The 72,089-nt window shown below is 33.9% G+C and overlaps 2 protein-coding genes and 1 long non-coding RNA gene across 5 annotated transcripts; 2 read left to right on the top strand and 1 right to left on the bottom strand.

Annotated features, from left to right (window-relative positions):
- Positions 1-983: 983 nt before the first annotated feature.
- LOC120260604 lies at positions 984-5,770 on the bottom strand. The gene is made up of 5 exons (XR_005536448.1): positions 4,984-5,770; positions 4,779-4,852; positions 3,136-3,294; positions 1,381-1,773; positions 984-1,294 (listed from the first exon to the last, which is right to left on the bottom strand). It is a non-coding gene; the product is annotated as an uncharacterized LOC120260604 (long non-coding RNA).
- Positions 5,771-33,247: 27,477 nt separating this feature from the next.
- Positions 33,248-51,192, top strand: LOC120260613 (DNA mismatch repair protein MLH1). Of its 3 annotated transcripts, XM_039268134.1 has the most exons (16): positions 33,249-33,592; positions 34,323-34,495; positions 34,600-34,672; positions 34,844-34,978; positions 35,066-35,276; positions 36,833-36,981; positions 37,194-37,292; positions 39,580-39,649; positions 39,790-39,925; positions 43,280-43,374; positions 43,468-43,576; positions 44,987-45,152; positions 46,190-46,351; positions 47,412-47,571; positions 48,492-48,649; positions 50,809-51,192. In XM_039268134.1, exons 1-16 carry the CDS (start codon positions 33,326-33,328, stop codon positions 50,851-50,853), a joined length of 2,208 nt encoding a protein of 735 aa, XP_039124068.1. In that variant the 5' UTR covers positions 33,249-33,325; the 3' UTR covers positions 50,854-51,192. The 3 variants fall into 3 exon arrangements, 2 of the variants coding, with proteins under 2 accessions (XP_039124068.1, XP_039124069.1); XR_005536458.1 differs by lacking the exons at positions 48,492-48,649; positions 50,809-51,192 and adding an exon at positions 47,191-47,286 and having other exon boundaries at positions 33,248-33,592; positions 47,412-47,503; XM_039268135.1 differs by lacking the exons at positions 33,249-33,592; positions 34,323-34,495 and having other exon boundaries at positions 34,637-34,672; positions 34,767-34,978.
- Positions 51,193-51,949: 757 nt separating this feature from the next.
- On the top strand, positions 51,950-57,826 carry LOC120261564 (DDT domain-containing protein DDB_G0282237). Its single transcript, XM_039269499.1, has 11 exons — positions 51,950-52,109; positions 52,505-52,642; positions 52,876-53,048; positions 53,839-54,257; positions 54,328-54,364; positions 54,562-54,908; positions 55,021-55,385; positions 55,486-55,663; positions 55,733-55,894; positions 55,988-56,076; positions 57,333-57,826. Exons 2-11 carry the CDS (start codon positions 52,530-52,532, stop codon positions 57,481-57,483), a joined length of 2,034 nt encoding a protein of 677 aa, XP_039125433.1. The 5' UTR covers positions 51,950-52,109; positions 52,505-52,529; the 3' UTR covers positions 57,484-57,826.
- Positions 57,827-72,089: the final 14,263 nt, after the last annotated feature.

The raw sequence follows: 72,089 nt of genomic DNA, 5'->3' as shown, positions 1-72,089 counted from the left end.
TTCCATATGAAATCATGCAAAGCCATGAAAAGACACAAAAAGGAGCATTAGTAACATAGAAAAGCTGCCACTAAGAACAGAGTCTTACAATGAGGAATTCTCCAAAGAAACAGTTACAATGTTACATCCTTTCTTCTTGTGTCAAATATATGATGCTTGACTATTAATGTTTTTTTTTTATTTATATTGACCATTTTTAGAATTAGATATATATAGTTATATCTAATTATTATTGTACTCACTATAATCAAACTGATAATTTATGGAATATATAAGTTGTTATGCAAAATTTCTAATTGCCATAACTAAAAATTTGCAAGTAATTGTGCACAATTAAAAAATATATCTAAATATTTGTTGGTAAAATATTTCACATTTTCATTACTATTTTTTTAAAAATTATTGTCTTAAATTTGATTTAAAGTTATGAAAATTATTTTTTTATTCTAATTGTATTTTAAATTTTGAACTAGTAACTATGGATAACAAATTATTATCCTTGTAATTGAGAACTATACATAATATTTCGTTAACAAACCAAAAAGAAGATGGAGGGCTCTGTCTTCCATATCAATTTTCCAATTAACCTTAACAAATAAATAAATAATACAACACACATCAAAATATAAAAACAAAATATTGGGAATCTAAAAAAAATTACTTCCAAAAATATTTAAAAATATAAGTTGCACTAATTATAAAAAAATGTTAATAAAGTTTAATCTTATCTATTACAATTAATTATTAATTTAAATAAAAAAACCTAAATATATTATTTTGGTAGAGGGCTTGCCTTGTTTATTTAGTTCTAGATTAAGCTACCAAACTATATATAGTAAAAAATCTATATACAAGATGCATACAGTAAGACATGGTGCCTTACAGTTCAAACATCAATTTACCTTTAGTTATTAATTGAGTTTTTGGGTGAAAACACTACACAAACATATAATTACAAATTAATGCATGTTCTTATATATATATATATATATATAAATATATTTTATTATGTTTGTTTATAGTATAAGTGTGAAATGTATGATCTAATTTGAACCAAATTAAACTAAGCTTGGCATGTTAAATTAAAATTTAACAATGTTAAACTCAAAATTACTTAAAATTTGAATTAAATAAAGCAATGCAGCACGTTAATTTCAAATGCATTTATTTTTAGAAAGTTATCTCGTACTTATAGCAATTTGTGTGGTGCTATCAACCTCGAGTGTCCCATCCTTCTTTTTGTGCATGCAGATATAGCATTCGTTTGGTGTCGACTCTCAACCTCGTCCTCCGCCTAAAAAAATATTAAAGAAAAGTTAAAATTTAGGGTAAATTATAAAAAATAATATTAATGATATTTATATGGTTTAAGGGTATTACCAGTCTAAGGTGGTGCACAGCAATACTAACAGATTTACCACTGGCCGATGGAGGAGCTTCCAATTTCTGTCCTATTCTGTTTGTTTTATTTCACGATCCTCATTCAACTCCTCATTAACTGGAAACAATTCTTCCCCATGACAAGTCCAATTCCAATAACATAATTTAAACCCACGGAGATATAAATGCAAAACTACATCATCTAGGTGAAGAAATAATGTATTTTTGCACTTGAAACAAAGAGTCCTAATATCCTCTCCTTGTTTATATGAGTCATCTTGACTAACTGCAAATTGGATGAATTCATCCACCCCGGCAATAAATCCATCAGTCAATCCTTTTTGTCCAGGTAGATTTCGATCATACGTCCACTTTCTTGACAACATTTTTGACCTATTAACAATATTTTTAATTACATATTCAGCAATATCATTCGACAGATGTCATACAATTAAAGAACACTACAACAAGTGTTTTTCTAAAAAATTTATTAAAAATAAATCCAGCATAATTTTAATGAGATTTAGTTGATATCATTTGTTTAATCAACTAATACTTAATCAATGAAGCAACAATTGGTTTGTTCTATTAAATTGCAAGTCCACTAAGCATCAAAGAAAAACTTATTGCATACCTTTAAAAGGATATCAACAACCCGCCCATAGGGAAAATTTTGTCACAAAATCACCATTATATAAAATTTAAAACTTAAGACAAGAAGAGAAAAATTTTGAAACAAAATCACCATTATATAAGCACATTATTAAACAAAATGATATGTGTGATTACAACGCAAAATGACAAATATATTACTATTTACAAGATGAATATGAATGTACAATCTAATAATAGAAATAGGACAATAGGATACATACAAACTATAAACATTGATGATACATGACTGAATCATTTGTCTACTCAAATAAGCAAAATTTAAATTTTGTGATGGTTAAGTTTAGGTGATTCACAAAATTGGTTAGTTAAGAAGGCTTGTCAAGTTCCAAATCCATACAAATCCAAAACCTGTATTAGTGAACTCTAACTATTAATGTTTGAACATTGTATAAATATATCATACTATGTTTGAAATCTTCAATAAACAAAATAATAGACGAGTTCTAATTCAGTAATCATTGGTAAGTCATCATTAATAAATATGTGCTCCTTGAAATTATGTGGATAAAAAACCAAAATAAAAATCAAAAGAAATGTCAAACAAGTTATGATTCATATTAATCATTTATTTATAGCACGTGTCTCCTTAAAAATATGTGGATAAAAAGCCAAAATAAATAAATAACTAAATAGTAACCCAAATTATGGCACTGACTGTGATTCCTAAAGCTCAACCTCATGTTTACCTTGAGTTGATTTTCAAAGTTCATAAATAAAAATTTTGATAAAAGAAATAAAAATGTTTTGTTATTAAAGGCACTGACTATGAACAAAAAAGCAGGTTTGTGCAGTCATTGCTACAAATATAGAGGAAATATGTGGATGAGGTTAGATAGGAGACCATTATGAAAGGCTCCCAGATTCAAAAACTCAAGACAAGTGTGTTGAACAAAGTCTAAACTGGCAGATAGATTTTCTGAAACTTGAAAATAGTCAGGCCAAAGACAAACTTAAAACTGGTTTCTGCAAAAGATTTGCAAACAAAACCAAGATCTATTGCTATATATGGTGAAATAATTAAAGCTTCCAATAAAATATTATAGCATTTTCACTAAACTTTGCTATCAATAAAATACCTACTTCTGTTACACAGGCCAAGGCCTCAATAACTAAAGCTACCACATCGGCATGATGAATGGCACGGAATTCTCAATTTACTGATAATGCCTCCATTGTACTACCCGATGAAGATACCGCTGATATCCGCCAAATTCCAGTGGTATCAATGAGTCTATACTTCTACAGAGCAAAGATCAAAATCATAATTTGTTTTAGCTAATAGAGCTCCACAATAAGTTTTCATCAGTAGTACAAATCTTATGATCATATCATGATAAGAAACTGAGTAGAATAAATAATTTGCCATCAAGAATTGCAAGTGAGAACGGAGACCTTTGATATAACCAGTGCAGCAATAATTGACAGCATAAATACTCCCATTTAAAATTAAGAAGCCGATAATGAATTTTGATCAATTTTGGTGTTATGAATCTGAAGTTTCTTTTCTCATTGTTAGTCCAAGGCTAGATATAGACCAAGCCAGTAGCAGCCATCAAGTGAAATCAAGACATTAAATATAACTAACCCTATTTATAAAGATAAATAGTTATGGCATTGATATTGATATTTCAATTTTCATGCATAGAGAAAATTCTAGTAGAACATAATTGGAAGTAAGTACCCACATCAACAACCAAACTGGTTGCCGAAATAAATGAAGTTGGTAAATCAAAGGTTGGTTTCATTTTGATCCGGTTGAGATGGTGTTACAGGGGAATCCACTGACCAAAAGGAGAACCAAAGTGCATTATAAAAGTCTAGTGCTTCACAAAATGACAATAAGGAGAGAAAGTTACACAAAATTTCTGATCTAATATCAGTTCAAGTTTCACTTTTTTTGGGTTTTTGTTGTTGCCATCTATAATTTCTACACATTAGAAGCAATCATATCTCAAACAAGAAGTTGGTTATGCTGAATCTCTTCAACAGAAATTATAAGAAGCAAAACATTATGATCATTTACATGTGAAACATTGCATGAATTACCATCTCATTGCACCAAGTGAAACAAAATCAGTATAATTTCGATATGCATCAACTTATTGTAAGTAGATGGCAATAATAATGTGCAAGGTCTCGAGTGAAAGAGAAAAGCTCATAATTGAGGAGATTATTTGTTTGTATGAGTTTCAAATTCAGATAAACAATAATTCTAGAAATTATACAATTTTATAGTCTCAGACAACCTGTAGAAACAATCAATGCTTCAGTGAACTAAAAAAAATGCCAAAAACCAATCATTAAAACATTACAACATTTAATTTTAGAACATATAAATATTTAGAGTAAACAGTAATCCAAAAGATTTAGAAATTACAAGAGTGACAATGTTGCATCAAATCTCAGTGCCATATAAAAACAATATTTATCCACTCATTCTCCATAGCATCAACAATCAGATGATACAACACACACACACACATATATACATATATATATAATTGTAGCATTCATATGGATTATAATTTGTTGTTCTTATGCTCTTATGCTCATATGAGTACTAGCACTAACATGTAACAATGTGAGATGAAGCTACTAAAGTTTGCCATTAATATGGATTATAATTAGCATTCACAAGATCCAGCATTGAACACCGCACATCAAGAAAAGCACCAAGGAAAAAAAAAAGAAACAGATCAAGGAGAGTTCGAATCAAAACACACCTCATTTAGAGCTTCAAGATCCAGTGAGCAAACCCCGTGAAACATCCCGCATTTGCCTCACAATGCTTTAGCAACTAAAAATGGAAAGGAAAAAAAATCGCAACAAATATCACCGATCCAGAAAAATCCTCCATTCAACCCGCAATAAATCACAACAAATTCCACAAAAACGCCCCACAAACAATAAACGCAATCAGAAACTCACCAAAACCCTAACGCTTTTCAATCAAGAAATTGAGATCTCGATCCCGATCTCAATCTCCCAACCCTCCATCCAAAACACCATTCCCAAATCCCAAAACACTCAAAAACAATCAACACCCATCTCCCCGCACCTCAAAACCAAGATCCAAGCCACATCAATGACCAAACTCAAGATCAGCCCCAAAAAACCAACAAAAATATAATAAAAATCCCTCAAAATTCAACAACCAAGATGAGGATTCAAAAGAGAAGCGAATTGGACCAAGATCGTGCTCTCTCTCCCCAAAGGATCGAACAGGAGAGGTATTAGCTAAGCTCTTAGGCTTTGGATTTTCTATATAACAGAAGGGGAGGAGCAAAGGAGAATAAGTTTTATAATGGCGGTGAAGAGTTGCAAGAAAAGGCAGTTGAAAGTATTGTCTTAATTTTTATTTCTTTTAAATAGATTTCTCGTGAATGTTTTTGCATTTCCTAGACAACAATGGGAATCATTTTCCATGTTAAAAAACACTAGCATCGCATAAAGCATATTACTGAATAACAGAAATACAAAGTTCTAGGATGCAAAATCAGAAATACAAATTTATTAAGCTTTAGTTTCTTGTACACCCATCCAAGATTCATGCTTGATGTACTCAACGAGGCTGGTTATGTTCTCATAAGAAGAACCACCTTCTTCCATAGCCTTAATAACCTTCTCCTTAATTTCTCTAGCCCTTATTTTCCTTTCCTCAACCTCCTCTCCGTCACCCTAACAAACTCCTACATAGTGTGTTTATTTTGAAAAGCACCAGATCGAACCTCAAATCTTATACAAAATAATGGGACTTCCCTTAAATAAAAAGACATCCCCCCATTTATTTCTTTAAAAAATAAAATAAAATAAATAAATAAATCAGCCAAAAGCAAAAAGAAATCCATGCATTGGCACCATTCCATTCATTCCATTCAAAACCAACAAGCTCGTATTCATCTTTTTAATAGTTTTTATTATGACCATTGTAGTAATGGGCACAATAAAACACCCATTCATTATTTTATAAAAACTTGAGTTTTTATTGCGCATGAATGATGCATAAGTTTTACAATTTGAATTGTAAAATATATAATAATAATAATAATAATAATAATAATAATAGCAATGTCATATATAAAAATTAACTATATGAAAATTTTTAAATAACTAATTTTTATTATATTAGTTAATTTATACTTATCTGAGTTTAGTTTATATTATAAAAAGTTAAGTTTTTATTGTGGGTGCATAATTGTTATAAATAGAGAATAATTATTATAAATATAAATTATCATGTGTATGCATAATTAAATTGTGCAAAATAAAAAGTTTTTAGATATTTTTGTAAGGCATAGTAGGGAGTTTGTAAGAAAATGCTTAAAACCGTGTCAAATTTTGTGACAAAAAGAGTTAATAATGTGTTTGGCACGGATTTTAGTTCTGTTTTGAGTTCGTCATGCCAAATTCCGTGCCGACTAAAATATGACATTTGACACGCTTTTGGCGCAGTGTTGGACCGTTCGTGTCTAAAATCGTGTCAAATAACTAATGATATGTTTGGCACTGGTTTTGGGCCTTCCCTGCCTAAACTGTGCCAAATAAATGGTTGATGTGTTTGGCAAAGATTTTGGCACGGTTTCATGTGCCAAATTTTGTGCCAACAAAATATATGATGTTTGACACGGTTTTTGACATGGTTTTGGGTCATCCGTGCCTAAAAGCGTGCCAAATAAATGGATGATGTGTTTAACATAGTTGTTAGCACAGTTTTGGATTGGTTGTGCCAAATTTCATGCCAACGAAATATACGACGTGTGGCACATTTTTGGGACGGTGTTTGTCCTTCCATGTCTAAAATAGTGTCAAATAAATAGTTGATGTGTTTTTCACAGATTTTGGCATAAGTTTGGGTTCACCGTGTCAAATTTCGTGCCAACTAAAATATGACGTTTGGCATGGTTTTTGCATGGTTTTGGGTCGTTCGTGCTTAAAACCATGCCAAATAAATGTATGATGTGTTTGGCATGGATTTTGGTGCCTTTTGTTGTCTAAATTTTGACAAAAATATAAATGGTGCTAAATACTATGACAAAGTTGCCACGATTAAGTAGCCGTGTTAAATACCATCACAACTTTGGCACTAACTTGTGTTTCATGCCAATTTCTGTGAAAATTTGACACGGAATCAAAACCGTGCCTACTTCTTGTTTTCCTTGTATTGATTAAATAGAGGGTATACAAACAATTTTACCCCATGTAGGAGGAAAAGCTAGGCCCACTAGAGAATGGTGATTATTTAAGTTGGCTTACAAGGCTTGCTTGTGTTTCTTATAAATTACCAAAGGAAAAAAATTGAAGGGTAACATGTGTATGTAATTTTGTCATAAGGATGGTTAGCTACTTAGATATTTTATTTTATTAAAATACAAATTTTATTAATAATAAATAATTAATATTTGAAAAATAAAGCACTAAAATAGATAAACACTTCTATTAACCACCAAACAATGCTTGAAACCAAATAAGAACAGTTTAGAGTAGGATGCCCTTTGATTATATACTAAAAAAACAGTCAAAAAGATGTATCCAAGCAATAAAAAGCTAAAAAAAATTTTAAAAAAACCTTAAAAAACAAGTATGAATAAATCCCAGGAAAACCAATCAATGAACAATATCAAAAAGCTCATGCATTAATGATCTTCTTGAAACCTAATTAAGTAACCCTCACTTTTCATATTCAAAGATGATACATATCTCAAGTTCTTTCATCATTCATATCTGAATGCATTATAAGTTCTTGAATGAATGTATTTGATTATTATAATTTATAGCACTTTTGAATGTAACTGTTAAATACATGATTGAATTTGGTGCTTAATTCGCTTATGTTTTGTATTTAGGCTAGAATGAAGACATATGATCAAGAGGAACAAGTTTAAGGTGATTTGAGTTACTTTTGAAAGAAACACAAGAATTTTTAGAGTGACTTAAGGTCGGGCTTACGGATGCTATCACGGTGATACTGTAGCATTGTACTATACATGGTACTATAGAAAATCACTATTACAGCACTGTTATGGGTGTAACACTAAACCCGAGAAGCTTATAGGCACTATTATGGCCTAAGCATCAGGTCATAAGGAGCTCTTACGGCCATAAAAATCCCCAATTTCTGAGTTATAAAGGCCCAAAAACTAGGGTTTTTTAGGGATGTTCTTCTCTACTCTTTAGCCGCCCTTTGGGGGCGATTTGGAGGGCTTCTACTGCATATCTTCTCCTGCAGAAAGAAAGCAAAAGGTGAGGACTAGACAAAAGTTTAAAACTTCAAGGGAGCCGTTCATGGAGAGATCTCAATGGTGATATCGGGAAATCTTCGAAGAACTTCATCCATACAAGGGGGATTGCAAGCTTTTAAGAAGTTTTGTTATTCTCTTTATGTATTTTAATGGAGAGCTAATTTTGTAGATATTCGGGCATAGTTGAACTCTAGGATTTTATTCTTTTTTTGACATTAGTTGTGGATCATGTTATTTTAATTGTTTCTTAATTGCAATCCATACTATTCGAATCCTATTACGTGTTTTTGTATAGCTTGAATGTAATGAGATGAAAGCCCTAGTTCTCATGTTGGATGTGTTTTGTAACGAGTAGAAATACCCACCTAGCATAGACATGCCACAATTGGAGGGGATTGTGAGTAAGTCTAGCAATGGGGTACTTTGGAGTCAAGAGTTCTCCTCCCTCAATCCTCCCGAGTGAATTAACAAGTGATTTTCATCATCTTTACAATCGTAAAAAATAGATTTTAGGAGAAATCACATTTCCATTCTGTATAGGATTAGAGATAATCTCTTCCAAGAAGAATTATCTATTTCAGAAATTCTTGTTAATTCATATTGAGATTTCATAGAGTGCAATGCGATTGTGGGGTGTCTATATTAGCACTGTACCGAATTAGTTACTAATCGCCCTTGTAAGAGGGGTTTAGCATATTTTAGGATTTCTCTCGGTTCAAATAAGATTGCATACTTATAAAACTTTTTTCCCTGAATTCAACAAACCCTAGAGGGACACTATGCCTAGGCATCCCTTTTTCCCTTGGTTTCTCGACTACTTTTATTAATTTTTTTCTTGCTTTATTTTCTCTTGTTACTTAGTTTGCTCACACACATCACAATCTTTGTTTAGGCAGTTTTTCAGATTTAGATTAGTACTAGTACTCTCAGTCTTCCCTGTGGATCGATACCCTACCTTTGTGCACACTATTGTACTTGATCTGCTCATATGCCTGTGTCCCCTATCAATGCATGTATATATCCATGCAAGAAACGACAAACCTAGCATTGAATTCCAAACCCTAATAACAAGAACTTAAGAATTATAAATCATGCATATAGTGTGTATGTATGAGTTCCAAACCCTAATTTATTATAAGAATTATACATACTCAAACGCTAATATAATTCAACAACTCTTTGGGAAATTGACACATGCTACAGTGTATTACTTATAATTAAGTCAAGTTACATGAAATACCCATATTGGTTAATAGCAGTTACAAAAGGTAAAGGAAGGATAATCCTTTGATGTTGGTCTTGAGCGACCGTGATGAGTTGGCAATGAGGTGGCATCGAAGTCAACTGGGAGTATAAAAGAGAGCTTCTTCTTTAAAGCAGTAGTATATCTGAGTTTTGGAATCTTTCTCTCCAATCTTCTCTATTTCTTCCAGTTCTTTTTCTTGATCTTCTTCTACATTTTCTTTTCTCTTGTTGTCCTTCACCTCCATAACTAGGGTTTGAGATCTCCAGAATTTGTTTCGTCTAATCTTGAGATTTCTTTTTGTAATCTTTTTGAGGATCATTAAAGCATTATTTGTTGTGAGTTTGATCTTCAAATTGATCTCTAGTTTGTATCATTTGGATATTAGAGAAGTTTTAATCCACTAGGGTTCTTCTTAATTGGTAATTGTGGGAAGAATCATCCATTGAGATAATAAGTCAGGACTTTAAGAGAATTGAAGAGATGGTGAAGGGTTTTGTGAATGAATAGACATATAAACAAGCTGAATAATATAATCGAGTTATTTAGGAGATGAAGAATCAGCAATCTAAAGATATGGATGAGGTGAGATCTCTGTTACTTAAATTCCAAACAATAATTAGTTCTCAACCACTTGTTAGTGTTATACCTACTACCATTAGATTAGTGAAAGATAATGGGAAAAGTAGAACAATGCAACCAAAACTTACTAGGGTGGAGTTCCCTAAGTTCAATGGAGAGGATCAAGTGAATTAACGGTTGTTTAAATCTGATCAGTATTTTAAGTATGATGAAATTGGATAAAGCAAAGAGTTAAACTAGCATCTATTCACTTGGACGGAAATGCTTTATAATGCCATAAAAATAACATAAGGAGTAGGTGAAGTAGGAGTATGACCTGGTGGAATGAATTTGTTAATTTTTGGGCATTAGATTTGGCCTAATTTGCACTAGGATTCTATGACTAATGTAAAAAATTTAAAGCAAATAGGTTGTGTACAGTATTATTTAGATAAATTCAATAAAAATCTTAATAATGCGTATCTCTCTAAAGAATATATTGTTAGTTATTTCTTGAGTGGTTTAAAAGAAGAGATTTGATATCCTGTCAAAATGTTTGTTGCAAAAAAAAATTGCATTAAGACATCAGTTTGGCAAAATTGTAGGAAATGACTGTAGAGAATTTGCATAAGAAGGGTAAGTTGATGCATAAAAATATTCACTCTTCACAACAAGAAACTAGAAATACAAATCAGATCAAGACTAGTAATTTTGTAATTGAGAATAGTAATGATAGGCCTTATAAGCAGTTAACTAGCAAGGAGATAGATTAAAAAAAAGAGCAAGGGATTGTGTTTTTGGTGTGACGAAAAACACTTATTTGGTCATCAATGCAAGATGATGCAATTATTGATAGTGGAAATTTATAAAGATGAAGATCCTTGAGATGTATAAAGTGTTCAAATTCAACAATGGAAGGGAAAATAAGGGAGAGGAAAGAAAGGGTTAAACCTATATTTGGATAATCAAATTTTAGTGAGAAAAAGGAAAGGAAGATTTAGTACTTAATTAAGGAAAGGAATGCTTTAGTTAGTCTTCCTACATTAACTGATTATAGGTCCATAAGAGCCAATGGGGCAATGTGGGTAACAAATTACATATATTAATAGACTCTAGCAGTACACATAATTTTATAGATGCATATATAGTATAGAAATTGAATTGTCAAGTCACAATTACTCCACCCATGATAGGAGTAGTAAAAGATGATGATAAAATTTAGTGTGAGCAAATATGCATTGGTCTAAAGTGGAAGATACGAAGGCAAGAATTTTAGGCTAACTTATTGGTTCTTCCATTGGAGGAATGCCAAATGGTTAGGGAATATAGTGGTTAATTCTCTTAAGACCCATTGTATGGAATTTTAAATAGTTGAGAATGGAATTTTCTATTAGTAAGAAGAAAATAGTTTTGAGAGGTTCTTTTCTACCTAGACTCCAATTTATGCAAGTAAAGTCAGTAAACAAAAGTCTGTATAACTACCAACATAGTTATGTAAAGCTTATCTATGTTCATTGCAAATATTTGAGGATAGTAACAAGCTTGAAGTAGGATTAGGAAATTGTAGATAGTGTGATGGAAATCAAAGGAATCAATAAGAGTAGTTATTTATGAAGTATGAAGACATTTTTCAATGAAGCGAGTCCTTACCACCCTCTAGGAGTTGTGATCACAAAATTATATTGAATAAAGGAACCAATCCTATAAGTGTGAGACCTTATAGGTATCCAACATTCTAGAAAAGTATTATAAAAGGCTTTATAGAAGAGATGTTGGAAAAGGGAATCATAAGGCCAAGTTCAAGTCCATTTCCTTCATCTTTGGTATTGGTCAAGAAGAAGGACATTAGTTAAAGATTATGTGTGGATTACGGCATTTTAAATAAGAATATAGTAAAATACAAATTTCCTATATCTTTAACTAACAAACTACTAGATGAGTTGAATGGAGCTGAATATTATTCAAAGCTTCATTTGAGGTCAAGTATCACCAAATCAGGATGAAGGAAGAAGATATTAGCAAAACAGCTTTTAGAACTCATGATGGACATTATGGGTTCTTAGTTATGCCTTTTGGTTTGACTAATGCACCCTCAACATTTCAAGGATAAATGAATAAAGTATTAAGGCAGTTCTTAAGGAAATTTGTATTAGTATTCTTTGATGATATCTTGGTATATAGTAAGACATAGGATGGTCATTTGAATCGTTTGGAAGTGCTTTTTAGGGTTTTACAGGAAAAAAAAGCTTTATGCCAAAAAATGCTCTTTTGCAGTTGAACAGATTTAATATTTAGATCATTGATAAGTGTATTTTATATAGACATTTTACATACCCTATTGCATAATTCGCTTGTCTTCTAGCATATAATTTTGTGTAATTCAATGCTAATTTTGGGTATTTTTGCTTAATTATGCAGGAAAATAGGTCTTGGGACAAAAGAAAGAGATTTGGAATGAATTCAATGCAAAATGAGCTCAATTGCACTGTAGCATAGGAAGCATGGTCAAAAGGCACGCCCGTGCTTCTGCCCTCGCAAATCTCAGGACTTAGTGAAATTTTTCAGATGAAGTGAAGCATGGTTTCAGAGTCTAGAGCATGATTGTGCTCTGGAAGTAGGAGCAAGAAGCATGCCTATGCAGTCTACAAGAGTTTTCACTATTTAAGAAGCACAACATCAGGGCTTTGAGCACAATCGTGCTTTGAAAGCATAGGCAGAAATCATGTCCATGCTTCTGCTCATGCAGTTTATAGATTTGCTACATGTTAGGCTAAAAACACATCCCAAGACATCCGATAAAGAGCATGATTAAGAGCACAGCCGGAAGCACAATTGTGCCTCCATTAGGAACAGCCTTTTTAAGCCCAAAGTTAGGGTTATGATGGAGGATTCTTTTTCCTATTCTTTTGGACAGCGGTTGTGCTGATCCTAACAGTGATTAGGGCTAGATATGGGCTGAGAGACCACCGTGGGAATGGACCAAAGTTAGCGGGGACTTTATTGGGCATTCATCAATGAGAATTAGGAAGCAAGAATAGAATTCATGGGTTCTCTTTATTTTTTTCTTTTATCTTTATTTGCTTTGTAAAGCCATGAGGGGCTAGCTGTCATTCGGTGGCCCTGACTGTAAACCTTGACTTGTGATGCTTTGATTTCCTAATGTTTGACTATGGAGTCTCCTTGTGATTCTTTTTATGTTTTATCTTGTGATGCAAAACTCTATGTGCATGATTGCCACAGTTGTAGTTATAAAACTCGACGTGCAGGTTACCATAGTTGTGTTAGCAAAACTCGATGTTTTTTCCTATTATAGTTGTAACTACAAAACTCGATGAACATGTTTGCTATAGTTGCATCCCGACCGGCTAGGTGATTATTGAGAAATCCATCTAGTTAGGGCACATATAAAGGAAAGGGGTTGAGTGCACTCCTAGAGATAGGACGTATGGTATAGAACCCTCCGCTTAGAAGTCATTACATTTGTTGAGGGGAGTAGTCTAGGGCGCTGCTCTTCCCATTTATCTTTTGCCTAGTTGTAAACCATGTCCAATCTATCCTCTCCTCTTTTCTTATTTTCCTTCTCTTAGATCGAAGTCTCACAACTCTTTTATTTGGTTAGATACTAGGAAATTAACGAGTATCAAGAGCTTTTTAGTTCCTGTGGATTTGACTACCCGACCCACTTGGGTATATTATACTACTTCATACGACCCGTGCACTTGCAGATATGTAAGGGGCGTATCACATATCATTACCAAAGAAGGTGTGTGAATGGATAAACAAAAAATTAAAGCCATTTTATCTTGTCCCGCCCCTAAATCAGTAAAGAAGTTGCATAAATTCTTAGGCTTAGTAGGTTGGCAACACAAGCTTTTAAACAGAAAATTAAACCACCCCCACCCCACTTGCACTTCTCAACCCTTCAAATTGGAGGATTGAGATGGGTTGATAACTTCATTAGACAAAAATGCCCTTGCTTTAATATTGGAATGACTTAAGATATCCTTTATTATACTCCTCTCCTACTCTCAACGTCGGAGATCCACCGAAACCTCTCACAGTCTCACTGGAGATCTGCCAGGCCTTGGTTAGTAAATCACTCCTTGTTTCATGGTTCATCTGTTTGTTCTTTTATTCTTTGATGTATCTCTATTTTTTTTCTTGATTTCTTGGTTTAGTTTTCAACTTGATTTTGGAGCAGCAAATTAGGTTTTTAGCTTAGTTTGTTAGTTTTGGAGCAACATATCAGGTCTGTATATCATCACTATTATATTGAAATTTAAGTTCTTAGATATGATGGAAATTTATTAGTTTGCGTTGTTTGTAAAATTTTGAATGATGATAATTTATTGCATATACTTGGATATGTGAAATGAATATTTGGTAGTGGAATGTGGGATTATTGGAACAATAAGTAGATTATGAACTTTTATTAGAGAGCCAAAATCAAGTTTGTAGCCATATGTCAAGATGGATTTCATGGATTTAAGTATGTCGATATGCGCTCAAATATTTAACATATCTCTAAGAATAACATGAGAGAGCCAAATCAGAGATAGTAACAATTTTGTAGCCATAATAATGTGCATTCTACAAAAAAAGATATAGACTAATAAATGAGGCAAAAGCAAAGGTGTAAATCACATGGGTGAAAATAACAGCAATGCAGTAACATAAATGATTGCATGTGTTTGCCATGATATAACACTATTCAAGTAAGTAGTGGCATTTCTATAGCGAGTGTTACAATAACAAAGTGCTCTAATATTAAGATTCTTAGTTTTATTTATACTTGTTGAACATTTACCTTGAAATAAATAAGTGAGGAATTTAGGCTATAGTCATTGTTCTATTATAAAAGATTATAAAATACTCTCACAACTCGTCACTAAAGTCTTTTGGTTTTATGGTATGTTTTTCTTTGCATAACTTTGTGTTTATTTAGGGGTAGTTTGGCATGTTTCATTTTTTTGTTTTGTTTTTTTGCTGGTCGATTTTTTCAAAAAAATAAACCATGTTTGGATACACTAGTACTATTGTGTATTTTAAGAAACTAAAGACACAAAACACATTTAATTAGCACAAAATTAATATGACGCTTTTTTATAATTTTTTACCAAATTCATATTTTTCATATTTTTATAAAAGTTTGTTTTTCATATTAGTTTACTTGTTTGTGTTACTAGATAAAAAATATCAATTTGAAAAATATTTTTAAAAAACGTCATAATAATTTTGTACTAACCATTTGAAGCTAAATAAATTAATAACATCTTAAATTGGACCCATCAAATTTTTAGAAAAATAAAGGGGGAAGGACACTATAGAAACATAGTCATAATTTTTTTTTTTGGAGATCAAGTAATAAAGTCAATAGCGCAAATAGTATATTTTTACAAATATTTTTTTGAAATATATATATTTATAGATATATATATATATATAGACATATGTATATGTACATACATGCATACATACATACATATATATATATATATATTATATTTTATATCCTACTTTATAACAAGTAATGGTAAAATAATAATTTTGAGAAATACTTTCTAAAAATATAATTTTTTATACTGCATAAAGTAATTTGTTAAATATCAACATGCAAAATAATGCTTTTTTATAAATATTTTTATTAAAAATATTATTGTTTTAGACTATTGATATTAATTTGTAAAATATTTTTTAAAATATAAAATTTAAAAACCAAAAAGGGGGAGAGAGAGGAGTAAAAGAGGAGGGGTTTTGAAAATGTTTTCAAAAAAGTTAAAAACATAAAAATGTTGTTTCCTTTTTTTTAAAAAAAACATGAGGATTATTACCGAAATTTTGAAAACAAAAACAAATTGTCAAACATGTTTTATTTGTTTTGTTTCCAAAACATGAAATTGAAAACAAAAAAATATGAATTACCAACAATGCTAAATGACCCCTTAGTTTTTGTTTTCTATCATATGGACAGATACAGAATATTAGGGTACTTGAATCAAAATATATCATCAGCTTTTATCGATTTTGTATTGTTGAAAGGAACCAATAGTGATTATACAAAAAATATTTAATTTGGAAAATTTATCAAATAGGCCTTCCTTTGTGTGCATGGATATGGTTTTTGATGACTTTGAAGGTTTATTTGGATAAAATTTAGATATGGAATACAAAAGAGGGTCAATATCAATCCAATTAATGGTCATAAAACACTGTATTTTACAAAATTTGTATTATTGAAAGTTTTACTTTATATGATGCTATAATTATGGGTATATGATCTCAAAATATTATGCAGATTATAACTACTTGGTTTCAATGTTCTGTTATCAACAATTATATGACCCATGTTCGGTCCTACACTCTTTAGTATTGCTACAACTTTTGAGCATGTAGTTAAAGAATTTGAAACTAGTTCAAGAAAGTCTAACTCATTCAACTATAAAATATGGTGCAATTTTACACCATTTTTTAAAATTTCCTTATATTTTATATGTCAATTAAAATGATAAGCTATTACTTTTTCTTTTTTCTTTTTTTTTTTACAACTTGTGTTAGAATTTTCATATAAAGGTGACAAATATTTATTAAAATAAATTTTATTCATTTTTTAAGGTGATTATATGAATGCTTTAAGAGCCAAATCTCTTCAACTCATATTTTGATCAAAAACTATATATGTATAGATGGCCGATAAAATAGAACATTTGGCTAAAAAGCTTTTGGCTCAAGTTTTATTGGACAATCTCTTTTTGAAATTGCAACAATCTCACCATTTAGTAGCAACTCAAGTCATTATCACTGTAACTGATTGGAGTGCTAGCCACATGAATGAATCTAAATATATTAGAGGTCAAATCACCCATGAAATACTCTTCGAGGAGACTAGGCAAGGAACGAGCTAATGTCACATTTGATTTCGAGTGACCTATATCATAGCATGATAAGAATGAGCCTTACAACTTTTCTAGGATTATATGATGTGTTAGTTAGAGAGGGTGCTCTTAGCCCAACTTTGCAAGTATTTGCCGAAAAACAAGTTGCAAAAACATTACTTTTTAGGTCACAATGTCTCCTATCGTGAATTATCTTTTTGCATCAGTCATTCGAGTGAGATGATCTTTTGTCATTTTCATAATGTTTTACAAGCTATCGTGGAGTTAAAGAATAAATTCCTAATACAATCAAATGGCTCACAAATCCTTTCCGAAATATTCAACAATAATAGATTTTATCCATTCTTCATGGTAACTATATGTCCATTGAATTACAACTTTACTACAACTATGTGTATAGTGAGAATGAAATATAAAATTTATAGCCAAGAATGTGTTGGTGCCATTGATGGAACACATATTCATGTAATAATGTCTAGTGTAGAATCCCCTAGATATCGTGGGAGGAAAGAATACCTGATACAAATTATGTTGGTTGCATGCACATTTGATTTGAAATTCACTTATATGTTACTTAGGTGGGAAGGCACAACATCTAATTTGAGAATTATGAAAAATGCATTAACTAAAGCAACTTCTCTTAAAATGCCAAAAGGTACTTGTCAATATGTATAAAAACTCCATATATACACACACGATTTAATTACAAGTTTGATTTATCTTTAGGATAATATTACCTTGTTGATGATGGATTCATGTTGAGAAGTTGACTTATTATATCATATAGAGAGGAGTAGTATCACTTGAAAGAATATTCAAGAAATCCACCTTCAAATGCATGTAAAGTATTTAATCTCCACCATGCATCTTTATAGAATGCTATTGAACAAACATTTGGTGTCCTTAAGAAGCATTTCCCTATAATAGAAAGCTTGATGGAGCTCCATTATGATTTGGAAATGCAAAAGGAGATTATTTTTGCAAGTGTATTTTGCATAAGTATTTAATGAGTATAGACTCAAATGATGTAATACTTGCACAAGTTGATAACGAACTGGAGGAGGAAGCACATGAAAAACATCACCGTAGTGGGGAAAATAATGAAGAAACCATTCAAGGGGAAATTATTAGAGATGCCATAGCCATTAAAATTTGAATTAATTATGTTGAGTGAGTTAAATAGTTTGAGTGACTTTATGTGTCTTATTGCATGCTTTTGTAATATGTATCATCAAGTGGAGACTCATTTTGCTTACTTGGATGTGACCCATTTATGTATTATCACTCTTTTGATTATGGTTGAATCTTTACTTTCCCTTTTGCCAATATTTTATTGTATTTTATTATTGTTGTTGTTGTTATTATTATTGCCATTGTTAATCTTGTTTGTTGTTGATGTAATTTAAAATATGTCAAAGAGGAAAATAACTTATGATGGAAATACCACGTTGGCATGGGGTTCTACCATGGATAACGCTTTGATTGAGGCATACTTGCATCAGCATACAATGGGAAATAGAGTTGGAGGAATGTTTACTATGTATGCATTAAACAACATAGTCATTGAGTTGAAGAGAAAATTTTTAGATAAGCCAATAGAGAAGGAAAAGCCTCAAAACCACAATAAAATTAGAAAAAAGAAATTTACTTGATGCTATGACATCTTTAAGAATGGAATAAGTGGGTTTGCTTGGAACTCAACTACAGAAATGTGGGATACTAAACCTAGAGTGTAGCCACACTTAATTGAGGTTAGTTTCCTTTGTTAATAGTAGTACAATATAGTATACATATTAGTGGGCATTTGTTGTTAACATTGTTTCATATATAGTAGATCAATTGGAAGCTGTTAAATGGATGGACAAAAGTGTTAGGAATTACAAGAAGTTGGTTAAGCTATATGAAAATGTTAAGGCAACTGGGCAATAAGCCGAAATTACATCAGAGATAAGACAAAGAGGAGATCAAAATGAATAAAACACAATTGATGAAATTAATTTCATAGTTACCCATAACATGGCAAACTTGGAAAATTTGAGTGAAAATGAAAATATGGACGTACATCACAATGAAGTTGAAGATGAAGCCTCACCCATGCCTATAAACCAACCATCTTGCTTTGAAGCTCAAAGTACTTCTAAGTCCAAGAAAGTCAATGGATGTAATATTAATGACAATCTTAATAGGTTGTCTATAGTAGTTGAGTCGGTCGCTAATTCCATCATCCAATCAACCAATGCAATGAACAAAGCATCCCAAGCTATGATGAAGACAACAAAAACTATTATAAGGGAATGTTTTGCGCAAATCCACTATACTATTATGATGTGTGGGGCATCTTTTGGTCTTAGGGATCTCATAACCTTTTTTGACTAATGCTTATATATTCCTAACTAGAGACCCAAGATGTTGGAAGGTTTGATTAAATGCTCGAATATTATCTCATAAATATTCTGTGAATATTATAATTCCATACTTGGTCAATCATATCTCCATAATTGGTTGTTATGATTGATTGACCATATCTTTCGGGTTTCTTGGGATTCTTCTCCCTCTTGTAACTATTAATATCCTTGCCTATGTATCATTGCATTGTAGAGAAAGTAACATAAGAAATTGATCTTGTGATTATATGGTATCAAATGCTGGGTTGCTTTCTGCCATATCCAACCCTAATGCCGTCCTGGCCGCCGCCCAGCTTCTCTTGGCCGCTAGCTCGTCTTCTCCGATCCATTTTCAGATCTCATCTGTCACCATCAAACTTAACCATCACAACTTTTCTCTCTGGCGCAACATCGTTATGGCTTCTCTTCAGCCGTTTGACTTGGAGGACTCGGTGCTGCAACATAATCCTTCCCTTGAGTTCACACCCCAGAGTGCTGGCGTCACCACGCCTCCAGAGCCTAACTCAAACTTTGTTGCCTGGTGTCGCCGTGGTTAGTTCATCTTTCTCTAGCTCTGATCTATATTGACTGAGCGCGTCCTGGCGCTTGTTACTCATGCCACATCTCCGCACGATGCATGGTCCACTCTTGACCGTATGTTCCAGGCCCAGAAGTGGGCTCGTCGTATGGCCCTCAAGCATCAACTACAATCACTAATGAAAGGCTCCCTATCCATCCAGGAGTATGTATAGCAAAAACAAAATATTGCAGACAATCTCAATGAAAATCTTCATCCCGTTTCCAATGAAGAACTCGTTGGTCACATTCTCCATGGTCTTGATAGCTCTTATAGCCCGTTCGCCACTACCTTCATGATGAAAATAGAAGATGTACCTGTCGATGAACTCGTTGGCCTCCTTCTTCAGGAGGAGGAGCGCCTTGCTCTTGACACCACGTGGCATGCTCACCCTGCCATCTTACCCTCGCCGCTACCCTCCTTGGTCACTGCCTCTTCAGCCAATACTGTTTCCATCCATTATTCTTCTCATATCAACCACTCGCCATCTCACCATGGTGACTTTCGTGGTAGTGACAACAGCCTCCAGCGTGATAACCAACGCTCCTCTAATGCTTCTTCTGGCACATCTCACCATCGCATTTAGTGTCTAATTTGTAGGAAGATGGGACGCCCATCCATTGACTATTTTAATTGTAATAATCATACTCGATAGTTTCTGTCTCTTCCTTCTGAGCGGTCAACTAACTATGCATCGCCATCTGATGTTGTTGATCCTTCCTGGTACTTCGACACTGGTGCTACCAATCATGTCACCCTAGATTTGAACAAGCTCACCATTTCTAATGAGTATCGCGGTGATGGAAAACTCCTCGTTGGTAATGGTAACCAATTATTTATTTCGCATTATGGTTCTACTATTTTCCCTACTATGTCTAATTCTGTCTGCCTCAAAGACATTCTTATTGTTCCTCAACTTACCAAGAGCCTTCTCAGTGCTTTTCAAACTTATTCGTGATAATTCTACCTTTATGGAATTTTACCCTGACCATTGTGTTCTTAAGACTCTGTAGGGCACACCCCTCCTTTGAGGGGTCATTGACCACGGCCTTTACCGTCTCCAGACATCATCATCATCTGCTCAGACCCCACCCACTGCACTGCTTGGCACCTGCACGACTCTACATGGTTGGCATTATCACTTGGTTCATCCTCATGAACACATCATTCGTCGTCTCGTGTCTCAATTTCATCTTCTTATTAGTTCTAATAACTTTCCTACTGTTTGTGATGTCTATCAGTTAGGAAAGAGTCATCGTATTCATCTTCCTAGCTCTCATGTTAGTTCCCACAATCCATTCGATCTTGTGTACTCGGATGTTTGGGGTCCTGCCTCGTTTGTATCCTTTAGTGGAAATTACTATTTTGTGTCATTCATTGATGATGCTACTAAGTTCATTTGGATTTATTTCCTTACTCACAAATCTCAAGTGTTTAATGTCTTTCTTAACTTCAAGGCTATGGTTCAAACACAATTTGGGTGTATCATCAAGTCTCTCCAAATTGATTAGGGTGGTGAATTTCGTACTATATCCACCTTTCTATCTTCTCATGCTATCTCTCATCGTTGAAAAGGGTTTAGCACTTCTAGCTCATTCTTCCTTACCTTTCCAATTCTAGGGAACAAGCCTTCCATACTGTTACCTTTCTCCATAACTATACTATTACTGCTTTACTGAACTATGAATCTCCTTATCAACAACTATTCTCTAAGGTTCTAGATCATGCCTTCCTCAAAACTTTTGGGTGTCTCTGCTATCCTTTCTTACGACCTTACAACAACCATAAACTAGATTTCCTCTCTCTTCCTTGTGTGTTTCTAGGTTTCGGCTCCAAGTATAAAGGTTATCTCTGTCTCCATGTTCCTTCTTCTCACATCTACATTGCTCGTCATGTTGTTTTTAATAAGGATGTTTTTCCCTATGCTAACCATGTTGAATTGTCAGCAGTGCCTTTCATAATCAAGACCACAGAACCCACCTCTGCACCATCCTTTCTCCTTGAGCAAGTCACATCCCCACCTCCACACCATCACCGACCCTCATCTGCTACTGTTCCTCTTCCCCCGTCTCCTTCCACTGATGGTCCACCGCTGACACCTCCTCCACCTTATCCTAATGCCCCCACCTACTTTTTCGGGCCTCGGATACTACCTCTCATTCCATGACCATCAAGGCCCGAACACAAACCCTCAAACCAAAATCCTTCCATACCACTCGTCATCCTATCATCCCAAATTCTACATCCTCTCCCCTCCAGGAACCCACCACCTATCATCAAGATAGCAAACACTCTTATTGTCAACAGGCTATGCAGGGCTGAATATAGTGCTTTATTGTGTAATAATACGTGGTCACTTGTAACACATCTCTGTGATACTAATATGGTTTGTTGTAAGTGGGTTTACAAGTTCAAAAGGAGAGCTGATGGTTTCATTGAGTGCTATAAAGCTCGACTTGTTGCCAAGGTCTTTCACCAGGAGGAAGGAGTTGACTATTCTGACACATTTAGTCCAGTTATCAAGCCAACAACAGTTTCGGCTTGTGCTCACTCTAGCTCTTTCCAAGGGCTGGTCTATTCGCCAACTTGATATCAACAATGCCTTCCTCAATGGTGAATTGCAGGACACTGTCTTTATGGAGCAATCGAAAGGGTTCGTTGATTCTGCTTTTCCATTCCATGTCTGAAACTTTCACAAAAGCTCTATATGACCTCAAATAAGCACCCCGTGCATGGTTTAATTAGCTCAAAACTTCCCTTCTCTCTATTGGCTTTCTGGCTTGTCATTCTTATACTTCCTTATTTGTTCATTACTCGCCCACAACGACTATCAATCTACTTGTCTATGTTGATGATAACATTATTACAAACAATGATCCATCCTTCATTTCTCGGTTTATTGGAGTGCTCAACAACATGTTCTCCTTAAAGGATTTAGGGACAACTACATTAATTCCTGGGTATTGAAGTGCTCAAGAATGAGTTTGGTCTATTTCTATCCCAATCTAAGTACATATGAGACATTCTTTCCCATTGCAACATGACTGATGTGAAGCCTTCACCAACACCTACTGACTCCAACTCTTGGTTTTGCAAGGCTGGGACTCTTGCTGATGATGCTCGTCTCTATCGTTAGGTTGTTGGGTCTTTACAATATGCTACTTTCACTCATCCTGAGATTGCTTACACTGTCAATTGCGTTTCTCAGTTTATACACTCTTCCCATGCAGGATCACTGGAAGGCAACCAAATGCATTCTTCAATATGTCAAAGACACAATTGAGCATGATCTTCTTCTTTGTCCGTGTTCTCAACCTTAACTTTGTGCCTACTTTGATGCTGGATGGTTGTTTGATTTTTATGATTGTCACTCTCATTACGGCTTTGTCATTTATTTGGTCCAAATTTGATTAGTTGGACCTCTTGCAAGCAACATGTCGTGGCTCGCAGCAGCACTAAAGCCGAGTTTCGTGCCTTGCTTACACGACTACTAAATTGGTCTGGCTCCAACAGCTTCTAACTGAACTTGGCATCTCTTCACATCCACCACTACTCTTGTGTGACAATCTTGGAGTTACTTTCATGTCAGCTAATCCAGTCATTCGCTCTCGTTCCAAGCACATTCACTTAGACTATTACTTTGTACGAGAGCGTGTTGATGATGGTCTCCTCAAAGTCAATCATATTGTCTTTGTAGATCAAGTGGCCGACATCTTCACTAAACCACTTAACTTGTCTACGTTCGGTAAATTATGGTCCACGCTTCAAGTTTCGATCCACACTTGAGCTTGCTAAGGGGTACTATCTTGTAAATATTATGTGAATATTATAATTCCATACTTGGTTAATCATATCTTCATGATTGGTTGTTATGATTGATTGACCATATCTTTTGGGTTTCTTGTGATTCTTCTCCCTCTTGTAACTATTAATATCCTTGCCTATGTATCATTGCTTAGTAGAGAAAGTAACATAAGAAATTGATCTTGTGATTACATCGAATGAGCATTGTATGTCTTTATTGTTGAGGACCTTGAGGTTGATGGACTGTGATCATGAACTACAAAATTAAAGTGAAAGGTTAGCATCTTCTTCCTTGCCAACATTGAATAATGTTGATACATATTTATTTAAATTATAATATCTTTCTTGTTGTTTTTGTAGGAGGAGTTGATGGATGCATGTTGACAAAATGCAAAAGCTTGATGAAAACAATGTATACTTTTTCTTTAACTTGATGAATCAATATGTATTTTGCATTATTTTGATGAAACAATGACTAGTGATTTTTCAAATATTTTTCTTTGATGTAGATCTTAAAAATGTAGATGTACAGAATTTTGTTAGTTCGGAAACCAAATCCAGTTATGTGTGCTATCTCAAGAGCCTTGTGAAATCCAGTAGATGTACATCTTTTTTCTTTGAATCTTAAGTCATGCCATGTGAAATAGAACATATTTTCATCATATTGATGATGGCATTATGGATTTTTTTTATTCATTTTATGGTTATGCCTATTTTCTTTGTTTTAGTATGTGTGTGTACATACAGATTCTCACAAATAAAAAATTTCTTTGTTCTTTAACTATTACCCATTTATGCCTCCTTGGTGGAAGACATATTTAGGTTATTAGTCAATAATGGAGATTGGTATGGTTGATTGTCAATGTTTGAACTTGTATTAGAATGCCGAAGGTGCAAACCTTGAACTAGGGGTTGCTTAAGGTAAATAGTGGCCTAAAGCGGAATTTTAATATAAACCTTCTAATTTATTTAATAGAAATTAAATTTTATTTAGATTTTAGTTTAATAAATACCTATTTGAGATGTTTGTTTATCTTTTCATATGCTACTGAACTCGTGATAAAAAGATATTGTTAAAATTTGTGAATAAACTCAACAAAGTATAAATGTAACAGAAAAAATTGTTACAATATAAAAACTGCAAAAACTCTTATTTGCAAGTAAAAGAAATAAATATTATATTAATTTTAGAGAAATAAATGCATGAAAAAGCCATTACAGAAGATCATTGTAGACTTTTGAAAAGTTAGTTAGAGGAGAGATGGTTGATTAAGTTTTAAAATAAAAATATTTAATATCTTATTGTATTATTTTAAATTTTAAAAATTAACTAAAATTAAATTACATTGATTAAATAATAAATTAAAATATTTTTATATTATGATAATTACTAGTGTTATGCCCATGCTATGCACGGGAGAAATGAATGCAATAGATGATGTTTATCACAGTGTTTGCACCAAAGACATAATTATCCTTGAAACTTAATTTATTCAAGCTTTGGAAAACAATAAACTTAATCTAAATTTTAAAAATTTGTTTATTAATTTTTCCAATATTGACCCATTGAATGATTCTCTCAAATTAGGAGTTTAAAAATAAAAAAATTCCCCCAATCTATTAACATAGTTCAAATATGGATTGAAATTGTTGTTTTATATAGTAGAGTGAATAATGAATAATAAAATAAGACAAACAGTTAGATTATATCACTGTGTTAGCATTTTTGGAGAATGTCTACAAATAGTTGATGCAATTGCTATTACCAATGAATTATAATAATCCAATCACCTACTCCACAGAGTCCCAATTTCTCATCTTGCTTTGGTTTTATTTATTATTAAAGTTTCTTGTTTGTGTTTGAATAGTATTATGTTAATCAAAGTTTTGTCAATATTTGAAAATATCAATAATGCTTTTGAAATACAAGTATTTTTGAAATTACAATTTGCTTTTAAAGTTTTGGTACAACATAAAGGATAGTTTGTGTTTGATTAGTATTAAATAATTCAAAGTTTTATCAATTACTTGAAACTATCAATAAATTTTTCAAATACAAATATTTTTGAAATTATAAATTTGGTTTCAAAGTTTAGTTTGATTTAAAAGATTATGAGACTATAATGATGCATATAATTATTTTTTTAAACAAAAATATATAAGTAAAGCATACTCTAGATCTTGAAGCACAACATCCCTAAGTTTACTTTCTTTTCACAAGATTTTTGAATTTTAGAATTATCATTGCCAACGACTTCTCCTATTACATCTTCAACAAAGTTGCATAATAAAGCATTAGTTTTAAAGGCATAATAATTGCATAAATAATTACATAAATAGTTAAATACTTACCAAATAATTCTTTTTCGTCAAGTTAGCGTGAAACCAAAATATCAGCAAATGATCAAAAACTAAAACATTATCTTAAAAAATGTTCATATCAATGGTATTAATTTCCGATTTATCTTGGAAGCATGGAATCTCCCAAAGTCTAATAACCCAAACTTAAACATAATCTCTATATATAGAAAAAAAAAATCTCTAATATTTAAAATTAGATAAAATAGAATATTTATTATTATTAATTTTAGAATTTGATATATGACATATGATAAATAATATTATAATTTGATAAATAAAATACTTTAATTTATCATGATATAAATTAACAAATTTCATATTTTGAATTTTAAAAATCTATTTTAAAAATATTAACTAAATAAGATAGATAAGTTCTATTATCATGAAAAAAATAATCTATTTGTATTTTGAAATTAAGTAGTAAGATAATTATAATTATTAAATGTTTAATATTATTATAATATTTTATTTAAGTTTTTATGAGAGCTTGACATGTCATACTTTTGTCTTCTACTTTAATATATATAATATATGATTAGATTGGGAGTCTAAATTTTGAGTTTTTAAAATTATTATTAAAAAATCTAAAAAGATGAGGATTTAAAAAAATCGAGATCCTAAACAATTGCTTCATTGGTCTTACCTTTAAGCCGGCATTGTCTTGAGCTTGGATTAGTTGTTTAGAAGAAAATAATTATAATGGTCATGGTCAAAGTATATGTCATAGTTCATTTTATCATGGGAATCCACACACAAGGTTAAGAAAAATTACATCCATGAGATTTATATTTTTTCTAGTTCCATTATGATTGTATATAAACTTCATTAAAGGACATTTCAGACATAAAAGTGTAAATTTTATTATATAGCATTAGAGAGTAAGGGATATTTTGATAATGTTAGTACATAACTTTGTCCGTTTTTTTTATAATTTCTTCAAACAAAACACAAAAGTGTGGATGACACCAACGGCCTTTAGTCAATTGGTATCTAGTCCTTTGCGTAGGGAGTTTATTTCAGGGAGGACCTAGGATCGAATCTCATATCTTGCGCAAGGTGAGGGCACATGGATCAGTGTTGAGCCTTACTTCCCACACGTGCACATCCTTTCTGGTGCTTGTTGAAAAAAGTGTGGATGGCTTTCTTTTACTTTTGGCTTTATCAAAACACTCCATGTCTCTTCTCTTTCCCTTCCCTTCTCTTAAGGCTTTGCTTGGGGTGAAGGGTTGTGGAGGGTTGTGGAGGGTTGGGGAGGGTTTTGGAGGTAAGGGTTATTTGAAACCTTGTTTAGGGTGAGGGGTTGGGGATAAAGTAAAGGTTTTGGAGGTAAATGGGGGGTTGAAAACACCCCATTTTACCTCCACTTCTCAACCCTCCAAATTGGAGGGTTGAGAAGGGTTCATATTTTATTATGATGAAAATGCCCTTAGTAGAATGATAAAATGACTTAACATCAACATCTTATTTTATTACATGGTTTGAATGAAAGATAAAAAAAATCAAACCTAGTAAAAACCTTTGAGAACTTTGTCTCCTCATCCATCTCCGGTGATCCGGCGGCAACTTTCGTCGGAGATCCGTCAAATCTCCGTGAGCAATTTTTCCCATGTTTCATTGTTCATATTTTTGTTTTTCTCTTCATTGATGAATCTCTTCTCTTTTCTTTTCTTTTTGTGGTTTGGTTTCTAGTTTGGTCTTGGAGCATCAAATCTAGTATTTGGAGTGATAATTTCAGCTGCAAATCAAGTTGGTGTCACATTTTCAGGTATAAATTTCTGGATTTTAGTTTTGAATTTCATGTATTTGGAGAGCTTGGTTTGTTTATGCAATGGAAATGCAAACCACCCTATTTTTTTCTGAGACTTTGGTTTGTTTCCATTTGCTGAACTAAAATTGGGATTTTGTAAACTTATTTTGCCAATATATGAACTGTGATTTTATATTCTTCAGCTATGAAAAAGGAACAAATCAACTAAAGCATAAGTTTCTAACGTCATGTACATTGCATAAACGCAAATTTCCATTTTACAGAGGTACATATTAAGAGGTTGATAACATAATTAGTTTATCATACACACTCCAAGCATATATATATATGTATATAAGAATATACGGTTTTACAAGGATATACATTAAAAATAGAAAACTAAATTTTGTGAACATGTAAGGTGCATTGGCATGACTTTAGATTGCTTAATCATTAGTTGCTCTTAATAGGATGAGCAGGGAGAAGAAGAGATTGATAATATCTAAATATAATGCAACTACATCTAATTTTCATCTTTTATATTTAAAAATAAATAAATAACCAATTCGTCTACACCAAACTGTCACCCAGCTGACCAAAATCCACCCCTGGTTCTTCCACTCCAATCTTGCACCACACTTAATCCTAGTATAGAACCTTTGTGCACTAGTAATTTAGCTATAAAACTATGTCTATAGATAATATGAAACATAAATTTTTACCCATCCTTATAATCCCACTCATGTTCAGCGCTCTATCCACCTTATTAACCCAACACATCGCATTGTTTCCATTGTAATTTATACAAACAAAGTTTAAAAAAAAACAACAATAAGAAAAGCATAAGCATATATAAAAAACTTATCCATAACATAAGTAGGCTATGTATCTGGCATATTTGACCCTTAGGGAAATTTACATGCAAATTTAGTTTTGGCTAAATTTTCCATTCCACTAATTAGAGTTAAAGGTTTTTTCCTCATGTCTAAGTGCAAGTACTTGGCTGTAGATGTCTCTGTGTAATTATTCTAGATTTCAATGGTGCACTAGACATTTCGAATTTTGGTTGATGATAGATGCTGAAGTTTATGCTAACTTGGTCTATAGGTAATATATAATATAAATTTTATATGTTTGTTTGCCATTGAAAAGTTGACTGCAGTGTCCTTATTACAATTTGCAGTGCCTTTATCCTTGCTATTTACCATCTTGATATACCTTGTTATATTATCAATTTTGCAAGCTTTCATTTGTTCAACTATTTATATCTCTGTTCATATATGACCGATTGCCTGGAAATTACCATTGTTGAGGTAGTGTTGTTGTTCCAACAGTGTTAATGATAGTTCTAATTTGATTGTTTGTTGTTTAGATTGTATTACTAACATGATTTTTATTTTTATATCACCAAACATATTTCATTCAACAATTTTCACATTTAAGTAAGAAATTGTTTATGTTTAGATGGCCGATGAAAAAAATAACGGTTGGGTAAAATTCTTTTGACACAAGTTTTATTGACCAATCCTTTTTCGCAATTGCAATGAACACATCATTTAGCGGCAGTTCAAGTCGTTATCAATGTAATTGCTTGCATTATGAGTATCGTGAATGAACTTAAACAACATACTACTCAAATAACTTGTGAAATACGGCTTCATGGCGACCAAGGAAGGAATGAATTAATGTCACATTTGCTTTCGAGTAATTTGTGCCATAACATGATAAGAATGAGCCCTGCAGCTTTCTTAGGACTATGTGATGTGTTAGTTAGAGATGGTGGCCTTAGACCAATTATGCAAGTATCTGTCGAGGAACAAGTTGCAAAGACATTGTACTTGTTAGGTCACAATGTATCACACCGTGAACTATCTTTTTTTTCCCGTCGTTCCCGTGAGACGATCTTTCATCATTTCCATAATGTTTTACAAGCTATCGTGGAGTTAGAGGATAAATTCGTAATACAACCAGATGGATCTCAAACCCCTTCCGAAATTCTCAACAGCAATAGATTCTACCCATACTTCAAGGTAACCATGTGTCCATTGAATTACAACTTTAATACAACTATGTCTATAGGTAATATGAAACATAAATTATTTTATCAGGATTGCGTTGGTGTTATTGATGGAACACATATCCGTGTAAAAGTCTCTAGTGCAGAAGCACCTAGGTATCGTGGGAGGAAAGAATACCCGACACAAAATATGTTGGCAGCTTGCACATTTGATTTAAAATTTACATATGTGTTACCTGCGTGGGAAGGCACAACATCTGATTCAAGGATTATGAAAAACGCATTAACTAGGGCGATTCCACTTAAGATTCCAGAAGATACTCATCAAAATATTATAATATTATATTGGGATCAATATACCTATATATGAGAAATTAAAAACAAATTTTTTATCTTTAGGAAAAATATTACCTTGTCGATGCGGGATTCATGTAGAGAGGTGGGCTTATTACACCATATAGAGGGAAATGGTATCACTTGAAAGAATATTCAAGAAATCCACCACGAAATGCACGTGAATTATTTAATCTCCGCCATGCGTCCTTACAAAATGCTATTGAACGGGTATTTGGTCTCCTTAAAAAGTGTTTCCCTATAGTAGAAAGCTCAACGGAGCCCCATTATGGATTGGATACACAAAAGGAGATTCTTTTTGCATGTTGCAGTTTACATAATTATTTAATGGGTGTAGACCCGGATGATGCAATACTTGCACAAGTTGATAGTGAACTAGAAGATGAATCACATGAAGAACATCATTGTAGTGGAGAAAATAATGAGGAAACTACCCAAGGAGAAATTGTTAGAGATGTTATAGCGGCCGAAATGTGGGTTAATTATGTTGAATGAGTTGAATGGCTAGCGTGAATGATTTTGTATTTTTTATTTACTTTCTAATTAATTAGACAAAGACCGTGATTGATGTTGGAGTATATTTATATTTATTAGCTCATACATGGTTTTCTTGAGTCTTCCTCCTTATAATTTCTTTCATTAAAATTCATGATTTGATTTTGATATATTACATGTTTTTCATTGTCATTGTTAACGAAATTTGTTGTTGATGTAGTTTGCAATATGTCAAAGAGAAAAATGAATGATGGCAATGCCACATTAACATGGACTTCTATTATGGATGATGCTTTGATCGAGGCGTACTTACACCAACATACAATAGGGAATAGAGTTGGAGGAACGTTCACTACGCATGCATTGGACAACATAATTACTGAGTTGAAGAGTAAATTTCCAGATAAGCTAATAGACAAGGAAAAAGCTCAAAACCGCATGAAAAATATATAAAAAAAATTACCCAATGTTATGACATTTTTAAGAATGGAATGAGTGGATTCGCATGGAATTCAACTACAGAAACATGGGATGCTGAACCTGAAGTGTGGCAACATTTAATTGAGGTTAGTTTCATTTGTTAATGTAATACAATATAAAATACATGTTTGTGAGCCATCAAGCTATTAATATTGTGTTAATGAATAGGTTAAACCGGAAGCTGCTGAGTGGATGAACAAAAGTGTTAAAAATTATGAGAAGTTGGTTCAGCTATATGGGAAAGATAGAGCTACTGGGCAACATGCCGAAACTGCTTCGGAGAAGAGACGAAGAGGAGTTCGAAATTGAACAAAACACAATAGATGACATTGATTTCATGGTTAACCAAAACATGGCAAACTTGGAAAATGTGAGTAAAAATGAAAATGTTGATGTACATCATAATGAGGTTGAAAATGCAACGTCACCGATGCATACAAGTCAACAACCTCGCTTTGAATCACCTAGTATTCTAGGTCCAAGAAAGTAAGTGGATTTGATATTTATGAGAATCTACACACGTTGTCTGTATCAGTTGATTACATGGCTAATGCTATCATTCAATCTACAAATGCAATGATCGAAGCATCTCAAGTGGCGAAATGACTCAACAAAAAATGTTATAAGGGAATGTTTTACGAACCCAAAGCCAATTGAAGAGTTTGATGTGTGGGGCATACTTACGATTTAGGATTTTTACAAGCCTTTTTTGACTGATGCTTATATGTTCATAATTAGAGATCGTAAGGTGTTGGAAGGTTTCATTAAATGCAAGAATGAACATCATATGAACTTCTTGTTGAGGTTGATGGGCAATGGTGGAGAACCACATGTTTAAAGTGGGAGGTTAACATCTTTTTCCTCTCCAACATTGAATAATTTTTTATACATTTACTTAAATCATGACAACCATTTTATTGTTTTGGTAGGAGGATTTGATGGATGCATATTGACTAACTTGATGAAACAATATGTATCTTGCTTGAATTTGATGAAACAATGTGTATCTTGCTTGAACTTGATGAAACAATTTGTATTTTGTTTTAACTTAGTGAAACATTGTGCACCTTGCTTTAAATTGATGAACTATTTGTATTTTGTTTTAACTTGATAGAACATTATGTACCTTGCTTTAAGTTGATGAAACTATGTGTATTTTGTTTTGTTATCATAAAATATTATGCACTTTGAATATTTTGATAAAACAATGTGTAATCTGTTTTGTGGTGATAGAATATTATGTACTTTGAATATTTGGATGAACCAATGTTTAATTTGTTTTGTTGTGATAAAATATTATATAGTTTGAATATTTCATTGTAACAATGTGTATTTTGTTTTATTATAATAAAATATTTTGATTTATTCTGGTTTAACAATAAATAGTGATTTTTTCATAAAATTTATAATTTATAATTAAATAATTAGTTTTTTAATATTGAGTTTATATCTTTTAAAGATATCCTATTTTGATAATATTGTTTTATGTTTATTACTTTAAGATAACAAATATTGAAAACACAAGACATATCAAGGATATTTTGGTAATATTAATATCAACCCTTACTTTTTTTTACCTCCAATTTAAACACAAAAAATTAAATAATCTTTTTTTACTTTACTCTTGCCCCAAACATGATATAAGTTCAACCCTTACCTTTTTTTTTTCCTTTACTTTACCTTATCTTACTTCGTGAACCTTCCCAAAACTTTGTTTATTTTACCTTGGTATTATACCCTAGTTGGTCCCTCTATTTTTTCTCTCTCGCTCTTTGGTCCTCTCTATCAAAACGTCTCCCGACTAGCTCTCTACTTTTGAAAATGCTACACTTAGTTAAAATGCTCTCAATCGAGTCCCTCTACTTTTTGAAATGTGTCCACTTAGTCCCTCTAGGTAGGGCATATTTTTAAAGAAAGGGATAGTTGAGAGCATTTCAAATAGAGAGACAAGAGAGAAAGATCGATGGATTATTTTCGACTGATTATACCTTTTACCTTACCTTATTTCATGAACCTTCCCAAAACTCATCCAAGCAAGGCCTTATTTTTATAAATCCTCGCTGCACTCGTTCCAAGCAAGGTCTAACTGGTCCCTTCTCTGTCGCCGGAGCTCTCATGGAGGTCGACGAGCGCGAGGACGTCGAGACGCCGGAGGAGAAGGAGGCGACGGCGGTGGCGAGGAAGGAGCCACCGCGGATATGGCGTCTGGAGGAATCGGTGGTGAACCGGATCGCGGCAGGGGAGGTGGTGCAACGTCCATCTTCGGTGGTGAAGGAGCTTGTTGAGAACAGCCTCGACGCCGGCGCTACTTCAATTTCCGTCGTTGTTAAGGATGGAGGACTTAAGCTCATCCAGGTTTCTGATAATGGCCATGGCATCCGGGTACTTTCCCTCTCTTGCATGTGATACCCCCAATGCGTTGCTTGAATTTGTTTTGTTCGTTCAATCGTGCACTTAGGAGGAAAAGTCAGGGCAAATCTGAGTGGTTCTTTCTGATGATATCTCCATGGAAGGACATTAATTTGCCTGTTTTCCCTTTGTTAGTCATAATTATATTTCAGTGGAAGTTTTTTACCTTGTTAGTGATTGCTGCTTCATTTTGACAAATTTGGTGGTGTCATATGATTTTAGGTTGATAGGTAATTTGAACTTTCTATGTAGCAAGATAGAAAATTGGTGTTTGACTGTGCTGTAATTTCACGAAGGAAGTGTGGGCAAAGACGGTCCCTCTTGGTAGAAAATTTGAACTTTCAGTGTAATAAAATTCTAAGTGATAAAAATCCTTCAAGGTTAAAATTGTGTCAAAGTTGGAAAATATTATCTGGTTGGTTCCTAACCTTTTCAAGTAGCAGGAAGGTTGATGTTTAGTTGGTAAAATAAGTGGAAAATCACATAATAGATGTTGAATACAGATAGTTTTGTGCCCTCTTTGACACATATAGAACTCATCATTGGAAGTAATGGATATCGGATAGTATACTTCTCTTCAGCAGATGGTTCTGATTGATATATTCAATTCGTGTTATATTCATGCTCCTGTTTGATGAATATTACCCCTTTGTTATTTTTGGCATATGACATTGATTTTTTTCTTGTGTGTGTTGTGCCACAGTATGAAGACTTGGCAATACTATGTGAAAGGCACACCACATCAAAATTATCCACATTTGAAGACTTGCAGACAATTAAATCAATGGGTTTTAGAGGGGAGGCTTTGGCCAGTATGACATATGTTGGTCATGTCACTGTTACAACAATAACTGAAGGCCAATTGCATGGATATAGGTGCTTGTCCCTCAAAAGAAAATTTTATACCATTCTTGTAATATTGTGCTATACCTTTCATATGAAAGCCTATAAACATCATATCCTTTCCTTTTCCTTTTTAGGGCTTCCTACAGAGATGGAGTAATGGAGCAGGAGCCTAGACCTTGTGCTGCAGTAAAAGGAACTCAGATAATGGTGACACATTTTTCTTTTGTATTTAGATACATTTCTCATATGCTTAAAAGTTTCCAGTCTTATATTTACCTGTGATTTTACAATCATTTTTTAGGATTTAGGTCTATGGCGGGTGGAGATTTCATTTGAAGTAACATAACAGGATTTAATTTCTCCAACTGCATTTTCCAGGTCGAAAACCTGTTTTATAACATGATAGCTCGTAGAAAAAATTTGCAGAACTCCAATGATGATTATCCAAAGGTTGTAGACCTGATAAGCCGATTTGCAATTCACTACATGAACGTGAGCTTTTCTTGTAGAAAGGTCAGTTATTCTTGGTGACAGAACACAACGCAAGTCTACTGTTGTTCTTGGATTTGAGATTCTAACAATTTTGTTGTTTTGAGTCAGCATGGTGCAAATAGGGCTGATGTCCACACAGTCGCTGCATTTTCAAGGCTGGAAGCTATCAGGAACGTCTATGGAGTTAATGTTGCACGTGATTTATTGGAAATAACTGTATCAGATGATAATCCTGCTTGTTCAGTTTTCAATATGGATGGCTTTGTTTCAAATGCAAATTACGCGGCAAAGAAAACGACAATGGTGCTCTTCATTAATGGTATGGCAACAGGGTTTTGAAATGCACTCTGTTCTAGGAAATTATGGTTGACATGGCTTTAGAAACTAAGTTGTGAAGATTAGGACAATTAGTGTTAAACTTGAATTATCCTTCTGTAACTAATTTAAATCCAAATAGGAGAAGTAGGTTTAGTGTTGTGTTATTTAAGCAAATAAAAATAATGTAAAGAGAGAAACTACACATGTGTATTGATATCTAGAATTGATGTGCACAGAAATTAAATTGGAAAGGTAACCTGCGAAATAATCAATATGGATGATCATTTGCTGTCAATATATATGAATGCATGTTAGGTATGACAAGTCCTATTTTGCTTGTGGTGTAATATAACTTATGTTTTGGAAGGTTAAGATGATCCCAAGGAAGATTATTGCTCTCAAATTCCACCTTAATATCCTTCAGTCTCATCTGGGGTGGTGGCAAGTCATCCCTGCTAGTGTTCTCAGAACTCTGGTTAGCTTTAATATCTTCTACATTTCGACAAGACCAATGTTCTTGGTCCCAAATTAAACAGAGATGGGATAGGATGGAACATTTTCCAGCTATTCTAATATAAGAATTTGTAGGATGTTTGAAACTTTGAGTAGATGAAGATTGTTTGGCAGAAAGGATCCAACCTTTTTGCTTGATATAACAAGGCAGTATTTAACGTGCTGATTCATGTATCATTCAGGTGGAGGATAATCATGGTTATTTATCTGTGAACATGGGTTTTAGTAATCGTCCTTTGACAAAGGCTTAGCTTTTATGGTGTTATTGTTTGGTGGAAAATGTTCCAGGAGTATTTTGAAAGTTAAATTGCTGTCATGGCTGAGAATCAGAGGCATGAAGGAGGCTATGAAGTGCTATTAATTGGTTTGGGAGCAAAGGCAAATTTTCCTTTTGAAGGTTAAATTGCTGTCATGGCTGAGAATCAGAGACATGAAGGAGGCTATGAAGTACTATTAATTGGTTTGGGAGCAAAGGCAAAATTTCCTTTTAGTTTCTGACTTTGTTTAGGTGTATAACAAGCACTAAAATAATTTATGTTTGTCATGACAGCTATTGGAGTGAATGAATATTAAAATGAAATAGATACAATTTTCCAGGAGAAAGGAAATACTTGATGTGATTAATTTCCAAGTTCTCAAACCATATCACTTCCCCATTATCCAAGAAACTTGTTATTGTTTCAAGCATTTATTAGTTAAATTTTGAAGTGCTTTTGGCACTTTTAGAAATCTGTGTTGATGCTTTGAATGACTTCATTCATTCTTCTTTTATCAATCTTTCAATTACTTCATCTGTATGCAACGTGACAATATTATTGAAAAAATGAATCCTCCAATTAATTTATCTTCTAATACTGTCCATACTTTTACCATTTTTCACTTCTTAATTCATTGATAATGTTTTTGGAAAGCCTTCTTGAAGTATTGGAACAAAAGGGAACATGTTAATTAGAAAATAGGATTTAAGGTTGCATATGCAATAATTTTTGTTTAAACCTCCATGTTTTACTTTGCTAATAATTTTACCGGTGTTTTTGGATTCAGATAGGTTGGTTGAATGCACAGCACTGAAGAGAGCTATAGAAGTTGTGTATTCTGCAACTTTGCCAAAAGCATCTAAACCATTCATTTATATGTCTATCAACCTGCCACCTGAGCATGTAGATGTAAATATACATCCAACAAAGAGAGAGGTATCCTTGGTAACTCTACTGAAATAAGATCAACAAATTAATTTCATTTGAATGGACAATCTTTCTTTTTGTTTTTGCTAAACATGCTTTTGAGTTCAAGATAGGTTTACAGTTATCTATCTTAGTGGTTTTGCACATCACTTCTGCAATTGCACTTCTAAATCTACCTACCATGTAAAAGCTTGATTTTACCTATTTGTATGAATGGTCAGGTAAGCCTTTTGAATCAGGAGAGTATTGTTGACAGGATCCAGAATGCAATAGAGTCCAAGTTGATGAGCTCTAATACTACAAGGACATTCATATCTCAGGTGTGTTGTTCAATACTGAGAAATTGTTTAGTTGTTTGTCTTTTACTTGCAGCTTGGCTCATTTATGTCCTTCCTTTTTGGTAAGTTTTGCCTTACAAGGTTCTTAGCAACCACTCCATCCTAGTTGGTTAGGCTTCCCTAATCCTAATTTCCTGAAAATACTATGGGGCATGACATTTATGCTTGCTCCTAGTTCTGCTAATGCTTTTTCATGTATGTCACTATGAATAGAGCAAGGTTTTGAATTGTATAATTTATTTTATCAAATTTATTCAAGGTAACATAACATCATGTTGTATACGTATTTGCTCCTATGGTGGCTCTTTGTGTAAGGATTCTGATTTCTGAACCAGCTTCTCTGAGCTCCTCTGTATTAAAGAACTTACAATGATATGAGATAGGATAAGGCATAAAATATTACATTTTTCTTTTGCAAGAAAGATAACGAAAGAAAAAGAAATATCATTATTGAGTTCACTTTGAGGGTTTCATTCTTCGATCTATGTTCTATTGGACTTTACCAGTTGCACAATTTATTTAATATAGTGAATTTACAATTTTGTTAAAAAATGATTTAGACTTATAATTGCTTGTAAATATATGTCAGTGACCTAGCCATTTTAGTCCTTTATTAATAGCGTGTTCATCCTGTTTAAATCATTAAAAATGTAAATAATCAGTTTTTCAAGTTTATAGAAAGCTATTGTTGGTACATTGTTGAGCAGGCAGTGAAAAATTTTTTCTAGCAAAAATTGTGATCTACAGGGTGTTCTCTAGAGTTAATGATGTTAATATAGGTCAGATTTCCATCCAGCCTACAATCTTTGATTGTAGGTGGTAGTCATCATACTGAAATAAGTGGACAAGGGCCCTAGTAACACTAGTATATGTTTGTCTATGAGTAGAAATAGATTGATCAACCAAATTCTTTTATTTTCCATATGCATGTTGCAAAGTAGGAAGTTAGACTTAACCACCCGTGCAGTCATAAATGGTGTATGTCCACCATAGAGGTAAATTGAATGATTTGATTGTGGCTGGTATGCCCTGACCATGCTGTCTGGGCAGATATTTTTAAGCAATTGAAGTATTTCCTTATCATCCACTTGGTTTTGGTTAAGTTCGTTCTGAGTGAGGCATTGGAGGTGATGATCACAAGTGTTACTCTATGGATTGTGAAGTGGATAGGGCAATGATGGACAAGTGTGGTATGGCATGTAGGGCAAGATCTTGTTGGTTTCCATTTGGTTCTGCTTGTAAAGGAAGCAAAAGTGCATTGTTAATCAAGCTATTTCCTGCCTTTGATCTGGACATTGAAATAGTTCATGACAATCTGAGTGGGGCTTAGCTGAGTACATGTTAACCAAGAATCGGAGTACCTTTCATGAAAAGCAACAGAACACTGTTTCCCATCTCAAAATCTGAATTCAATTTTCAGCAAGGCACAGGCATGTGCATAATCTTTTCTGAACTTGTCCAAATGGCTGTTTGAAGGCTTCAGGGACTTGAGGATGCCTCTTGATCTGTTTTTTAAAACAAACGATGTGGCCTTTTCTTCCTTTAACAAGCCATGCTAATACTTGGAAGAAAGATTTATTTAAATGACTATGCTACAAAAGAACACTTCCTTTGTCAATTGATGCATCTACATTAATTGGGTGATGCATGTCTTTTATAAGGTCAGTATAGCTTTTAATCTTCATCAATATTTTTTGTAATTATTCAATCAAGGGATGCTCCTGCTTTACTCAATGTCATTTTGAATTTTTATACCAAGGGATCCATTCTGTGAGTTGCAGCTGTATTGTGGTTCTCAAGTTTGGAGCACTGCCATAGCCTTCTTCATTTTTAACAACTGCATGATCTCTTTTTTTTTAAGTATCATCTAAAAACCAATCATAAACTGTTGTAAAAGGCATTGGAAATGCAAACTTTTCCTCCATATTGGTTTTGGTGTCTCTCATCATGTAAAACTTAGCTGATGTTCGCTTATTAGAGTCTAATTATTGTGTTATCTTATAAACTGTTGGAAGAAAATTGTTGGTCTTATTAATTCAATATGGGAATATATGTGGATTCAAAGTTTTGTTGAAGACTAACATTTGTGTTCTTTATCATTGCTTTTACTGGATTTCTTGCTAGTGCTGTAGAGTGTTGTGTCACAGTTCCTTTGTCATCAAATTTACTCTTTAGAGTAACATCTTAGTCTGAGAATTTGCAATGTGTTTGATGATGGTTTGTTTCTTTTTTTGTTTTTTTCTTCTTCTTTTTTCCCATGCCATGGCAGCCCATAAATTCAACAGCTATATGCCTGTTTGGTGGGAAAAAGGAAACCCAACCCAACTCCCCATTTTCTGGTACTCACTAATTTTCTCAGTTCTGTAAATTATCTATGCACATAGAGCTGAGAAACATTTCCTCACCGCTGAACTTAACCTAACTATTATTTCAAACATGATTTTTATTTGTCGACAATTTCATAATCTTGCATTTACAGGGACAAAATCTCAAAAAGTTCCCGTTAGTAAAATGGTCAGGACAGATTCGCGTGATCCTTTTGGAAGGTTGCATGCCTACATGCCAGATTTGTCACTTTCACAGCATGAGAAACAATCTGACTTGACATCTGTGAGGTAAAATTACATTTAATTGTAATGTAGTAGTATCTTGTCAAAGTGCACTTTCTCCAAGGCAATGACAATATCGCTATGTGTGGAAGGTTTAGTAATGTGTGATGAAGAAAATGGTGGAAATAAGATAATGGGACTAAACCCAATACTGGACCCTAAACTTTGGGTGAATGTTTGTTTCGGCACCCAAAGTTTATGTAGATGTTCATTTTGTCTCATCCATCCAACCATGCTACTTGTTGGATGTTAATGTGGTAGCTGATATGGACCATTGCCATATCACTATTAGATATTTATTGTATTTTACTTTTTTTTCAGAAAAGGATGCTAATGTGGCAAATTATGCCACATGAGATGCTATGCCATTATTTATATTTTAAAAATAATTCAAGAGTCATGATTTGACAAAGTGTGCCATATCAACTGTTATGTCACTATAAATTTTTTCAAAAAATTCTTTACAAAGCAAAGTATGTCATTTTAGTTGTTATGGAGCTTTATATATATTTTTAAAAAATAAAATAAAATAGGTGTTGCTGTGGCAAAGATGCTACATCAGCTTCAATATAACTATAGATATTTTTTGAAAAAGAATAATCACAAATGGTGATACTGTAGCAAATCACATTTTGCCATATCAACATTTTTTTTTTCTTTTAAATAAAAAAAATATAATAGAGATTTGGCAGTTAGTATGGGTATGATGTGACATGTGGTTGTCCAACCTTCATAGTCACTTCAATACTTGCGAATAGCAATGTTGGATGGAGATATTGAATGAAGATTCATAAAATGAAAGGGGCCAAAATGAATATTTTTATAATTCAGGGGTGAAGATGAGTGTTTACCCAAACTCTATGGGCAATGTAGTGATGTGGAAATTGATATGGGCACAATGTGGCTTGAGTTTGCAGCTTTTACAGCCACTTCAACACCCATAAACAAAAAATTAGATGAAGGGACCAAAATGAACATTTTTATAGTTTAATGTTCGAAATGAACTTTGACCAAACTTTGGGGGCGATTTGTGGTTTTAATCCAAAGAAACCAGTATATTAGGTATACAATTTATATGGTGCAAGTTCTTTTGATAAAAATGAAATAGGATGCCAGCATTTGTGACTTCAAAGTACAATTGACAATAAACATAGCACTTTATTATCTTGTATTATAAAAGTATGAATGAAAGGATAAATGATTTCCAAATCATTTGGGGTAATTAATAGTTCCACGTCAGTTAAGTGAGTAGATATGGATGTGAGTGTATTAGTCCAGGTCTCTCAACCTATTCAATTTATGTTTTGGGTTGAAACATGCGAGATAATATGTTTGATTTACATCTAACATATTATAAACCTTAGTTAATTGGTTTATTTGCAAACGTGGCTGGCTAAAATAGAGTAGCATGTATCAATGCAACATATTGGAGTAACTAATGGTTTTGCATCAATTAAGCCAAGTAAATATGGATGTTCATATATACATCTAGGTCTCTCAGGCTATTAACTTAAGCTTTTGGATTGAATTAGACCCTAATAATATGTTCTTTTTGCTCCTTACAGGTATTAATTACATCATAAATTTAATTGTTTATAATGTATGGACATTTTTATTTGCTAGTATGCAAGTATTCGAGAGACAAAGTTCAACTAAATTAGGTCATCAATATCTTGAGGCTCTTCTGCGGACAATGCTTGTTATTTCTTTAAATAAGTGTGTGGTGATGGAAATTTGGTGTTTTCTCAAGTATAAACAATAAAAAAGAGCTATAAAGTTATTTTTTTTAAACCTTATGTTGATATTCAATAAGCTGTTATCATGAATTGTTAATAAATTTTTTTAAGTGTTTGCAAGATATTAAGCTATGTTTTGTTGGGCATATACCCTGTTAGCGCACAATCTCCAAGCAAGCATCTTGGGTTAAGATTATCCCACTAAGCTTCTTTGGAAGATTCGATTATTTAAAAAGAAAATAACCACCAGCTTCTTCCCTATGTTCAATTTGTATTTTAAAACCTTTTCTTTTAAGATATTATTTGATTTAATTAATTTTTTTTATAAAATTACCACTTCACCTTCATTTTTACCAATTTTCCCTTTGTACACTGGTGTGCTTGTCCTAGTCCTGTGAGCTAACCTGAGGCTGGTTAAGCTCACCCCAGACTTGGTGAGTCCTACACACGGCCACGCGCAAGCTTAATGCGCTTGTTGGGGTTCATGCAAGCTCGTGTGTGGTTGGTTAGTTCGTTGTGTCCATATAAGCTTCCGTATGGCTAGTGAGCCTGCCGAAGCCAAGGCAAGCTCACCCAACCTCGTGCGAATGAGTTGTGGTTGGGTGAGGTCGCCACAGAATTATTATGGTTGGTGAGCTCGCTAGCCGTGCTTTAGTTTGAATGGATTCTAATGAGCTTGGGCGGTGCAAGGCAAGTTCGCCTAGCCTAGTGTGAGCTCGTCATGTCTTGTGTAAACCAGATGAGTTCACTGGGGAAAAGGAGGAAAGAAAGAAAAAAGAGGGAAAAAAAATAAAGGGGTAAATTGGTAGTTTCCTCAAAAATAATGGTTTTTGAGGTATATTTTATACAATAAGAGATGTTTTGAGTATTAAGAAAGTTTTGACAACCTGCACATTATTTTTAAGTATTTAAATAAATATATCAAATTATTATTATTTTAAATATTCATATAAATAAAACATATTATTGATTATAAATTATAATCTTAAAATATTTATTTTGGTATTAATTAAGTCACTGCATTTTGACCCAGATTAAAGTTATTTAAAAAAAAAAAATAATTTTTATGCCTATGCTAGTATATATGAAATTGTGTCCCTTAATGGTATGTTTGATTGTGGTTAGAGTACATTGGAACGAGGGTTTGAAATTTGAATTTGTATTGGAGGGAAGACTTCTATTTCTTGTTGATCCATTGCTTAATAAATGCTAATAAAAATAAATAACTCTTGAGTAAAATTATATTATTCCAATGATGATGATTGATATTATTAATGTTTAATATGTTAAATATTAATTAGTTAATTAATTAAATTTTGTAAAAAAGCATTATTTCTATTTGAAGTTATTTTGTTTGTTTGAGGAACTTGGGATTACTTGGGATGAACCAGGTTACCCCAAGTTATCTTCCTACCTAACTCAGCTTAAATGTTCTATTCTTTGAGTGCTTTTGCAAAAGCAAATTTTGGGATTATTATTTTCTCAGTTTGATGTCGTTGCTCTACTTTGGTGGGGCTGGAATGTGCTAGTGTCTCATGATTATCTCATTTAATGCTATGCTCCTGTTCTCTTCCCTTTCATCTCTGTTTGGATAGTCATTCCCTGTCTTGCACGTCATCTGTAGACATGCGGTAAGGCTAAGAAGAAACCCCAGGGAGGCCTCAGATCTAAACAGTCTCCATGAGCTTGCAAGGGAGATCGATTCTGATGTTCACACCAGTAAGTTGTATAATGATATTAAATCATCACATGAAGCCTTTGATGGCTTTTGCCAAACAATTCAAAAGCATGTGCTTGCTTTCAACTTTTCAGGTTTGTGGGATATTGTCAAAAACTGTACGTACATTGGCCTAGCTGATGATACTTTTGCATTACTTCAGCATGAGACCTACCTATACCTCATGAATGTAGTGAATGTGAGGTATGCATGCTTAGCTCTTCTCAATATTATTGTTAGTTTTAGATTCTTTGTACCTCTGCCCTGTTTCCCTATTACTTTTCAGTGGCAACTTGGAAAAGCCAATAGTTTTTGTTTCCTTTTTAATCTTTTTATGCATCAAAATTAGTCTAAATTCAATTGATCAACATCTATGTGCCCCAATTACAAATTAACAATCTGTTCTTGTGCACATCACTTTTCCAGTTTATGCTGTTTGATCTCCATTTATGCTTCAGAGCTCAATATTTGTTTATCAATTAGTTATTCTGCCGTTAGGTTCCACCATTAAGTAATTTGCAATAGAAGATTAAGTTCAATTCGGAGAGACTTCAATATGAACTTCCTCTTAAAAGAGGTTTGAAAAATAAACAAGGTTGCAAGTTGCCAACTTCCACAGATTCTGAGGTTTGGGAAAGTAAAAGGAAGAATAAATCATTAATTAGATTTGGCAAATTTTACTCTAGAGTCCGGCTACTCAGATTCTGTTTGAGTGGTTACCTAAAGACTGTTTGAGTTTAGTTTATTATTCAATATTATGTGCTGTATGGTTGAATGCTCTTTATTGCTTCCTTTCAATGTCCTTTTTGGATTTTCGAATAAAAGGCAAGGATGATCATTTGATTATAAATTTATTTATAGAGAGAAGAGAATGGAGATTGTTGCAGATCATGGTTTGAACAATGATTAAATGAAAAGAAGTGTCTTTGAATTTAATTCTCATGTTTATAAGATTTAAGAGGCTGACTATATGATGAATTTAAGAATAATCTCATAGCATTTGTGGATCAAACATTATAAGAAAGAAATCCTGACATGCAGCAAACCCACAAGTTATTGATGAATACGCTAACTTGGCATTATTAAATTTTATTTTATTTTTTTGTTTGTTTGTTTGTTTGTTTGTTTGTTTGTTTTTTGTAAGAGAACTTTGTGAACTTGCGAGAGCTGATGCATTTTTTCATCCTCACTGACATGCACAGCTTTGGAAGCACTGGCTCCTGATCTTTCATTTTCAATTGTGTTCCAACTTGATTTTGCAGCTACATTTGATACTTTTCTTGTTATATTTCTATAACTGAAAGATTTTAATTCTTTTTGGTTTTTTCTTAAATTTGTTCTTTCTTTGAAGGATATACTTTACTATTACATGCAGAGATTTTTGTGAATATAAATATTATAGTACTTGATATTTTAATATTGAGTTGTCTTTATGGCCCTTTTTTTTAGCAATTTTTCCCCGTAGAAGTCCTTACTGAAAGAATGAATTTATTGAACAGCCTCAGCTGCATTGGAGGTTCTATGTGGTTCTCAAATTTCCACTGTAGCAACTAAATAATCTAATTAAGGAGCTCATTTATTCTTTCGTGTTTGTGTGTGCGTGTGTGTGTGCAGCAAGGAACTTATGTATCAGCAAGCTGTACGTAAATTTTGCCATTTCAATGCAATACAACTCAGTGATCCAGCGCCAATTCAAGAATTACTAATGATGGCCTTAAAGGAGGAAGACTTGGAATCCCCAAATGAGGAATGCGATGATCTGAAAAAAAAAATTGCAGAAGTACTTACCCTCTAAACTTTAACTTGAACATTTTTCCATTGTTATGACCACTAGAGATTGACTGGATAAATTGTACTTTAGCTCAATACAGTTTGACTTTCATCAGTGATACCTATTGCTCATAAATTATTGGTAAATGCAAAACCTTGCTACAATATTCTTGATTCTAAAACAACTAAAAATTATTATTATGATGTAAGTTAATTCTATTTCATGAGCAAAAATTGCGTCTATCCTCAAAAGAAAAGTATAGGACTAACAAGAATGTGTAGGCTTGCATAGTTTGCTACTGAAAGTTTTAAAAATGTCTTTCCAACTTTGAAAAGTTCTCCATCTATTAGTTCATATTGAAGCTTATAAAAATATTGAGCCATCTGGAGGGGGAAGTTTGATGTGTAGATGTTCCTGCCAAATGGCTAGCTCTGGCAGTTTATCTTATCCAATGTTCACTTCCTGTGGTTTAACCCTATTTTAATTGGTTTTTCAATAATGAGATTAGATATCATCATCAGTTCTATATTCTTGCCTATGATCAGACATGAGTACGTATCAATAATTTAAAACATCATTTGGTTTTCTATCCCCGTATTAGTATGGGTAATGGATTAGTGTAACACACAAGACTCGGGATGATGCTCAAGATATTTAACAAGCAGGGTCACAGAGAATTCCTTTGCATCGGCTGATTAATCCACCTGCAGAGTGTGCACATTGGCACACATGTTCATTGCAAGAAAGATTAATGAATGCTGCTGAAAGAGCAACTAATAAGATGGGCAAGAGGATATATAATATCTCCAGGGAATTGTTAAAGTTGAATTATTTAAGGATTATAGAAAGCAAGGGAAGGCTAAAAGGAAGAAAGGTTCGATGGATTGGTGTAATTTATTAGAAATGGCAAGAAAATGTTCCTTCTATATATATATCGTGTCGCTTTTACCAATATTTAAGGGGACATTGTTGATCATTGGGTAGCCAGGTGGTTTTTGTATATTGAATGTGTGGATATTATTACTAAATATTCATCTTCTCACCAGATGAATACAGAGTTGCTTAAGCAAAAAGGAGGCTTGCTTGACGAGTGCTTCTGTATTCACATAGATCAACAAGGGAATCTGTTGAGGCTTCCGGTCATACTTGAACAACACACACCTGACATGGACCGTGTTCCAGAGTTCTTGTTAAGCTTGGGTAACGATGTATGTTCCTATGCTTGTTCTTGACCATAATTTTATTTTCTATCAACCATATCATCTATGTTTTATTCTGAGCTGCAGCTAAGTAAATTTGCATCTTGTCTTTCCATCATATTTACTACTTTATTCCTGGAATATAGTTGTTTCTACTCAACCTGGTTATCTGCATGGAGGTTACTTCGATTGTTCTTCACTATTACAATGGCTTCCAATTTAAATTTTCTGTTCATCTTATTTTTCTTCGTGTTCTGTTCAAATTGACTATTAAACTTTCAAATAGAATACTGCATAGTTGAAATAGAATCCTAGACTTATCTATAACTATCTCCTACGCAAGGAAACCTTCTCCTATCTTCTAAATGTATATCTTTTCCTGAAACGCAGGAAGAGACTCCTTACTACTTAGACTTAACTAATAATAAAAATAACATATAACTAATGGTTAATTCATCTACTTAAGGACAAATGATCTGGAAACTGCCACCAGTCTTCATAATGGGCTAGATGGATGGGGATTGTAGTTATGAGGTACTAAGAATAACAAAAAGTTTCAAGCGTGGATACACATGGTTGTAGGGAAATGTCATTTATTAGATTAGTTAGAAGCTAGAACCCTGGACCTTTTCCTTCTTTTTTGTTATTTTTTTTTAATATCTATTTAGAAGTTGTGCTTTTCATAAATATCATTAACTGTGAAGAAAATTGCTTGATGCTTTCTTTTGGATGGCTGTTGCAGTCCACAGCCACACTTATCTTCTTCTTCCCTTTTTTTTTGTGTGCGCGCGCGCGCGCGTGTGCGCTCTCGTGTTCTGTTCATCTTATTTTTCAGTAATGCCTTCTAGTCTGAGAACCACCCACTATAGCATCCCCTGAGGAAGAGTATGAAAATAACCAGTTTCTGATACATTTATTGGATATATCGATGAATCTGCAGACTGGTATGTTAGAGAGAACCTTAGCACACTCTTCTTGTTATGCATTTTGCTGTTTCAGTTCAATCAATTACTTAATATGATTTTCATTTTTCTCTGTTGCTAATTTAGCAAGTTCTGGTTTTCTAAAGGTTGATTGGGAGGATGAGAGAGAATGCTTCCAAACAATTTCTGCTGCTATTGCTAACTTCTACGCTATGCATCCGCCAATCCTGCCAAATCCATCAGGCAGTGGGATTCAGTTCTATAAGAAAACCAAGGATCAAACAAGCTATGATTTGACTACTTCTGGTATGTTGTTTTTCAGTTGTCCTTTTATACCTACCCCTGGAAAATGAGATTCTTTTGTATATCCCCTTGAATTTATTCAACTACCTATTGTCATTTAATAACATATTTAAATTTCTCGACATTTAACATTTCATATACAACTATATATATATATATATATATTAACATTTTATTTAGAGATAAGCATGGATCAACCCTTCTTTTTACGGAAAATGCAAAAGGCACCTTAGTTTCACAAGCAAACAATGTTTTTACGAAGTGAACTCTTAAACATGGTAATTGAACTGTTATGTAGAATAGGTGAACTGCCACTGTCACATATTAATTTGAACTATTACATAATAGTTTGACTATTATATCTACCGATCCAAACAGGATATGCGACCATCCATTTAGTAAAAGAAGATATCGGAAGTTTTGAGTTTTCAATTGAAATCATGGTTTTTTTGTCTGTATTTTGTGAAAAAAGAGGGGATTTTCTTGTTTAAGTCCATGTTCAAGCTTTTGGGGCTTCTGAGGGTAGAATTTTCATTTTATTTCTGCCTATGTAAAGGTGAAGAATTGAGGGAATTCAAACCCAAGAGCATGGGAGTTGCTCGTTTTATATAAGCATGCCTTTTTCTAATATCTAAGTGGTTAAGTTTATCTACGAATCTCTGTTAGACACTTTTCATATCCAAGATGAACATGTGCTTGATAGTTGCAACTTCAGCAAATTGCAAAATCATGCAAAAACAAAGTTCACTGTAAGTAATTTTCTCCCAAGGCATGGGGCTTATATGCGTTACTGTTCATGCATTTTTATTAATTTCTAGAGAACTATATAAGAGAGATTCTCCAGAATGAAATCCAAAATTGTTGAGATTAAGACTTTTTTTTTTTACTTTTGTATTTTGATGTATTTTTCAATCACATGGCAGCAAATATTGAAGAGGATATCATTGATCAAGATCTACTTGCTGAGGCAGAAACGACATGGGCTCAACGTGAATGGTCTATTCAGCATGTCTTATTCCCAGCTATGAGGCTTTTTCTAAAGCCTCCAAAAGTGATGGCCACAAATGGAACATTTGTGCAGGTAATTCTCTTGTCACTAATCTAAAATTCTCACATTTTATCTACTTTTGGTCTAGTTAGACATTGATTTATTGATCTATTTTCCTGCATAAATTGCAACATGGCTTGTGTTTTCTAGTTGATATCGTAACTTGCATAATTTTCCAAGTTACCATCCTGTCGCCCAAATTTGAATGGAAGTCATGTTCTGTTTATTGCCTTGTTATTTATGAATGCATAAGTTTTTCTGTGAAGTACCCAAAGGTCCCTGAATACTTTTCACTTGACCAGATGATCCGTGCAGTTTTTTTTAGCCCAAATAATCCTGGCTTTTTTTTTTTGTTGAGAAAAGATTTTTTTTAATGCTTGGGGACCCAACCATGAAAAGATCAATTTTCCCATTCTTCGCTTTCCTCCTTTTTAATGCTTGGGATTTGAGCCTAGCTTTGAACTTGGGACTTCCTCTTCATTCAAATGTGAGAAATGGTGTAAGGCTTTGTTTTCAAAGCTCCTTCTTTTCTTTGCCACTTTATGTTTGGTATACTGCCTGTGGTGGTTGTATTTCTTGTATATTGATGGCCATGAGGAGAAGAGTAAAGTTGATTGGGAGGAGCAGGGGAGGATTTAGGATCCATTGTTTAAAATTTTGAGAGTTTTCTTTGGACTATTGAGAAGTCTTCTTTTTATGAGGCGCTTCTCATGCTTGATAAGGTCATGGGTTACTGATTCATGCATCAAAAATGCAATGCAACTTTTTTTTCTTTTCAAAAACAGTTGGGAAAATAACTTAAAAGCAACATTAAAATACATTTTCCTCTCGCACCCGCGCACGCATTGGTGTGTGTGTGAAAAGGAAGTGGGAGGAGGAGATGAGGTGATAATGGTGGTGGTTGTGGTGGTGTAGAAGAAGAGGGTAAAGATGGTAGTTAAGTTAAAAAAAAATAATAATAACTTGTAGGTAAAGGCAGGGATTAAATAGGCAGATATGCAAAGAAGAAAAAGAAGAAATGGTCACTAAAGAAAGTCTAGAGATATCCTGGTCATAAAAAAACTTCTTCAAGGGCCTGTAGGTCATTAAACCAGGTTAAGCCTACTGGGCATGCATGTCCCAGAATTACTCTAGATTTTTATATAGCCAAAGGTCGTCCATATTATTGTCCAGTGATAAGATGTTAAAACTGAAAAGGGTAGGGGAAAAGGACATAAGGCTTGGAATACTACTCCTTGGGGGCAATGTGGTAGACAAATTACACTATTTTTTCTTAATAACCATACATTGTCTATATGTGTATTGTTTCTAGGTCGCTGTTAATGACCATACATTATCTATATGTGTATTGTTTTTCAAAGATAACCCCCTCTTTTTTTAGCTGTTCATATTGCTTTTTCTCCCTTATCCCTATTTGTTAAGAATCCTTTACATTTGGAATAGATTTGATATTCATTAGGTTTGTTAGAAATATATTTTATGTATGATAATAAACATTTCTAAGTTATTTATTTACTTTATATTTAATTATTTTACTCAGTGATTTCTCTCCATCTAATTGACACTCAGATCATCCCTGCCTATTCTAGGTCCCAATGTTCTATAATGTATTTCATGTGGCCTCATGTGGAGGCTCATGTGTACTACTTGGCCTTGGCTTACATTTGCAAGTAACGGTATCATTCATATTTAATCAATGAAAAGATTTGACAAATATGCATGAATCATTAGTTGATATACATTGCTTTGAATGATAATTGATTTATGATCATCAGGACTAAAAACAATTTGCTTGAAAAATGAATGCAGTCTTATAGTTGAATGAATGCTGCAGAATCGTTATTTGAGTTCACTCACTTGGTGTTTATTCAAAATAAATAAAAAAAAATAAAAAAGATCTCCGCCTCGTTTTCACGAGAGTAACTGAAAATCTTAGGCAAACAAGCTCATTCTTCATGTGGTTTCTTTCAAATATTGATTCTTCAGTGCAAATGGCAATTGCCTGGATGATATGTGCAATTAGCATTATACATGGACACTTATTTCATTTGAAATTTTATGTTTACCTCTCAGTATTATCATATTTGTTATTTTTCCTGAAATCTATGTCGTAGCATTTCTCCGGGCGTTTTTTTAGATAGTATTCTCCAATGAAAAGCCAGGGCCTAATTAATTTACAAGTATTTTGTCAGGTTGCATCTCTGGAGAAACTCTACAAGATATTTGAGAGGTGTTAAGAACAAGTTTGCATCACAAAAGCCAAATCCCATGAAGACTGAGACAAAATTGCAGTATTTTTTGTTTTTTTATTGCAATTTTCTCCTTCATCTGCCCTCCAAGAAATATCATGCTGGTGGTTCACTGCTACTTAAGTTTTGTGGTAAATACCAAAACAATGAATACTGCTTCAGTCAGCCAAAACAATATTTCTCACCATTCCATGCCCTTTTGAGTACTGAAGTTTATGCAAAGATATAAACCAAAATCTTCAGATCACCACCAGGTAACTCCTTTCTATTTCTTGGCAGGAAACATTCATTGTAGTCCTAATATTACAGATCTCAGGAGAACAAAAACCATTATTTTGGTAGTACAAATAGCATTACTTTTGTGCTTGGTTGTCATGTCTCATTTGTCAGCAGCTTAAATACTCCTGCTATTTCTAATACTGCAAAGCATATGAGGTACCAAAAAGGCAAAGACATCATCAGGCTGCAAAAGATATGTCAAGACAATCAATTTCTTATATTACTTTCCTTAAGTTTTTTTTTTGTTCGGGTAGTATCCAATGCAATGAATGCAATCAAAAAAATTTATCCAGAGAAGGTTTGGATATCTGTATTAAAGGCTGTTAATTCTTCACATTTATCCTCCATTATTATTACTATTTATTGATAATTGTTTCCAATTTATTGAAATTTTCTGATACTTTAAATAATTTTCCAATTAAAATTAATACAAACCCCACAAAAACAGGCTCTGTCCGCCGTCCACGTGTCCCGGTTCCTGCAAAATCATCCACGTGTCAACCGGCAGCACCATCAACCCTCTTGCGTGCATCATCAAACTCCTACGGGAGAACTTTTGCTAAACCTATGCCTCTCACGTGGCATCTTGGGATTGGCTCCCTGCTTTACGTACAGAAAACAACCCTTCGTCTCTAACTGCCACGTACCCCATTCTAACATCGTTATTCTCATCGTCGGAACTCCATTGTAAACTCGAAAGGGAACCTAAAATAAATAAACGCATAAATAAAATTATTATTATTATTATATAATTATTTATATATATATATATATATATTTGAAATAAAACGCATAAAAACGAGAGCAAACGAGCGCGTTGCCAAAACTTTGGGAGCTCTCGAAAACGAGCGGGTCTTGGTTTTCCATTCCCCCCCTTCTCAACTTCTCCACCGCCGCCGTCGCCCCCCTTCCCTTCCCTCTCTCGTCTCTCTTCTCTTCTCCCTCGCTCCGAGAATGCTCTCAAGGTACGCATCTTTCCCTGTCTACGATAGATTAGATTCTCGATCGATCCATGTCTTTTTGTTTGGGTTTCGGCGATTTGAGGCGATGTATCCTTTTTCTTTGATGGGTTCTTCTTTTTGATCTGTTTTTGTGGCGATCATTGAAATATATTGTATTGAAGATCATTCGTTCTTGATTTTTGTTGTCAAGATGCGATCTTACGTTTCATCAAATAGTTCGAATTTTTTCACGTTTTGTTTCGACGAATTGGGTTCTAGGGTTTCGTTGTGTGTCATGTTTTTTGGCGATTGTGTGCTTTGATTGTGATTTTTCTTTGGTATTGTGAAATGCAAACCGAAAAGTTGAAATCTTCCTTGTTGTTGTTGTTGTGTTTGAAGATTGAGCTATTCTTTTGCAGGTGTCGTTGATTAGTACTCTCAGATATGCCTCTCTTTAAACGGAAGCCTTTTCAGCTGTTGGAAGCGCCGAAGGATTTGGATCAGAATGAGCTTGTTTTTCAAGTTCGTTTTACCAAGGAAGTATTTCGTGATTATCAGTATCCTTGTTTTTAGATGTCGATTCATCCTTCTGTGCAATAGTTTGGGACTTTTATTGTTGTTGTTATTGGTATCAATTCTGGCATTCTGAGAATTTTTGGTGCAGTTGTTGCCAATTGTCTAGTTTATTATGTAAAATACAATGCTATCTCTTTACTTCTCATTACCACTATGGATTGCCCTCTTAGTTGTTCGTGCTCCAATTTTTGGTGTTCCCTTGATTCCATATCAGAGATTATCTTGATAGGCTAAATTTGTACCGGCAAAGAGTCTGGACATGTAAGGTTACTGGGAAAAGCAACTTAACCTATGAAGAAGCTTTGGTTTCAGAACATCGTGCAGCAGAGAGAGTTCAGCAGTTCCCGGATGAACTAATGGCTCCTGTCCTCCAAATGATCCAGTATAGTAAGATTTTGAACTTATTCATTCCTCCTCACTATAATTGTATTCCTTCCAGTGCCATTTCTGGTTTCCAACATTTTTCAAAATCTTGTGGTAGTCAATCTGCGAGTTGCACAAAAATTTTGAATGTGGCTTGTTTTTAGCCTCTTCAAGTTATTGTGTTTCTTTTTCTCAATGCAAAAAGTGGCAAGTTTGATAGGGTCTCCATGAAGGAGTTTTGCTTTATTTAAAAATGCTAGCAATCCTATGAGGATGATGAAGATTTCTTTATAGGTCTTTTTCTTTAGATGAAAGACATTGGAGCTTCTTCTTCCTTATCTCTTATTTATTAGAACAACATTAGCTTGCACTTGTACTTCTGCAATGTTAAGAAGTTGCATTTTGTTTGTTTTCAATCTAAACAATGTATACCTTTTGTTTGAAGACTCCGAACTTGGTGCAACTTTAGATAGAACTGAATAGCCATCCATATGTTGAATTTGCATTGGCTTTCTTTCAAATTTTATTGACTCGTACTTTTAAGAATGTTCTTTGTGTCTTTAGTTGAATTCTGAGAATAATTTTGGTTCTGTTCACTGTAGGTATTATATATTTTGCATATAAATGTGTGGACTAATTATAAAAGTTATTTTGATAATTTTAAATTTGTTTGTTCTATGTGAAATCTGAAACAGTGGTCTGATTCATGGATGAGGGTTTGCTCCAGGAATCTGAATGTTCTGCTGGTTACTTGGCATTCAATCTGCTTCTAGGTTTTTCCTTGCCTTTTAAAGCATTTGCAATATTTTTGTAGGTACACTCACCTTGAGAGATCTTGTTGATGAAATTTATGCTAAGTTACAAGAACAACTTTTTGTGGGCATTGAATTGTTTGGAAAGAAAGACCAATCTATTTATGCATGTAAAATCTTAAAAATTTTGGGAGATGGAGGCACAACTCGATATGCAATAGGTTGGCTTGATAAGGATAAGAAGGTAATAGACACTTCAGTTGTCAGTGCAGAAGACCTGGTACGGAAGAAGCCACCATATAGTAGGTATATACTGAAAGCATTTGTCAGGGAATCAACCAGACAAGGTTTGCCATGGGTGGTTCATGAAAAGCTTGCTAAGAAGTATGGGATCTCAACTGTACCTCCGGCAAAGTTGCAGAATAATGGACATGTAAGCAGCACTAGGGACAGAAAGAGAGCTGGAGTGAATGATATCCTGGTAAAGTCTTTCCTGTGCCTGCTTTTCTTTTAAATTCAGATCACATGTGCTCAATTTTACTTATTTTCAGGATATAGAAAATGTGAAGAAAAAGAGAAAAACAAAAGGTGAGAATTCAAACTTGGGCTTTTTTCGAAAGATGTGAATTGTGAAGGGAGGCACATTGGTAAACTTAGAATGATCAATTGTGATTTTACTTGGATGTACTTATTTTGATGTATGCTTTGGTGATCTAAGGTTCAGTTTTGGTGTATGCATGTGTGAGTGTATAGTTCTGATGCAATTATTGTGTACAAATTTGCAGAAGAAGAAAAAGTTATAGCAGTGCCAATTAAGTACCCAATTGATGACCTTTTAGTGCAGCCAGCTGCAGATGATCCCATTTTTGCCGATCGCCCTCCCCTCTGTACAGACTTTAAGGTGCCAATGGATTGTGTGGGGGACCTTCTGATGATCTGGAACTTCTGCGCTTCTTTCAGCAGGTTGCTGAATTTGTGGCCATTCTCTCTTGAAGATTTTGAAAATTCAATTTGCCACAAAGAGAGTGATCTTGCCCTTATTGTGGAAGCACATGCTGCGCTTCTCCGCTTGCTTATAAAAGATGAAAGCAACTATTTCATGGCTATTCAGAAAAAGAAACGCAAAACAAAGGTGACAATGACTCTATTTTGATTGGCTTTTTTATGGAACAAGTTCTCGTAACTGCAAATATCATTGATTGAAATCAATGAGATTCATATAATCAACTTTTTCTTCCTTCTAGATTACACTAGTCAACTGGGCAGAGTATTTATGTGACTTCTTGGAAATGGGTAATCAACCAGAATTATCTGGTCGTTTGACTACTATAAAAAGGGGTCATTATGGCCTGCTGGATGCTCACGTAAAGCTGAGTATTTTACGGGAGCTGGTGGAAGAGGCTCTTTTGACTGGTGCTGTTAGAGTGAGGCTAAATGAATATGTTGAACAACAGCAAGTGCTTGCAGCCACAAAAAGGGACCAAATTAGAAAGCAAAAAGAAGAGCAGCATTTGAAAAAGGAAGAGTCTGCTACTAGTGAAATGAGCCAGATACACTTGTTGGAAAATGGAAAAACAAACCTGGGCAATTTGGATTCTCAAGAAAATGGGTATGCATGTTCTCACCTTCAAAATAGTTAGGTTACTACTGGACTAGTTAAGATTTTGGCCATAGGTTAACTGAATTGTCTTTTTTATTTGTTTCTACAGTGTAAGAAAGGAAGATACCACAAATTCAAAAGACGCCAAAAGGAAACTGAAATCAAATAAGGAAGGTTTTGCAGAGAAGGGAAACACTGCTTCTGGTGCAGGAGGAAGTTTGAAGGTGCAAAAAAAGGGTACAACTAGGAGCAAAGAGTCTCAGGAAAAGACTACTGAAGAACAACAGGTACCTCTCACTCAATTCCTGTGTCTTTTCTTGTTCAAATCTGCTGAAGCTTAAGCACCTGTATCACAGAAAGAACATATTGAACGGGAGATGGAGAAATTGTCCATACGCTCAAGTTCACTTGGTAAAGATAGAAACCACAACAGGTATTGGATGTTCCGACGTGAAGGCAGGATTTTTGTTGAGAGTTTAGACTCTAAGCAGTGGGGTTACTATAGCAGCAAAGAAGAGGTGAGTTACAATAAATCATTGATGCTATGATTATGTGCAGTTTTATGTTTGTTTATGAGTCTGACTTGAGCTCTGAATCTCAAACATACTCAGCTTGATGCTCTTTTGGGTTCATTAAACCCAAAAGGAGAGCGGGAGAGGGCTCTTAAAAAACAGCTGGAAAAGTTATATAACAAGATAAGGTAATGTCCAACTTGATGTTGTCGATGATGTTTCCTGAAATGCATAACTTTTACTTGATTCTTTTTGTGCCATCTTATCTCTCTATAAAATGATTCCTGTTCATTTGATGTGTTTAGTTAAAATTTCTATGTTCTGTTTCGATGAAGATAAGTTTCTTGTAATTGACTGTCCATGGCAGTGCAATTTATGAAATTGCATCCTCTGAATTTGCTATTTTTTGTGGATCACCCAAATATAAATTGCATGCCTCTATGGGTTTCTTATATTAATAAGAGTAGGATTATTTTAGCTGGTAGACTTCTTGATGACTTTATTAAACTAAAATATCTTTCTCTTGTTTTTCTGGTAATCAAAGATTCAATAAGATTGTTTACCTGTGTGATAGAACCTAGCAGGTAACTGCCTATATAACTGATATTTTTTCCCACCTACACCCAATTAATTTACTACGCACCAGAGGCTTTTATTCCAAATCATGTAATTATACATGGCTTCCTTATCATTAAAGCTATGAAACAGGTGAAGCAAGTTCTTGGGTATCTAGAGAGTGGATTAAGTTGAAAACTTCACTACTCCTGTCTACCAACTACTTTGATTTTTAATTTGATTAGCTTCATTATCGACTTGAAGCTGGCCAGAACAAAATTTAATAGATATTATGCATTTAGTTGGAAATCCCTTTTGTAAGAACAGTGATGCCGTAGCACAATTAAGTTGTATAATTAATCTAGATAGAACTCCAGGAAAAGATGCTGCATGGCTTGCTAGTCTGTTTGGTTGCTAGTCAGTGGGCAAGTCTTTTTTTTCTCTCCCTCTTTAATGCACAAGGCACCTGATGTGTTTCCATGCTGAACCCCTCATTTTATTTGACCATTTTATCTGCTCTTGTGAATCGAGACAATGCTCATTTTGCAAGTGTTGCAAATTGACACTTGATACTATCATCTCTGGCAGCTCAGAAATTCTAATTCAGTAATCCTTTAATAAGTGTAGCCATTTGTAGTATGGTAGTCATTTAATAAATCTTGTAATATCCATTGTCTGATTTTTGAACTAACAACAAGAGATTGTTTCTTTCTGCAATCATTAGATCAACTGAGATGACTTCCTTTTATGTTGATTACCCTATTAACTTGTTATCTCTAAACTAGACACTACCAAGCATGTATTCCAGCCTGTAGACCTAATAATCATGACTTGATCAATGTCCACTTGATGATGATCTTATTATATTATTTGTCTTTGTTCTGTGCAGCAATGCTTTACAGAAGAGATCGAAGGATGTTAATCAAAAGATCCTACTGGAAGAGGCTGTGCTGCGGAGATCTACTCGTGTTCGAGCTCAACCCAGGGATTCCCAAGCCACCGCATACCTTAAATATGTCAATAAGTGGAAGGAGGGTTGATTTTCTGTGGATGTTTTATGAGACAGGGAAATTAGAGAATGTAGGTAGATAAAATTTGGTGATTCAAGAGCTTTGAAGTTCCTCAAATTTTGTATATGGTGAGGTATGAGAGCGAAAGTGTAGCTTTTTGTTACCTGTGTCCATCCTTCTTGATGCGCTTTTACTCACACCGAAAGGGTGGATTTATCTTATGAAATGTTGTTACAAAATCAGGAGCAGTTTTCTTACAGGCTACTTAATGTATGAAGTAACCTCTGTTAACTATGTAACCCAATATTTTCAAAGTTTTTCTGTTTCTCAAAGTTGTATGTTTTATTTGATTAATGCCAACCATGTCATGCCATATCAGTTTTCTTATGTCTTGAAAATGTAGGCATTCATGGGGCAGCTATCAATTCTGAGTTTGATGCAGCCTTGTTTGCTCTTTGATGGATTATTTTGTGCAACTAGTCGTTTAGTATGTGGGAAAGTAATAATTTTGCAAAGGAAAGTAAAACTTATGAAAGATTTTCACACGTTTGGTATTAATTTGAACTATGCAAAATAACGGTCTTCATGTAATTATTTTTGTTTTGACTAGAGAAAATGAATGATTCATAGAGGGAGGGTGTGAAATGTTAAGCAAATAAAATTTCAATTGGGTTCATTTCACTAGTGGTCACAAATGTTTATAATTTATATCGCTGTGGCAAAAAATGTTTTTTTTGTAACTGGATGGTCAGATAACTTTTCTCCGGTAGCACTCATGGCCATAAAAGCATATTTGGAGGCTATTTTTGGTGACTTGGCTGATGTGGAGAGGTTCCATGTTAGCAAGTTGCCGGAAATAGTCCCTCCATGCCAGCCAAGTCACCGGAAATAGTTTTCAAATAGGCATTTATGGCCACGGGTGCTACCAGAGAAAAGTTGTGGTCATACGGTTACAGAAAAAACATTTTTGGCTACAGCGATATAAATTATAAACATTTTTGCACAGCGATATAAATTACAAACATTTGTGACCACCAGTGAAATAAAGCCAATTCCAATTCTACCCTTATTTAAATAATTTTTTTTATTTTTTCTTGTTTTTAAAAACCCCAGAGCAAAACTCTTTCATTTTTTTTCTCCAAAACCCCTAGAGCAAAAGGAAGCACTCATTGGATTTTTATATTTTTTTCTCTTCTAATGTGGGTTAAAATTTATCTTTTTGGAACAAGATTTAACCTTTTTGTATGGTTTTAATGAATTCATTAAAGGGTTTGGAGATGGGATTTTTACTTTTATATATATATTAATTTATTAACTAGAGTAATCAAGAGGAAAATTGAGAATGTATATAATTTTACATAAAAACCTATTCATACCAAACAAAGGAATTAATTTTACATGCATTTTAATTACGATTTTCATTATACATACCAAACATTATATAGTTTGCAAGGAAAATAATTGTAAAATTGAGAATGTATATAATTTTACATAAAAACCTATTCATACCAAACGAAGGAATTAATTTTACATGCATTTCAATTACAATTTTCATTATACATACCAAACATTATATAGTTACTTCGCAAGGAAAATAATTGCAAAGAAAGACTTTACAGTGAAAGATTTTGCAGAAAGTCTTTCATTGTAAAGCACCAAATGGGCATAACCTAGGTAAATTATTTTATAAAGAGTGTTATACAAACTAGTGGATATTGTTGGTCGGAGGGAGAGAGAGAGAGAGAGAGAGAGAGAGAAACCAAGAAAAGATAGGGAGTGAAGAAAGGGGTTAAGGTATGAGCTATAGCAAGATGATCGGACTGTAAACAGTGTTAGATTTTGCCAAAATTTTGGGTATTGAGATCATGTGGGCAACTATCCTAATCTACAAGGTTTGATTTTATTTGATTTCTTCATGATGTCATTTGTTATTCATGCTTAAGTTGATGTATGTATTGTTGGGAGTATCTTCTTGATTTGTTGATGCTTTCATGCTAGTAAACCTTTAGTTGTATCTAGAGAAGATTTTTGATAGCCCATTGTTATTATAGTAAAACACTTTTCAATTACTCTAAAGAATTGTGATTTTCTCTCGATTTAAAGGGGGTTTTCTCTTGATTTATCATTTTGCATATCATTCTAATTTCTAATACTTCAAAAAAAGTTTGAAAGTATATGGAGCTTTGTTTAAAGGTATAAAGAGTCATACAAGCAACCATATAGACATACACTTGCATAAGAGATCACACTCCCCAACCTGAGAACGTGCAAACCAATATATGACTGTACTAGTCTACAGTAACTGTGACCAATAACCTAGGCGAAAATTTTCAAGCATTGTTCCAGTCATTCTCCCCAAATATTGGGTTTTCTAAATTTTCCATTTTTAAGTAGATTAACTTCTGTTGCTTCAGATTTTCTTTTTCACAAAATTAAGAAATGGGAGCAGCATCATGATCTAAAAGATGGAAAGTGATGATTCCTATTGGCCCTAGGCACAATAACTATTTTTGATTATATGATAAGTGTTAATTGTGATAAAATATTTAGGTTTTTTTTGGAAAATTATTGTTTACCCCCTAGAAATTTCAAAACTTCTCAAACAGCTTCTGTGAGTTATGAATATCCCTGGACACCCTTTCTGTTATTGTTTCACTTTCTTTTTGCCCCCTTTAAGTCACTCGGACTGGGTCCATGTTGTGAAATTTCATTGTTTCCCTTGAAAATGGTGGGAAAAAACCGTCCAATCACATCATGTCCAACCTTTTTGCATTTCTTGCATTTCCTTTTCCTTTTTTTTAAACAAACTTTGAAAGACTTCTATCACCTTTAAGTCTCGGAGTTTTTCAATTCATCCCAATTTGGTGTATTGGATTTCTGTCGGTTGCCCCGATAAGGTGACAATCTCTTCCTTGCCCTCACCTTGATCACCCTACGAGAGAGAGTAACAATTTATTTTTATGTAGGTTTCATATGTAGAGTTTTTGTGCTATTGTTAGATACAAAGGGGAGAGACGAGTGTTAGTGTTTACGACGCTAACCTTTTGGGGAATCAGTGTTAGCGAAGATATGGGAGCGATGGGGTCTTGATGTTTCCCATGTCAGGGTGAAGTTTATCACACCCGATGCACTTAAAACATTTTGCCTAATAGAAAATGAGGTTGACATCCAGCGCAAGTGTCACGTGTCTGCCATCTTCAAATGCACTGTAGTCGATCTCGTGGTTGAGATTTCTTTCACTGACAACAATTTTTCCTTATTGTAAAGTCCTTCTCCTTTATGTTTACATATTTGTACAAGTTAATTATTGATTAATTATCCCAGTTTCCGCTTAAAATTATATGTTTTCACTTAATTATTCCATTTCCAGCTTAAAACTTATGTTTTTGCTTAAATATCCATGTCCTGTTTCCGCTTAAAATTATCCCGTTTCCATTTAAAATGTTATGTTTCCGCTTAAAATTATCCGGTTTCGCTTAAAAATTCTTCTAGTTGTAAAGTTCTTTGATTTTAGCAAGTATTCGGATTCTGCGAGAGTATCCGTTCCACCTTAGGGCGACCTTGACGGTGTGGCATGCCTTCTTTTCTTGGCAGATCAATTTGAAGTTTTGTCGTTAGATATCGGAAAACATTTTTTAGGCATTGACCATTTCAGAGACGCACGTTGAAATTTTGCAATCAAGAGGAATTTTGACTTCAAATTCATAAAGAATGAAAAAACACCTGCTGACAGTAGAATGCGTTGTCGTTGGTTGTCAATGGCGCCTTCATGCATCAAAGAAATACAATAAAAATATTTTCATAACCAAGACAATATACCCATCACACACTTATGGTGGTGGAATTGGCTCTGTGTCACATCCGAAAGCGTCTAAAAAATGGGTAAGCACACGTGTGATTCAGAAGGTTAAGGACTAGCCCTTGTACAAGTCCATCGACATTGTGACTGTGGAAAGAGACGGTGAGCATTTTAAACGTGCATTTTTTTCTTTCCGTGGATGTATCATGGGATTTCAAGAGGGATTGTAGGCCGTTGTTGTTTCTCAACGGTACCCACCTTCTTGAAAAATATTAGGGTACTCTATTGGGTGCCACAGGCAAAGATGGGAACAATGGTTTTTTCCACGTGGCCTTCGGTATTGTCGACAACAAGACCGATACCAATTGGACGTGATTCATTTCCAAATTAGGTGATACTTTATACGATGACAGAGATTATGAAGAGATTATTACATTTGTGTCAGATAGGTCTAAGGGTCTTGTGAATGACATTGCAAAGGTCTTACCCTTCTTCCCCGCATGCATACGGCCTTCGACACTTGGATGCCAATTTTATAAAAGAAAATGTTAGACTTAGGAAGGCATTGAAGGATGAGTATTGGTTCATATACTTTCGTATTGCATATGCATCAACGGCTAAAGAATTTGATGATTCGGTGAATGAACTGCAGGGCACATCACTCGATGCCTATCACTAGTTGCTTCATAAATCAGTTATGTTACATTGGTCGAATTATTTGTTCAGAGGTGCACATTAGGGCGAGATGTATTCAAATGTTGCAAAGTCATTCAATGTGTGGATCAAAGAAGCTTGGCATTTACCGGTGACAAAAATAGTCGATTCCATACGGTATTTGAATGTTAATTTTATTTAACGCTTAATATTGTTATCATTTAAACCTATTTGTTTCCGTTTAAATTTCAGGGTCTTCACTTAATTGTGTCTTGTTATCATTTAAAATTGTTTGTTTATGTTTAAATTTTAGTGTCTTAGCTTAACAATGAATTATAATGTTTAATTATACGTGTTCTACGTTATACATGTTCAAGCGAACAAATGGAAGGCCTACTTATGCCCCGATATACATAAAAAGGTAGAAGAACTTGTTGCGGAAAGCCAAAATCTTCATGTTGATCATTGTGTCGATGACTGTTATGAAGTGATTGACCAGTGCAGCAACTCTGTAAATCTATCGAGTAAAACTTGTTCATGTCTCAGGTGGCAAGTTTATGGTGTCCCGTGCAAACACGCTTGTGCTGCAATAATGCAGACGGATACGAACATTCTTTGATTTATTAGCGGCTACTTCACGGTCGACAATTATAAATTGACTTATAAGGAAGCTATTTTCCCTATAGCCGACTGTGACAAGCCTACGGACAACAATCAAGAACTGTGTTTGCATCCGCCTGTCACGAGAAGGCAACCTGGGCTTCCTAAACGGAACAGGATAGAGTCGCAAGCGTCCGAGGTCCGTGAGTTACGTTGCAGTCGCTACCACGAGGCTGGTCACAATCATAGATCTTACAATGAAATTGTTGCCAACCAAGCATGGATGACAACTTATATTCGTTAGAAACTATTGCATAATAGTGTAAATTTTGCTCATTTTTTATAAAAATTGTTTTTGTAAATAAACACAAGTTTAAATAGAAATGATGATATTTACGTGTCAATCGTAGATCTTTAAACAGAGACAATGATATTTAAGAATTTTCTTAAACGTAAACGTAATATATCATCTTAAACACATAATCATTATCTTACACGTTAAGGTAATATGTTAAATTGAAACATTGATATTTAATAGAAACATTGATAGTTAAACAAAAAAATTAATAGTTAAAAAGAAACAATGATATTTACATGATAAATTAACCCTAGGCGTCCTAGACAGAAGAGAAGGATGATAATTCTGAAATCACAATAGCCTATATCTTTTGCTCATTAATTATGACATCATTTTTTATAAATAAACACAAATTTAAACAAAAACTATGATATTTACGTGTCAATCATAGATCTTTAAATAGAAACAATGATAATTAAGCATTATTTTTAACGTAAATGTAATATGTTAAGCAGAAACATTGATAGTTAAACAAAACAGCCAAGCATAAAGACAAGCATAATGTATTAAACGGAGACAATGATATTTACATTACAAATGAAATAAGTTACTGGAAAAGAATTTAAATTAGCATGAGAGTACATTATAACTACAAACAAGCTTAATGTTTTCCCCCTAGTTGATGTATCAGCTTTCTCACTAATGTCGATTGCGCTCTATTCCATAAGTATGTGTGCAACATACTTTAGTATTAAATAAGGGACGTCAGTATACAGTAGCCATAGCTTTTCATCTTCAAGTATTTGTTCAATAAACCGCATGACATACACAGTGCAGTCGACACTTCCTCATTTTTGTCTAGGAGTGTTAATGTCGTGAATTAGGGGATATGAGGTCATTGCTGTCTCACCAAACTCCATGTCGACACAATTGCCTAATAGTTTCCGCTGTCAAGAAATACAAGTTGAAGTTAAAATTCCGATGAAGAAACTACGATGTGTGTGCTCTATTTAGCATGTAATTTACCATATCAACAGCGTCTCTATCATACTCCTCACTCTCACATAAAGAATAATGCCTGTATTCTTGTTTGTCATTAAAATAAACAAGAACTTAAAAGTGGCCATTAAGGATTATTGGCAGAATGACGATATCAACATCATGCAAATTACGAGTGGCGTTTCTGATCATAGTGAGAGTCATCTCAGATGCGTTCTCCTGTTTGGACATTAATAGCACCAGTGGCTGCTTAATGGAAGCGCGCTTCTTGTATGGATATGGTACACTCTTCAGTGACTTCTCAATTATGCAAACAAATGCGTCTATGACATCATCTGTAACCATTGCCTTCCCGTCCAGCATTGTGAACAGGCTAGCTCATGTTGTGTTGACACAATCATTCTTCCAGACGACAGTCCTGATGTTAAATGGTAACACATATATTTAAATGACAACATAAATACTTAAGCGAAAACTACATATATTTAAATGATTATGTAAATACTTAAATGGAAACTAATATTGTTAAATGGTAACACATATAATAAATGATAACATAAATATTTAAGCCTAAACTACTTCTCTTAAATCATAACACATATATTTAAATTATAACATAAATACTTCATACTTACGAGTATATCCAGAAGTTCAGGAAGATTCTTATTATCTCTTGCTCAAATTTGTCAAGGCGCGTGCAAGGACTGTACTGTCCACGTCAGTAATCATTGTTTCTTCGTTGACGTTTCCTTGCCTTTTGTTAGCAACATCTTTCGGTTTTGAGTTATCACCATAGGGTTCATCAACATGAATAGCTGAGACATCTTTGACTCCAAATAACGGTCTTTTGGGTGATGTTATTGACGGTTGTTAGTGTTCTGTGATTGATGCACGAGTTGTTTTCTATTGGTCCAACAATGGTTCGCCGCCAGTAGTTGCCGCTTCGTGTTGTTGTGGGATTGGGTCTTCCTTCGATGTGGCACTGTCGTCTGACAATTCCACTGAGATAGGAATTTCATTAGTAAGAGATTCAATGATCATGTCAACATCGCCTGTGACGACATCATCAACCAGAGACACATCTGTTGAAGGTTGATCAACTGCAAGTGGAGCTACTATTGGGGTAATTTCCTCAAACACTGTCGTTGTATCCGGCAGATCAATCACTGGTGGTGCTACTATTGTTTCAACGTCAACCGGTGGAGGGAGAGACATTGTTGATTTTCTTCTTGTCGCAAGTCTCTACCAACACGAGCCTCTTCGGATGACCATCCCAAATACGTCATCAACAAATATCAGGGCTACGTCGGTAGCATCTAGCCTATTCCTAGTAGAGTCAGTGCCGGGTACTTCATTTGTTGCTAGGGACGTAGTATTCGACTTGTCAACATCCTTCCAATGCCTCGACACGAGCAACAAGCCGGGAGAACTCTTTTGTTAGTATTTAGCACGCCTATAATAGACGTGCAGTGACTTCATCGGCTGTTGCCCTCGAGGGGGTAGGGGGCTTGTCCGGCGCTGAGAAGTGCTTGCGTGGGTTGGGCTGGGAGAAGGGGAACGGTATCGAATGTGCCTTGAAGAGGTTGGCCTCTCATCTTTCCTTCGAGCCAGTGGTGCGGGAGCAATATCATCTCCATGGCGGGTGGCCCGAACAAAGACTTCTTCATCCGTATTTGAGATGACCAGTTCAGGAAATTAACATTTGTAAAGCAACATAATCTCAGTGAAACCCCTCAACTTAAACAATAACCAATGTTGTTAAACACTAAACAAATATTTTTAAACGGTAACCCCTAAACTTAAACAATAACCAACACTATTAGACACTAAAACATTTTTTTAAACAGAAAAATACTATTGTTAAATGATAATGAGTCAAACTTGAAAAACAAAAAAAAATTTACACAAAAATGTCACTACAGACAATTGTTAACATACAATGTGAAATTGTAACACACATTGTTAATGATTTATTACCTCCTTTCCTTCGGGAGATGACAACATGGGTCCTATCAAGGCTTGCTTCTGATAACTATTTTCACCATAACACAGTATCCTTGGGGTCTTGCGAAAACGTAGCTTCTTACCGGTGCCGGTGAGCTTATAAAACCATATGTTCAGTGTGATTGCATAACCTTTAAGGTACCCTGTGTGGATCTTCTTCCCAGCGCATCTTGCTTGCACTCGAACGCCCGTTTGTAGGATCGTCCTTCATAAGCCACTTATGTGTCGCCTGCGCCCATGCGTATCGTCCCATACCAGGTAGGTTATTCACATAATCAATGATCCAATTTAGAACCGAGCATGAGGTGTTTAGGAAAAGGATAGTACCCATGAGGTACACCATAAGGAGTTTTACAAAATTTTCTTCTTCTGAAATACGACTGCGTCTCCATCACATCATAGACCAAGAATGAGAGCCACATCTTCAGACCTGAAACTCAATAGGCTTGCCCCAATCCCGAATTTATTGGTGCAGTCATCATACCTTTGCAACAGAAGAATCAAGAAGGGCCCTATCTTGGAATACAGATTCTATTTCAGTAAGTGTTGCAAACGGTGTCCTTCGGATGATCTCCTAGTGTCACCCACTCATGTGAACTTTCAATTCAACCATAGTCTCCACTACCGGTACGTGTCAAGTAGCATCACCCATTAACTAGGTTGACCGCCATAATCACAAGCCAACGACAATAGCAATACATTAAGCACTATTCAAAACTCTTAAATGGAAAGCTATGTTTTTAAATAAAAAACTCATTTCTTAAACTGGTACTATTAAACACTACATAATGCAACAATATCAAATTAAAGGGGAAACATACATTATAAACACTACACATTGTAATGAAGAAGACACACATGTGAGATTGCATAACAATTGAAAATTCTATTTAGAACTCTTAAACAGAAATCTATGTTTTTAAATGAAAAACTCAATTCTGAAATGGAAAACTCATTTGTTAGACTCATACTATTAAATACTATATACTACAACCATATCAAATTAAAGGGAAAACATACATTACAAACATTGTACAACACAATGAGATTGCATAACAATCGAAAAATCTCCTTCAGCAATACATTATCGCTTTCGATTGTGTACACAGACGATAATGAAAAACAAAATAAAACCCTAGCCGAAAAAATCTCGCTGCAAACTACAATATCATCCAATAATCACACCATAAAGACCAAAAAATCTCTCTTTCTAACAAAATGCTTTATTAATCAAACGAGGAAAAACTCCACATAATGTAAAAACAAAAGAAAACTGCACAACTTCTTCAACGGAGTCCACCTCTCCTCAATGCCTTACAGCGCAAACTAATGAAATGCCGAAGAATTGAGCGAGAGTTCTCCTTTGAAACAGTGGTGGAATGAAATTTCGGTCCTACAGAAAATGTCCAGGCAATGACAACTTTGGAAAGAGAAAAGCTAAAGAGGTGAAGAGAGAAAATAACCAGCGCCAGTAATGGTGTTCTCTCGGGATTACCCAAGAAAAGAAACCGCTTCCTCTCAAAGTGGAAAAATAATTGCAGCCAAGGGTGTTATGATCAAACCATGTCGCACTTGCCACAACTTCCCATATAAGGGATAATTTCGTCCAAAAAATTCAAAAATAACTCTGTCAATCACCATTACATGCTTGAGAGATTTCAAAGTCATTGTATTCAAAAGATTGGGCTTTTTATTGATACGCAAATTTAGGGGGAAAATTTGTGCAAATTGCAAACTTAGGGGTTGTTTTTGGCAATTTTCTGTTTTTTTTTCTAAGAGCTCCTTTCATACAACAAAAATGCATGATTATACTGAGTCTTTCTATTATTAACACTTGACAAGCAGATTAATCAAGTAAATCATCATGTAGTCCTTCAAAATTTTATTAATGATAAAAAATATCTTGTCATTAATAAAGAATCCAATTATAGTGATTTTGTGCAATGTGTTATTCTTTGCAAACAATCTTATACACTTATGTGTGTTTTATATTCAAGTTGGAACCTTTTAGGGGTTGTTTGGTTAGCAGTAAGTCAAATTACATGTAAGTGGACTTACAGTGTAAGTGAAAATGTTGTATTTCAACTTATATCATTGTTGTTGGTTTGATGTAAGTGTGAGGTATGGTCACCATGTAAATAGTATGGTGAGATTACCTCAATTAGTTTTTAGTACTAGTTTATATTCAAAATATGTATTTAAAATAATAAAAATATTTGAATAATTTTTTTTTTGGGAATATATCAATCCAGGATAGGGGTTAGTAACCCCGATGCCGGGGTTACAACAATAACCCACCAGATTTCTGTTTTTTTCATTTTTTTATGTGTATAAAAAATATTTTTAAAATATTAAATGTTTTTATATTCAATATACAGTTTATTAAATTAAATTAATTAAATTAATTTACGCTAAATTAATTTTTATGCATAGTATTAATAATTACAAAAAAATTTTGATTTAAAAAAATCTTTGTTTAAAAAATCTTTGATGATTTAAAATCTTTTCAAATGTGAAGCTGGTTAACATTTGAATTTAAAAAAAAATAAAAATTTTAGATTTTTTATCTAAATTTTAAAAAAATTAAATAAAAAATATCAAATATTATTAATAAAATAAAACAATAAATTTTTATATGATATAGTAACCCTGGGATTAGTAACCCTGATGTCGGGATTACAACAATAACCCACCAGATTTCATCCTAATTAAAAAAAATATACCACAACTTTTCATCCTAATTAATAACGACAAACAGACAGGAGAATTCGCTAATAGATTTAGAAATCAAAGCCCTATCGCTTACCATAAACGAAATCAATCAAAAAAGAGCTAGAGAAAGGGAGATTCATGCATGTTCATAGGGCTTCGCTAATAGATCGATTGAGAGAGAGCGAGATAAAGAGAGATCCCGCCCACTTTCTCATCACCGGTGGTGGAGGGCGTCGCCGATGGTGGAGGTTGTCGCAGATTGTGGAGAGCTTTGCTTGATGGTGAGGTTTGAAGGTGAAAATTGTTTGCTTTTGGATTATTCCAACGGGAGTGTGGTGAGATCACTGTAAACAAAGTTTTACAGTATTTTAACTCACAACAATTTTTGTTGCGATTTAAAATATTGTAAAATGGGGGACTAGTGTAAAACTTTTCACAAGTAAAGGTTATTTTTACATAAAACCAAACACCATAAAGCAAGTTTCACAGGTAAAATTTTTTACATCACACCTACTTATATGTACTTATTGCTAACCAGAGATCCCCTTATTGCATTCTTTTACCTTCCATGGCTACTACAGAGATATATTTCATTGTATAACTGCGAAATACTCAAACAAAAGGTAAACTCAAACTTAAAAAGGTATCTTACTATACTTTCATTGTATAGTAAGATAGTTCCAGTATCAATGCCACCTTCTATTAAGAATGAGTTATGAACTCATCATGGGTTGTAGAATATCATCCAATAAACTTTACTCCTAAATAATTTCTCATTCATATATATATATATATATATATATATATATATATGAGATGTGGGCAAACCATCTTAAACACGGATACTTTATATTATTTTAAACTTTCAATTTTTATATAAAAGTCAAATGTCTTAACCTTTTGACTATTGTTGGGGTGGAATAATTGCTTTTATCTCCAACATGTGGCACTAATGAGATTATATGTACCTATATCCTATTACATTACTTTTGTTTAAATTATGGATAATATTAGCCAAGAATGACATTGCAAAAAAACTTGAAGCATGAAAATCACTTTAAGGTAAACTACCCAGATAGTCCCTAAACTATAGGGTTGTTTCCTATTTTGGTCACTGAAGTTTAAAAAATTTCAATTGCATCACTAAACTATCTATTTCCTTTCATTCAAGTCCTCCGGATGAACGGCGTTAACGGCAAGCTGACGTGGTTTTCCACGTCACTGGCAACTTTCCACGTCAGCTTGGCCCTAGTTTATTCATTGGCAATTTTATAACCTTGAGTGACTAAAATAGGAACAACCCCATTGTTTAGGGATGAAATTGAAATTTTCTAAACTTTAGTGGCCAACACAAGTCAAAGGCTGATAGCACAGATTTTTGTTTGAAAATATATATTTATATTAACAAAACATAACTTCAACCATTCATACAAAAAGCTATAGTATAATGTGATCTATTTCCAACTATTTAATACAGAACCTTTGTAACTATAGTTTGATTCAAAAACAAACAAAAAAACAACAAAATCACGTAGGCATTGTAATCCAAAGCTTAACCAAGCTTCCACATCGTGCACAACCTCCCCAGTAGTAGTCCTTTTGTTCATGTGCACCCTTGGACAAATCTTTCTTGGCTTGTTGTTGAGCATTTTCAATTGATTCCCAGCCCCAATTTTGGAGTTTGAGATAACCCTTCCATATATCTTAAAGGCACTTGTCTTCCTTGCAATTTTTGTTGTTGCCTTGGTGGATGTGCAAAACCAGCTTTTGTAACCTGGCTTTGTTGTGTATTCATAGTTTAAGAAGTACCCTATACAACCCCAAATATCACAAATCGTCAAAGCAGGAAAGACATTGAAAGGAAAATTTGTTAATGATTAATAACAAACCAGACTTACATCAGGCATCCATCTCACAATTATTATATGAGCTTGAGTGGATATATTTTGCCCAGCTGGATTTGGCATCTGAATTGTTGAAATACAGAATTAGTATCTTACACAATTTAAAAAAACTCTATGAAAGCAAATACAGATTTTTTATCTCATGATTATTATTCTGACTTTGTGGTTGAAATGAGTTATTTTCTAGCTGAAAGGAGCTATTTTGTACAGGTGGACATGAACCCTGATTAAGAAAAAAATTAAAAAAATTAGTGTATCACAAATGTGAACCATGAAACAAAACTAATTTTACCTCTTGCACATCAACCTAATGCAACATTTCAGATCTCTCTTGGGTTGAAGCTTGAGAATAACCCTATAAATTAATTACACAACTTAAGAATATCCTATTATTATCCCATGAGACTTGATTTTCATAGAGTAGCAGGCATACCTCTTGACTTACACTTAGTTAAACCCTTCGAAAATCCATGTTCAGTTACAGTTTGTGAAGAACCCTATAGACAAGCCCAAAAATCAGAAATCACCTATTTAAGAATGATTTAAAACAAAAACATAAAGGGCTCAAAACAACAAACTCACATCAGGCATCCATCTAACAGTAGTTATAGAACTTGAGTTGTTTTCCCTTCTCAAAGGAGTCCTTAGATTTGGAAAAATAAGTTTGAATACCAAATTATCATAACCAATTAATTAGAGATCTACAATTAACGTTTACCCTTTCATTCCCAGGTTTCTCTATAGTCTGCCTTGTATTGCTTCTACCAACTCCCCTATTCTACAAAGAATGCACAGTAACATATCAATGCTCAAGCAATTAATATAACATAATACACACTGCATTTGCTCTAAAATTGAAGTATAAAATACTTACAGGCAATTTTTTAAGTCTACTATGAGCACCAACTTCATCCTTGCATGTCCTGACATTGTGCACTACTTTCCCACATTTTCAACATATCAATTGCACTCCTCGCTTAGATATCTTGGATTGGCTTCCACTTGTTTCATCTGGTTCCTTCCTTCTGTTCTTTTGTGGCCTGCTTGGAGGCCTTCTCAACATGGGAGGTAGAATAGGCTCCATGTTCTCCACATGACTACACTATTTAGCCCCCTTTAATTAGTTGGATGAAATGAGAATAAATTTGTAGTTGTGTTTCCTTGTAGTAACATGAGTTGACAAATTTCTCAGGTCTTTTTTCTATACTAACCATTGCTGCCACAACATGAATACAAGGAATGCCAGTGAGATCCCATTTTCTACAAGAGCAACTATAGGCCTCCAAATCAATCACATGTTGGTCTATTGGTCCACAATTGACTTGGTACTTTGCACTGCCAGCATGCTTAGCCTAACATTTATTGGACTCTTCAATGATCTTGTCAAGCTTCCTTTGAATTTTAGGGCATAGAATTCCTGTGCAGTTCTCAACTACCTGCCTTTTCATTACAATCCTCTCCATCAGTTTGGTCCTTATAGTCTCCAACATAGTTAACACATGCCTCCCCCTTGCCTCTAAAATATACTTGTTGAAGCACTCACATAGATTGTTCAACAACGTATCACACTTACACATTGTAGAAAAGTGTGCCTTGGACCAGTGCTTTGGATCTTTCCCTTCCAACCATTTGTAGGCAGCCTCAGATAACTCCTCATCTCCCTCAA

The sequence above is a fragment of the Dioscorea cayenensis genome, chromosome 5, assembly GCF_009730915.1.
Source record: "Dioscorea cayenensis subsp. rotundata cultivar TDr96_F1 chromosome 5, TDr96_F1_v2_PseudoChromosome.rev07_lg8_w22 25.fasta, whole genome shotgun sequence".
NCBI lineage: Eukaryota > Viridiplantae > Streptophyta > Magnoliopsida > Dioscoreales > Dioscoreaceae > Dioscorea > Dioscorea cayenensis.
The sequence above is the reverse complement of the archived record's forward strand: the minus strand, read 5'-3'. Positions and strand labels throughout refer to the sequence as shown.

Excerpts from the sequence above, each read along its gene's own strand:
- LOC120260613 (XM_039268134.1), top strand. The coding sequence starts at position 33,326 with ATGGAGGTCGACGAGCGCGAGGACGTCGAGACGCCGGAGGAGAAGGAG. Across the intron at positions 33,593-34,322 it reads ATAATGGCCATGGCATCCGG|TATGAAGACTTGGCAATACT; the intron begins GTACTTTCCCTC and ends GTTGTGCCACAG. Across the intron at positions 34,673-34,843 it reads TAAAAGGAACTCAGATAATG|GTCGAAAACCTGTTTTATAA; the intron begins GTGACACATTTT and ends TGCATTTTCCAG.
- LOC120261564 (XM_039269499.1), top strand. The coding sequence starts at position 52,530 with ATGCCTCTCTTTAAACGGAAGCCTTTTCAGCTGTTGGAAGCGCCGAAG. Across the intron at positions 55,386-55,485 it reads TTGGATTCTCAAGAAAATGG|TGTAAGAAAGGAAGATACCA; the intron begins GTATGCATGTTC and ends TTGTTTCTACAG. Across the intron at positions 55,895-55,987 it reads ACTATAGCAGCAAAGAAGAG|CTTGATGCTCTTTTGGGTTC; the intron begins GTGAGTTACAAT and ends AAACATACTCAG.